Genomic DNA, 72089 nt, shown 5'->3' with positions numbered 1-72089 from the left:
GGCTTTCCAATGAACAAGCAGTAATCGGAGACATTTTGTAGGGTTGGCTGCAGAGGCTCCTCTCTACTGGTGGTCGGTAACGATGGCGGAGATCGAAACAGTTGAAGCTGCAGGTGCTTGTCATAAGAATAGACGCTCCTAATATTGGTCTGTAGGGGGCGTCCTGAGCCCGCTCCCCTTGTGTGCCCTTACACATCCACTGGTCCCAATACCTTCTAACTGTCTAGTCAGGCGCTCGTCTGTACTGATGGTCTGTTGGGGGTCCTGAGCCCATTCACCTCGTGTGCTCTCACACATCCACTGGTCCCAACACCACCTAATAGTCTGGTCAGACACTCCTCTCTACTAGTGGTCTGTCGGGGGCGTCCTGATCCCAGTCACCTTGTGTGCCCCCATCCACTGGTCCCAACACCTCCTAACAGTCTGGTCAGATGCTCCTCTCTACTAGTGGTCTGTAAGGGGCGTTTTTAGCCCGGTCACCTTGTGTGCCCTCACACATCCACTGGACTTAACAACTCCTAACAGTCTGGTCAGATGCTCCTCTCTACTGGTGGTCTGTAGAGGGGTCCTGAGCCCGGTCACCTTGTGTGCCATCACACATCCACTGGACCTAACACCCCCTAACAGTCTGGTCAGATGCTCTTCTCTACTAGTGGTCTGTCTGAGGGGTCCTGAGCCTGGTCACCTTGTGTGCCCTCACACATCCACTGGACTTAACAACTCCTAACAGTATGGTCAGATGCTCCTCTCTACTGGTGGTCTGTAGAGGGGTCCTGAGCCCGGTCACCTTGTGTGCCATCACACATCCACTGGACCTAACACCCCCTAACAGTCTGGTCAGATGCTCTTCTCTACTAGTGGTCTGTCAGGGGCGTCTTGAGCCCGGTCACCTTGTGTGCCCCCATCCACTGGTCGCAACACCTCCTAACAGTCTGGTCAGATGCTCCCCTCTACTGGTGATCTGTAGGGGGGACGCCCTGAGCCCGGTCACCTTGTGTGCTCTCATACATCCACTGGTTCCAACACCTCCTAACAGTCTGGTCAGATGCTCCTCTCTACTGGTGGTCTGTAGGGGGCATCCTGAGCCCTGTCACCTTGTGTGCCCTCACACATCCACTGGTCCCAACACCTTCTAACAGACTGGTCAGACAGTCCTCTCTACAGGTGGTCTGTTGGAGGGTCCTGAGCCCGGTCACCTTGTGTGCCCTCACACATCCACTGGACCCAACACCTCCTAACAGTCTGGTCAGACGCTCGTCTCTACTAGTGGTCTGTCTGGGGCGTCCTGAGCCCAGTCACCTTGTGTGCCCCCATCCACTGGTCCCAAAACCTCCTAACAGTCTGTTAAGATGCTTCTCTCTACTGGTGGTCTGTAGGGAGCGTCCTGAGCCCATTCACCTTGTGTGCTCTCACACATCCACTGGTCCCAACACCTCCTAACAGTCAAGTCAGATGCTCCTCTCTACTGGTGGTCTGTAGGGGGCATCCTGAGTCCGGTCACCTTGTGTGCCCTCACACTTCCACTGGTCCCAACACCACCCAACAGTCTAGTCAGATGCTACTCTCTACTAGTCATCTGTCGGGGGCGTCCTGAGACTGGTCACCTTGTGTGCCCCCATCCACTGGTCCCATCACCTCCTAACAGTCTGGTCAGATGCTCCTCTCTACTGGTAATCTGTAGAGGGTGTCCTGAGCCCGGTCACCTTGTGTGTCCTCACACATCCACTGGTCCCAACACCTCCTAACAGACTGGTCAGATGCTCCTCTCTACTGGTGGTCTGTTGGGGGGCCCTGAGCCCAGTCATCTTTTGTGCCCTCACACATCCACCAGACCTAACACCTCCTAACAGTCAAGTCAGATGCTCCTCTCTACTGGTGGTCTGTAGGGGGCATCCTGAGTCCGGTCACCTTGTGTGCCCTCACACATCCACTGCTCCCAACACCACCCAACAGTCTGGTCAGATGCTACTATCTACTAGTCGTCTGTCGGGGGCGTACTGAGACCGGTCACCTTGTGTGCCCCCATCCACTGGTCCCATCACCTCCTAACAGTCTGGTCAGATGCTCCTCTCTACTGGTAATCAGTAGAGGGTGTCCTGAGCCCGGTCACCTAGTGTGTAATCACCACAACTCCCATCATTTACAGATCTGCCTGAGATAGAACCGCAGGACGAGGTCTGCAGCAAAAAGACAACTTCTGGGTTTGGAGGGTTTTTGACAGTGTATCTATACATAGTTGTTAGATCTCCCCTCAGCCGTTTTTTTTAACACTTAAGTAACCCCCATCTAATTTGTTTTTTTCTTTCTGATTGTAGATGTTTTGTTCCATTTTCTGTATATGATTATGGGGGAAGATATCTTAACTGATCTGCATTTCAAGAATTACTTTACAGCAGAAACACGGACCATAGCAACCAGCCATCTAGAGATGTTTATTGACTTCTATGGGAGGGTTTACTAGTTGTGTTCTGTGACCTGTGCAGAGGTCATTGTGCAGGGAGGCGGGAGGAGGTGAGCTGTGACCATTTCCGATTGTCAGTGGTGGCTCTTGTGTTACATGGATGCCTCCAGCTGTATAATAATAGTGATACCTTTCATTGTAATCGAACCTGTGATAACGAGATGACTTTGGAAAATTGTTCTGTACAGAACAGGAAGTGCAAGCTTCTGCCTAAAGCCTTTGATCTAGTTCGTTGCTTTGTTATGCCTGAATTAGCGCCACCTCTGAACGTCCCATATAAGCTTGGCTTTTCTGCTTCCTCCTAATGACAATTTTTTGCCTTTACCTAAATGCCCTTTTACACACAACGATTATCACTCAATATTTACTCAAAAGCCTTCTTTTGAGCGATAATCGTTGCTTGTAAATGCGCCCATCCTGCACTTACCGTGTACTTTTCGTCCATCGCTGAGTTCAGCTCAGCTTAAAACCCATTGGGACTGATAAGAGGGTACTTATGCTGAGTTCTCTGCGGACAGCACTGATAACATTCTTTCAGCTGCTGTCCTGCTGGAGAACAATAGCGATGTATTTAGAGAACAGACCACCCGCTGTTCCCTAAATACATACAAATGAAGCTAGTTAGCAACTATTGGGCTGATTAGCTCATTAGTAGCTAATGCAAAATGATCTCTAAAAAAAAAAACTGTCAATTTCTGACAAATTTTAAAGCGATCATCTGTGTGTGTAAATGGGGCTTTAGTCTAGTTCTTAGTGCTCGGCCGCCATTCTCCTCGACAGCGACTACTATTGGGCAGGTGTTGGCACAGGTAAGAGTTGACTAGGCTTCTGTCCTATTCCTCACCAATACTGTCATGTATCTGTGCAGGGACCCGTTACTGACCACATGCTCGTCCAATATAAATGAAGACACAACAGACGGCGTTTTCCTTTTTGTGTAGGTGCTGCAGCCTTATTAACCAATTAGATTTTTGAATGTAAGTTCTTAGCTTTTCCACGTTTTGTTTTGGTTCGAAGTGATAAGCCAATCGCCAGACTCCCAGGAGGCAAGTCTACGAAACGAACGAACCCACAGACACCATTTTTTCAGATTTTACCACATCGTCTCCTGGTCAAAGCGGAGGGCCGACACCGTCTCCTACTGCACAGGGGTGCTCTGCCTGGCTGTGCTCTCAGAGGCGGACATCTTCTGATCATCAAAACTGAAGTGACGGTCACTCATGCCCAGCTGCAGACCTCGGCCCTGTGGTGCCCGCAGCACCTGCAAGGGGGCGAGTGCCTTCCTTGTGGCATGCACAGCTCTAATGCTCCTAAAATTGTGCTGCCAGTGCTTATATACTACGTCCATCAACTGTCCACATAGAGTGGAAGATGCGCTAACCCCGTCACCGCTCGTCATTAAAGGGGGCCGCCACTTTAAACTCATTGGCAGATACTTTTACAGGCTCTAATGCGGGTGGTGCAGCAGCATTATCTAGTGCCCAGTGCAGGAACCTGTGCCACTGCTGCTTTATACATGTACTTTGTGCCCAGGTGTGAGCGAAGAGCGGTGTTGGAGTGGCAGAATTGTTCTTCGCAGGGACTCTTTGAACCCCTTAGAATGGCAGATGCCACTTTCGGATGCATGCCAGTCTACTGATAAAGTTCTTCCTCCTGTGATATCAGAATGTATTGTGCCAAAAGCAGAACTGAACGTTTGTGCAGAGAGGGAGAATTATGTGTTTAATAGAAAGTCGCAATCGGTCAAGCCGGAGACCATCGGACGCATCGGCTGTATTACTATGTACAATATTGGTAAGCATACATCTAAAAAGATGCACTTGCAGATACAGACTAACGGCGACTAACAGAATGGTATTTAACAGGGAGGCGTGTAAGGTCCAACAGCTGGGCAAGGAACATGACAAAAGCACATACAGAATGGGAGGAATTGGGCCGAGCAGCAACACAATACCCCAACTGACCTTTTTGACCCTTATTACAACACTCTTTAACCCTTTCCAATCCAATTTGTATCCTGGTTTTCCTAGGGGGCTTACTCTTTTTCTGCTGTTATACAACAGCGCTATATGCTGGCTAAAGCCAGTACTGCATGAGGTGACACGCTGGATAGGCTCCGACAGCAAAGAGGCTGGCAATATACAGTAAGAGAACCCCGACGGGCGTCTTCCAACATCGGAGCTGTACAGCCTTAAATCATAATGTCTTTAGACGTCAGACAGTGGATTGGAAAGGGTTAATTGTATATTTTTGCAATATCTCATTTTCCATATTTAATATAATAAATGTTTTTTCTGTTTCTACATTCTCAGGGACAGTGACATAAGAGAAGTCCAGCCTGCCAAATCACAGAAATGGACCAAAACAAAAGGAAAAAAAATAAATTCCCTAAAATGTAACTTTTATTAATATTATTAAAATGAAGGCGCTGGAAACAAAATAGCCAATAGCCAGCTGGAATGAGGGGCTCCCCGGCGTCTCACAGTGGGGGCCAGCTATTATGACAGTTACTCCACTTTCAGTTCTAGACACAACGAAAATATTCTGAAAAAGAGTAAACGCGTTTCTGTGTCGACGTAGTGACACGTCATCAGGAGTTGTTTAACCCCTTCATGACATGGCCTATTTTGGCGTTGAGGACCAAGCGATTTTTTGGTATTTTTCCATCTCCATTTTTCAAAAGCCATAACTTTTTTATTTTTCCATGGACGCGGCCGTATAAGGGCTTGTTTTTTGCGTGGCGAGCTGTAGTTTTTATCGGTGCCACTTTTGGGTACATAGACAATATCGTAAAATTTTTTTTTTTTAAATGATAACAGGGAGAAAAAACGCATCAATTCTGCCATAGATTTCTTTTTCTTTTTTTTACAGCGTTAATCATGCAGCATAAATGGCACACTAAATTTTTTCTGTGGGTCGGTACGGTAACAACGATACCAAAATTGTTATATTTTTTTTTAGGAAATCTTTTTTTTCCTCTATAGCTGCATTCAAAGTCCTGTAACTTTTTTATTTTTCTATGTACGGAGCTCTATGAGGGCTTATTTTTTACGAGACGAGCTGTAGTTTTTATTGGTACCATTTTGGGGAATGTACGGCTTTTTTGATCACTTTTATTGCATTTTTTGGGAGGCAAAATGCTAAAAATTAGCATTTTGCCTCTGTTTTTTAGCGTTGTTTTTTACGCTTTTTATCGTAGAAAATAAAAAGTGTGTTCAACTTTTTGTACACTTCGTTACGGACGCGTCAATACCAAATATGTGGGGTTTTAATTTTTTTTCCCTTTTTTTATGCTAATATTAGAAAAAGCATAAAAAAGGGGGTTTTAAAAAAAATTTTTTTACATTTTTCTTTTTTTACACTTTTCTTTTCTTTTTTTTATACTATTTGAGTCCCTCTGAGGGACTTACAACACTGTGCCTATGAACGCTGTTATAAGGCATGGCAGAGCTACTGCTCTGCCATGCCTTATCGCTTATACAGCGATTATAGGCACAGGCAATACAGGACGCCAGTGTCTGGCGTCCTGTTGCCATGGCGACAGGCCGGGCTCTCGCGATGACATCGCGAGTTCCGGCCGGAGACACAGAAGGAGCGCGATCCCTCTGTGAACTCTTTCCCTGCCGCGATCTACTTAGATCGCGGCAGGGAAGGGGTTAACAGCGGGCAGCGCATCTCCGATGCCCCCCCGCTGTTGCAGCGGGACGCCGGCTGTGACTGACAGCCGGCTCCCGCTGCGGGATAGCGCTGGATCTTATGTGATCCCGCGCTATCTCCAGGACGTACCGGTACGCCCTGTTGCGGGAAGTACCAGGCTGCCAGGACGTACCGGTACACCCTGGAGCGGGAAGGGGTTAAATAAGCCCCATTTATATGCAAAGGTGATCAATCAAAATTCGCTCAAAAGATAGGGAGAATCACAGTTTGAGCGATCATTGTGCATAAGTTGCTAATGGACACTAATGCCCATTAGCAGCTTATCACCTTCATCTGTATGTAAATGAGCCTCCCTGAGCTGTATGCAGAGAAGAGCAGGTGGTGTGTTATCTGCATACAGCCCCTTTGCTCTGCTGTGGGACTGCAGCTGAATTCAATGTTATCAGCGCTCCCGTGGAGAATCACAGCGTGCGGTCCCTGCTATCAGCTCTCCGTCTGAAGGATGGATTTTAAACTCAACTAAAAATTATCATTTAGACAAAAGCAAACAATGGTAGGATTTACACACAACGATTATAGCTCATAGAATCCTAGAATGGTTGAAAGGAACCTCCAGGGTCATCTGGTCCAACCCCCTGCTCAATGCAGGATTCACTAAATCATCCCGGACAGATATTTGTCTAGCCTTTGTTTGAACATTTCCATTGAAGGAGAACTCACCACCTCCCATGGTAACCTGTTCCACTCATTGATCACCCTCACTAAAAAAACATTATTTGAGCGCATTTTAAGCGATAATTGTTGCGTGTAATTAGGGCTTTAGTAAATATGGAGAACAGTAAATGACAAATAAAAAAACAATTCATAGCTGATCTATTACGGTTCAGTCCCTTATATGTTGCTTGTCAGGGGGGCAGCCCATGTACTAGAAACCACCAGGTAAGTACCATAATCTGGAGGTTTATGTAATGTTCCACAGCAACCAAGACACAAAGCTCACGCTGAGGAGCTGGCAGGGTAGAGATGGCACTTGTCACGGTGACTCTATCAGACTCCTCCTCGGAGGAATGCATGAACCCTCAACCAAGGTACTGCTAGCCCTCTTTCAGCCAACACCGAGTAGTGGTTACATGTATAGGTGTAGTGGTCTTGAAGATGTCACGAGTGACGCCACTGTTCCTTTTCACACCAGCAAATCCTCTGTGGTAGAAATTAGAGTCCACACACTGATAAACTTGCAAACCTCAATTACTGGGAACGGGCAGTGACTGGAAACTTTACTGAGTACTTTGCAGAAACATAGCTTAGTCGCACGTGCAGGAAGGACACTGATTCGGTAGATGGTCAGGGAGGAGAACACAGGATGAAACCGGGCCCACAGTCTAAGTTATCTGTAGTGCTCCAATCCTGGGCGCACACACTCCGGGACTCTGAATAACTCTAGAGGGGGACACAACACTCCGCTGACACTTACTCAGAACCTGTTTGTAAAACACTGCACGGCGGACTCCTTCACTCCTCAGAGGTGGTTCCTAGAATGGTGGTGATAAGGATACCTCTCCTCCGCTTGCATCACTTCACCACATGAGGGTTGAAGGTACCCCCATGCGGCCGGCACTCTCACTCCTTTCACTACTGCTGAAGTAAAAGAAGATCCCACCTTGCTCTCAATCAATCATACTTATAAAGGGTAGACATCACATGACTAGACAGAGTTGTTACTTTTTCCAGACACATCCCAGCTACTTTTAGACATTAACCTCTTGCATGCTGCAGCTGTGCCGTACACATAACAGCAGATAAGACACTTTGCAGAGTGCATCCACATAAAAGGCATGACATGTATGACAATTATGGAGGGGCCAGGAATATATGTTTCAGGCTACTACCCTTACATGGGGGTCACCTTGGAATTTACTTGGGCCGCCTGCAGACGAGCGGAAATCCCGCCGCGGGATTTCCCGCGGGATTTCCGCCGCTGAAAGTTTGCATAGGAGTGCATTAAAATACGCACTCCTATGCAGACGGCCGCGGTTTGGCCGCGCGAAAATAGAACATTCTGCGATATTAAATCTGTTTGTGGAAATCGCAATTACTATCCTCTCATCTGAACAGATACATGTGAATGTTGTATTTTTTCAATAGTTGCAGACTTCCGTGGATTATTCGCAAGGGTGACGAAGCAGATTCCGCAATTGAAATCTAGTCATGTGAGACCGGCCTTAGTTCTAATATCTGAGCTTATGTCTGGAATGTAAGACAAAAAAACACACACAAAGATGGCCATATACTTACTATTGTGTAACATAGCGAGTGCAGGTAATACACCGCAACCCTCCCGCCCGCAGTATAGGTAATACACCGCAACCCTCCCGCCCGCAGTATAGGTAATACACGGCAACCCTCCGGACCGCAGTATAGGTAATACACGGCAACCCTCCGGACCGCAGTATAGGTAATACACCGCAACCCTCCGGACCGCAGTATAGGTAATACACGGCAACTCTCCGGCCCGCAGTATAGGTAATACACCGCAACCCTATGGACCGCAGTATAGGTAATACACCGCAACCCTCCCGCCCGCATTATAGGTAAAACACCGCAACCCTCCGGACCGCAGTATAGGTAATACACGGCAACCCTCCGGACCGCAGTATAGGTAATACACCGCAACCCTCCGGACCGCAGTATAGGTAATACACCGCAACCCTCCGGACCGCAGTATAGGTAATACACGGCAACTCTCCGGACCGCATTATAGGTAATGCACGGCAACCCTCCAAGCCTGCAGTATAGGTAATGCACGGCAACCCTCCGGACCGCAGTATAGGTAATGCACGGCAACCCTCCGGACCGCAGTATAGGTAATGCACGGCAACCCTCCCGCCCGCAGTAGAGGTAATGCACGGCAACCCTCCCGCCCGCAGTAGAGGTAATGCACGGCAACCCTCCCGCCCGCAGTAGAGGTAATGCACGGCAACCCTCCCGCCCGCAGTAGAGGTAATGCACGGCAACCCTCCCGCCCGCAGTAGAGGTAATGCACGGCAACCCTCCCGCCCGCAGTAGAGGTAATGCACGGCAACCCTCCCGCCCGCAGTAGAGGTAATGCACGGCAACCCTCCCGCCCGCAGTAGAGGTAATGCACGGCAACCCTCCCGCCCGCAGTAGAGGTAATGCACGGCAACCCTCCCGCCCGCAGTAGAGGTAATGCACGGCAACCCTCCCGCCCGCAGTAGAGGTAATGCACGGCAACCCTCCCGCCCGCAGTAGAGGTAATGCACGGCAACCCTCCCGCCCGCAGTAGAGGTAATGCACGGCAACCCTCCCGCCCGCAGTAGAGGTAATGCACGGCAACCCTCCCGCCCGCAGTAGAGGTAATACACGGCAACCCTCCCGCCCGCAGTAGAGGTAATACACGGCAACCCTATGGACCGCAGTATAGGTAATACACGGCAACCCTATGGACCGCAGTATAGGTAATACACGGCAACCCTATGGACCGCAGTATAGGTAATACACGGCAACCCTATGGACCGCAGTATAGGTAATACACGGCAACCCTATGGACCGCAGTGTAGGTAATACACGGCAACCCTATGGACCGCAGTGTAGGTAATACACGGCAACCCTATGGACCGCAGTGTAGGTAATACACGGCAACCCTATGGACCGCAGTGTAGGTAATACACGGCAACCCTATGGACCGCAGTGTAGGTAATACACGGCAACCCTAGGGACCGCAGTGTAGGTAATACACGGCAACCCTACGGACCGCAGTGTAGGTAATACACGGCAACCCTACGGACCGCAGTGTAGGTAATACACGGCAACCCTACGGACCGCAGTGTAGGTAATACACGGCAACCCTACGGACCGCAGTGTAGGTAATACACGGCAACCCTACGGACAGCAGTGTAGGTAATACACGGCAACCCTACGGACCGCAGTGTAGGTAATACACGGCAACCCTATGGACCGCAGTGTAGGTAATACACGGCAACCCTATGGACCGCAGTATAGGTAATACACCGCAACCCTCCGGACCGCAGTATAGGTAATACACGGCAACCCTATGGACCGCAGTATAGGTAATACACGGCAACCCTATGGACCGCAGTATAGGTAATACACGGCAACCCTATGGACCGCAGTATAGGTAATACACCGCAACCCTATGGACCGCAGTATAGGTAATACACCGCAACCCTATGGACCGCAGTATAGGTAATATACCGCAACCCTATGGACCGCAGTATAGGTAATACACCGCAACCCTATGGACCGCAGTATAGGTAATACACGGCAACCCTATGGACCGCAGTATAGGTAATACACCGCAACCCTATGGACCGCAGTATAGGTAATACACGGCAACCCTCCGGCCCGCAGTAGAGACGCCAATGCAAACTGTGTAACAAGTTTTGTTTTCTGCAAAATCCCTATAAAATAGAAGCAACAAGTGTGAACTTATCTGGAATCCTTGTGAGAACTTTGCCCATGAGTCATCCGGTAAGTGAGCTTTGCTCGGAGGACAGGGAGGATCTGAGGAGAGGACCCGCTATTGACAGTTTATTAACTTAGGATTGGTGAGACAAATGCTAATTGAGGAAAAGCTCTATGACACGATACTGCCTGAGCACACAAGAGGCTTGAGGGACGGGTCATCAGGACAGGCGGAGAGCAGAAAACAGTTTTAGATTAAACCTTTTTTGTAAGAATTTTTTTTCCACACTGACCACTAAGCCCCATAATGTGCCGTCACTTCCTGTTCTGTAGAGTCATCTCATAGTCATCACAGGCAGGATTACACCTCTATATACCGCATAGATCACGGAGCATGCACAAACAACTCTCCTGTAGAAATCAGTGGGGCAGCTCCTGTCTGCTGTGTGAATGGCCCAGCTATAAAGAATATCTCTAGATGCTGTTAAATACAGTTCAGGCGAGAAGACCGCCCCCATAGTCATTTACAAACAAGATGTCCGCCGCGATAATCATGTACAGACAAGATGACGGCCCCAATAGTCATGTACAGACAAGATGGCCGCCCCAATAGTCACGTACAGACAAGATGGCCGCCCCCATAGTCACGTACAGACAAGATGGCCGCCCCCATAGTCACGTACAGACAAGATGGCCGCCCCCATAGTCACTTACAGACAAGGTTTCCGCCCCCATAGTCACGTACAGACAAGATGGCCACCCCCATAGTCACGTACAGACAAGATGGCCACCCCCATAGTCACGTACAGACAAGATGGCCACCCCCATAGTCACGTACAGACAAGATGGCCGCCCCCATAGTCACGTACAGACAAGATGGCCGCCCCCATAGTCACGTACAGACAAGATGGCCGCCCCCATAGTCACGTACAGACAAGATGGCCACCCCAATAGTCATGTACAGACAAGATGGCCACCCCAATAGTCATGTACAGACAAGATGGCCGTCCCAATAGTCATGTACAGACAAGATGGCCACCCCAATAGTCATGTACAGACAAGATGGCCGTCCCCATAGTCATGTACAGACAAGATGACCGCCCTCATAGTCATGTACAGACAAGATGGCCGCCCCCATAGTCACGTACAGACAAGATGGCCGCCCCCATAGTCACGTACAGACAAGATGGCCGCCCCCATAGTCACTTACAGACAAGATGGCCGCCCCCATAGTCACTTACAGACAAGGTTTCCGCCCCCATAGTCACGTACAGACAAGATGGCCACCCCCATAGTCACGTACAGACAAGATGGCCACCCCCATAGTCACGTACAGACAAGATGGCCACCCCCATAGTCACGTACAGACAAGATGGCCGCCCCCATAGTCACGTACAGACAAGATGGCCGCCCCCATAGTCACGTACAGACAAGATGGCCGCCCCCATAGTCACGTACAGACAAGATGGCCACCCCAATAGTCATGTACAGACAAGATGGCCACCCCAATAGTCATGTACAGACAAGATGGCCGTCCCAATAGTCATGTACAGACAAGATGGCCACCCCAATAGTCATGTACAGACAAGATGGCCACCCCAATAGTCATGTACAGACAAGATGGCCGTCCCCATAGTCATGTACAGACAAGATGACCGCCCCCATAGTCATGTACAGACAAGATGGCCGCCCCCCATAGTCATGTACAGACAGGATGGCCGCCCCCCATAGCCATGTACAGACAAGATGTCTGTTGCAATAGTCATATACAGACAAGATGTCCGCCACCCATAGTCACGTACAGACAAGACGTCCACCACCCATGGTCACGTACAGACAGGATGTCCGGCACCCATAGTCACGTACAGACAGGATCGCCGCCCCCATAGTCACGTACAGACAGGATCGCCGCCCCCATAGTCACGTATGGGGGCTTCTGCCTGGATTTTGATCGGGCGGTTAGATCGTACAATTGTCCTTCCAGCCCCCCGCCCTATATTGGCCGTACCTCGAACACTCAGGAATCTGGAAGGACACGATATTTAAGAGGCAAGATGGAACCATCCGAACCTCCTGTTCAGTTCATGACGCTACAGGTTTCCTCCACGATACTCGGAGCTTATTCTGCGGCGTTGCTGCTCCAGCTTGGCGTGAGGTGAACCAGCGCCGTCCTTCCATGTGCGGATCTTGCTTTTCACCTTATTTTCCCAGCTTCTCTCTCCAGCTGATCACTATTCAGCAGCGTCCTGCGATCGCCAATGTATTCTTGCATTTGCAATTCAGTGCATCGCGCCACTTCCCACTGAGCTTCCCACCAAGCTCTGGCGGCCTCTGACCTCCCGCTGCTTTAGTATATGCCGGCGTCTTACACAAACATCACTCAATTCTTATTTAACCGACTGAACCCCTAATTGCGCCGCGCGTGGAGTTCCGGCACATCTGGCTCCGTCGCCTGCAGCTATACTTACCTTCTCCAGCTCTAAACCACTGATCAAAGCGCAGAGTGACTTTCTCCCTCTTGTTCCTTTCTGTCCCACCGCTCCCTCCTTTCCTTGTTCCCCAGACGCTCTGCCAGCGAGCGGATGCTTTCAGCCTTAGTAACATCCTCTCCGGCAGAGCCCTCTTCCCGTCTCCAGTATTAGGAGGGGAGGCACGCAGAGGGGAGCAGGTTCCTCTGGCACAGGATGTCGGGCTGATCCGCCCGCTCTGGGAAAGTCTGTGCGTCTCTGATGGAAGTGTGCTGGAGATGTATATACAGGGGGATACATGACTAACGAGCCCCGGGATCCGGCCCCGCAGGGAACCACAATGTGACTTTTTGCACACAGGGAAATGCAGTTAGATTGTCGACATTCTGATATATCACAAGCTGTTATTTGTATAATACCGTGCTTCCCCGAAAGTAAGACAGTGTCTTACTTTCTTTTTATCCCCAAAAGCCCCACTATGTCTTACTTTCGGGGTATGTCTTATATTGGCGCGGTGACGTATGGAGAGGGGGGCGGCGCGGAAGTGGGCAGGAGGCGGCGCTCATTTGGATCAAAAATGGAGCATGAAAAAATACTCACACGCTCCGGTTCTTCTCTTCGCCGCGGCGCCATCTTCTCTCAGTCGCGGCCGGATCATTTTGCTTCGGCCCGGCGCATGCGCAGGGCATGTCACCGACGTCATCATGCACATCCGCTGAGTCGAAGAAAGAAGATCCGGCCGCGACGAGAGAAGATGACGCCGCAGCGAAGGAAATATCCGGAGCGTGTGAGAGGTAAGTTAATTCTGATTTAATTAATTTCCCCGTGGACATGAGGCCAAAGGCGGCAGACGCGGTGACGTATGGAGGGGGGGGGCGGGGCGGAAGTGGGCAGGAGGCGGCGCGCAGCTAGATGAGAGGGAGGTGGCAATACCCCCGTGTTTCCCCGAAAGTAAGACATACGTCTTACTTTCGGGGTACGGCTTACATTGGCCGACCCCCCTGAAACCCCCGATACGTCTTACAATCGGGGGTGTCTTACTATCGGGGAAACACGGTAGTAACATAGTAGGTTAGGCTGAAAGACAATGTCCATTGAGTTCGGGCACTAGTTAACCTTTTGTTGGACCTCAGAAACTAGAACCAGTCTAATCCATCAAGCTCCTCTGCGATGCCTTTCATCAGACAACATGGTAAATATTCAATTAGGGAGTAATTATCTACAATGTATAAAAGGTGGCACACGCGGGTCAGCGCAGAAGACCTGAGCTAATGTATAGAACGTCCCCAACATTAAATCCTCCCTGTCATAACTAGCCTTTCCTTTTTTTTCGGTCTCCTCCAAGTCAGATCTGATCTCGTCCATCTCTTCTGATGTACAGGCAGACGCCTTATGGTGCTTGAACAATTGACACTAATGAAGTTATAGAATCCTGGTTAAAGGGGTTGTCCCGTGCCGAAACGGGTTTGTTTTTTTTTTCAACCCCCCCCCCCCCCCCCCCCCGTTCGGTGCGAGACAACCCCGATGCAGGGACTTAAAAAAAAACCGCACAGCACTTACCTGAATCCCCGCGCTCCGGTGACTTCTTACTTACCGGTTGAAGATGGCCGCCGGGATCTTCTCCCTCGGTGGACCGCAGGGCTTCTGTGCGGTCCATTGCCGATTCCAGCCTCCTGATTGGCTGGAATCGGCACGTGACGGGGCGGAGCTACACGGAGCCGGCATCCTGCACGAGCGGCCCCATTGAGATAAGAAGAAGACCCGGACTGCGCAAGCGCGGCTAATTTGGCCATTAGACGCCAAAAATTAGTCGGCTCCATGGAAACGAGGACGCTAGCAACGGAGCAGGTAAGTGAAAAACTTCTTATAACTTCTGTATGGCTCATAATTAATGCACAATGTACATTACAAAGTGCATTAATATGGCCATACAGAAGTGTATACCCCCACTTGCTGCCGCGGGACAACCCCTTTAATAAAAGATATTGCATCATATGTGTGAGTCTGGTGTATATGGGATTGTTCCCAGCAAGACAAACCACGTCCTCTTGTAGATAGGAGACCTTTTAATAAATTATGTTCTAGCGAGCTTGCGAACCTCTCGGGCTCTTCACCGGGCTATAATGGAATAGATCCGAAAAGGCATCAATATTCATACACACTATGACAAGGCTCAGACATGGATGGGATTGGTTCGCACCTAAAAGGAATACTGCAACAGAAGCCAGAAGCTGGCCCTGCCGGGATGTGAGCATGATCTCTGTGTTTGTGGGGCTGCGTGCCCTGCATTTTTTCAAGTTGCCGCTGAGGAATCAATGGTCTCCATGGCAACTTGTAAACAATGTAGATCCCTGGTAATGCGAACGCAGTGCCCCGAACGCAATTGTAATTGCGTTAGATGGGTCTCCTATCTTTTCTCTGGGCACTGCGTTCGCGTTAGACGCTGAGCGCACGACCTGTCACGCCTCCTTTTCGGGACGCGACCTTCGTGCGTTCAGCGCAGCCCTCCATCTGCATGTAGAAATGCTTTCATTTAGAAAGAATTCCCCACAGCCATCGCGTTAGACACAAGCGTTCAGAGCCTGCGTCTAACGCGAAGAACAAACGCATGTGGAAAAGGGGCGGAAGGCCCTACTTTTTCTGAGAGTCGTTTTGCCTGGAGCAAACCTGATTGGTCACAAAGTCACCTGACACTTTCCAAAAGTTTCTAGAACTAGTTTATAAGTTCATTATTGCCGCGAGCAAAACTACATCCTGTACAACACAAAGAAAGGGCAGAATGTAAAGAGAGAACATCTGGTCACCGGACCACAGGACAAATCGATATTATATCGCCTTAAACTATCGATGTTACCGATATATCGATCATAACAATATCGATGAACGGTATCACCAAAGCATCAGCCATATAGCGATATATCGGTTTTCGATGTCCCAACCTTAACCTTGGACCTGGAACATGTGACTGTCCCAGGATCTTATAGTCCTGCTGTGTGTTGGGGTTATGTATCCTGTCCGCGGTCCGTACATGTCAGCAGGTCTTACAGCTCCTTACATTACAGGGATCTTATAGTCCTGCTGTGTGTTGGGGTTATGTATCCCGTTTGCGGTCCGTTCATGTCAGCAGGTCTTACAGCTCCTTACATTACAGGGATCTTATAGTCCTGCTGTGTGTTGGGGTTATGTATCCTGTCCGCGGTCCGTACGTCAGCAGGTCTTACAGCCTCTTACATTACAGGGATCTTATAGTCCTGCTGTGTGTTGGCGTTATGTATCCTGTCCGCGGTCCGTACATGCCAGCAGGTCTTACAGCTCCTTACATTACAGGGATCTTATAGTCCTGCTGTGTGTTGGGGTTATGTATCCTGTCCGCGGTCCGTACATGTCAGCAGGTCTTACAGCTCCTTACATTACAGGGATCTTATAGTCTTGCTCTGTGTTGGGGATCTGTATCCTGTCGGCGGTCCGTACATGTCAGCAGGTCTTACAGCTCCTTACCTTACAGGGATCTTATAGTCCTGCTCTGTGTTGGGGTTATGTATCCTGTCGGTGGTCCGTACCTGTCAGCAGGTCTTACAGCTCCTTACATTACAGGGATCTTATAGTCCTGCTGTGTGTTGGAGATCCGTATCCTGTCTGCGGTCGGTACATGTTAGCAGGTCATACAGCTCCTTACCTTACAGGGATCGTATAGTCCTGCTGTCTTGGGGTTATGTATCCTGTCCACGGTCCGTACATGTCAGCAGGTCTTACAGCTCCTTACATTACAGGGATCTTATAGTCCTGCTGTGTGTTGGGGTTATGTATCCTGTCTGCGGTCCGTACATGTCAGCAGGTCTTATAGCTCCTTACATTTCAAGGATCTTATAGTCCTGCTGTGTGTTGGGGTTATGTATCCTGTCCACGGTTCGTACATGACAGCAGGTCTTTCAGCTCCTTACATTACAAGGATCTTATAGTCCTGCTGTGTGTTTGGGTTATGTATCCTGTCTGCGGTCGGTACATGTTAGCAGGTCTTACAGCTCCTTACATTACAGGGATCTTATAGTCCTGCTGTGTGTTGGGGTTATGTATCCTGTCTGCGGTCCGTACATGTCAGCAGGTCTTACAGCTCCTTACATTACAGGGATCTTATAGTCCTGCTGTGTGCTGGGGTTATGTATCCTGTCCACGGTCCCTACATGTTAGCAGGTCTTACAGCTTCTTACATTACAGGGATCTTATAGTCCTGCTGTGTGTTGGGGTTATGTATCCTGTCTGCGGTCCGTACATGTCAGCAGGTCTTACAGCTTCTTACATTACAGGGATCTTATAGTCCTGCTGTGTGTTGGGGTTATGTATCCTGTCCGTGGTCTGTACATGTCAGCAGGTCTTACAGCTCCTTACATTACAGGGATCTTATAGTCCTGCTGTGTGTTGGGGTTATGTATCCTGTCCACGGTCCCTACATGTTAGCAGGTCTTACAGCTTCTTACATTACAGGGATCTTATAGTCCTGCTGTGTGTTGGGGTTATGTATCCTGTCCGCGGTCCGTACATGTCAGCATCTCTTACAGCTCCTTACATTACAGGGATCTTATAGTCCTGCTGTGTGTGTATATATGTATCCTGTCCGTGGTCCGTACATGTCAGCAGGTCTTACAGCTCCTCACATTACAGGGATAACTTCCTTTTTGTGTGTCGGAGGACAATGCACTCCTGATTATAAAGTTCCTCAAATTAGGAGGTTGCCTGTACCACAGAAGTGGAGGGTCCAGGAATATGGTGGTCAGACGGTCATCCTTGTGTCGGGTACGATAGAGTTTCTTGAGGTTTTCCTTAGTACCTCTAGCTGTGAGTTGTAGGCCACTATTAGAGGCAGACGATTGTTTTCTTCCTTCTGTGTATTGGAGTAGTTGATTTCAGGGTATCCTGGTGGCTCTGATGATTTGGTCATCAGTTGAGGTGGGATGGTCACCCTGATTTAGAAATGTCCTCTTAAGATGGTATAAATATTCCTCTCTGTCTTTTGGGTTGGAGCAGAACCGGTTGTATCTGATGGCCTGGCTGTAGATAATGGACTTTTTGATGTATTTAGGATGGAAGTTGTCCCATCTGAGGTATGTGAGTCTATCACTCGGTTTCTGGTATGGGGATGTCTATTGAGTTGTTTGAAATGTTGAAGTTGTTTGAAGTTGATTTCTGTATACGAGTAGCTTAATGTCAGGTTTATGGTGGGGTGAAATGCATTGAATCTCTCATGGAATTTTATTAGTTCTTGTTCATGGTTCGTCCAGATGATGTCATCAATAGAGCGGAAGTAGGCCAATGGTTTGCTGGAGGGATAGGAAGGGGGTTCCTGATCAGTATTTAGGTACAGGCCCCCTCCCGACTCGGGGGTATTCCTGATCGGCGTTTGGGTACAGGCCCGCTCTGGACTCGGGGGTATTCCTGATCGGCGTTTGGGTACAGGCCCGCTCTAGACTCGGGGGGATTCCTGATCGGCGTTTGGGTACAGGCCCGCTCTAGACTCGGGGGGATTCCTGATCGGCGTTTGGGTACAGGCCCGCTCTAGACTCGGGGGGATTCCTGATCGGCGTTTGGGTACAGGCCCGCTCTAGACTCGGGGGGTGTTCCTGATCGGCGCTTGGGTACAGGCCCGCTCTAGACTCGGGGGTGTTCCTGATCGGCGCTTGGGTACAGGCCCGCTCTAGACTCGGGGGTGTTCCTGATCGGCGCTTGGGTACAGGCCCGCTCTAGACTCGGGGGTGTTCCTGATCGGCGCTTGGGTACAGGCCCGCTCTAGACTCGGGGGTGTTCCTGATCGGCGCTTGGGTACAGGCCCGCTCTAGACTCGGGGGTGTTCCTGATCGGCGCTTGGGTACAGGCCCGCTCTAGACTCGAGGGAGTTCCTGATCGGCGCTTGGGTACAGGCCCGCTCTAGCCTCGGGGGTGTTCCTGATCGGTGCTTGGGTACAGCCCGTCCTAGATTCGGGGGTGTTCCTGATCGGCGCTTGGGTACAGGCTCGCTCTCGACTCAGGGGTGTTCCTGATCGGCGTTTGGGTACAGGCCCACTCTAGACTCGGGGGTGTTCCTGATCGGCGCTTGGGTACAAGCCTACTCTGGGTGGTTGGGGGGGGGGGGGTAGGGAGTGGGTTCCTGATCAGTGTTTGGGTACAGGCCCGCTCTGGACTCAGGGTATTTCTGATCGATGTTTGGGTACAGGCCCACACTGGACTGGGGGGCAGGGGGCGGTGCTTCCTGTTCAGTGTTTGGATACAGGTCTGCTCGGAGTCGAAGTCTCTTTTCCTTGTTCTTAATCAGGCAGCATTGTAGTGTTGTATAATAGTGTCGCATTTCCAGGTTTCTATCCTCTACAAGCGTGTTCCTTAAAGTTTGTATCTCCACAAGGGCCTTATTCTTGTTGCTGTAGAAGACGATGATAAAGTGGTTTCGTAGTCTCAGAAATCCTGTAGCAAAGATGATGTGCATAACAAGTATTGTAAGTGGGCAGATTCTTCAGGCAAAGTCCTTTGGGAATTAAATGTTCCTTCTTGCATCTGGTTAAAAAGAAAATGTCGCTGTCCAGTTGTGCCAACTTCTTCCGAAGAGGTTTTAGTTCCATTCTTGTACGGTACATTCTGGTATCCTCCATTAGGTATAATGAAAACAAAGGTTTGGGCCGGTGTCGCCAGTAAAGTCAAATGTGATTGTTCCCAGCAAGAGAAAACAAGTCATCTTGTAGATATGAGACCTGTTAATGGCTAACAAACATACATGATGTTACAGCAAGCTTGCGAACCTCCAGGTTCTTCTTCAGGCTAGAATGGAATAGATCCGAAGACACATACACATATACACAGTTATGACAAGGCACAGACATGGATGAGATTGTTGCAGAATTCCTTTTAAGTGCAAACCAGACACATTTTTAACAAGGCACTGATAAGGGGGGGGGGGTTATGGTCCTGGACTTACGTGTATATATAACGGTTATGGCCAGGATACTCAGCAGTGGCCCTTGATTCAGCGGGATTGAAGCCTTTTATGTGGATCTAAAACTTGTGTGACAGAATGATCCTTATAGCGTACATATAGAGATGGGGGGTTTTTCCTAGATATATACCATGCATATGGGTGTTTTTCCTAGATATATACCATGCATATGGGTGTTTTTCCTAGATATATACCATGCATATGTGGTTCCTCGGTATGATTGCGCCATATGAGACAACTGGACTATAGAGTGGTTTATAAATGGTTTCACTAGCCCGGTATATGCAATAGAAATTAAGGGGAACATGTACACATTGATACAGATTGGCATTAGGATTGTTAGTAAATATATATTGGAGCTGACATTATTGGTATAAACAGACACACTATATAGCTATATCTTCTATGTTTGCCCATTATATCTTCTATGAAGGGAGTATTCCCACAGTCTTTGAAATACATCCAGGTATCCCTATATTGGTTTATGGTACAAATGCGTGGGCTTTATCCGGTCATTTGCATTTTGGATATTTTTATCTACATTATCTTTCGATATGAATACATTTAATTGGCCTTTGGAATTTTGTTTTTATAATGGTGTCTGAAATATAGGACTATATACCGGTTATGCTGTAAAGGATCAGTGAAGTTGTGAAGATCCATTAGCATCTGGGAGCACATTTTACGTTATAACATATGAAGGGTTAATACCTTTAGAGTGGAGCACTGTATATACAGGGCGCCTGCGCATTCCAGGGATGATATGGCTTGCAATCACATGACTGTGACGTATGGCGTTGTAACATTAAGTACACAGCATGCGGGTTGTAATATCACGGCATGGGTAGTAGTAAATCCCACGCCTGTGCTCTGATGCCCCAAGACCCCAGTTTATGCATTACACGCGTGTCAGAACTGATCTCTCCAAGCGCCATCCATGGTGTTAATAGTTAAGTGATCACAGTGTTTGCTTCTCGTATGGTTGGTTTATCTGTAATGGTTTCTGCTAGTTATAAAACACTTGTTCCACTGTGTACCCAGAAGGGTCACAACATAGCTGTGGTGGATTCTGGTCACGGAAGAAAACGGACGCACTAATTTGCACCGAGCTCTGCTGCCATCTACTTTTTCTGGATTTGACTTGGTAACTGGGGTTCGGGTTCCTTGGTAGCTGTTGTATATTCTCAGTTCCATCCAGTGTGGATTTACCTGTGTGCTGCTGGTAAACTTTTTACCTATCTTGAATAGTAATTTTGAACCATTGCTAGCGTGCGCTAGAGAAGTGGACTGATAATGGATAATAATCCGGGAGAAGGTGCTTCAGGTACTCCATGACCTCCAGTGGTGGCATGTTTCTTTGTTTGCCAACATTGCAGATGCTCTTAAAACGATGGGAGACATTACATTTGCTCTATCTCCCTCCATCTGCATATGACAACTTAGTGACTACTTCAAAGCAAAATGAATCCCTAGAGGACTGCGCCCACACATACGTCCTATCTTGATGCCGAGCAAAAGCGCCTTCTATGCCAAGTTTGAGAGCATTGTCAAGAAATGCTCATTTGACATAATACTGCTCAATATCAAATTCTTACAAATTGAGATCGATCACCCAAAGGCCATTGAGAAGAGCATATTGGAAATAATGTAACAAGATTAGGACATATACTAGAAAAAGCAAGTACCAATCCTGGCGCGCCATGAAGGGGAGTCAGATTTTTTAAAATATTCTCCAAATGGTTTCAGAATGTAGAGGACACCACCAATGGCCGGGTGTTTAACTGGCAGAAGTCTAAAGTGAGATCTAGTGACATACAGGATGCTGCACCAGGTAGACAGCGGGCTCGGAGACAAACTAGGCAAAGGGCACGTTTTGGATTCTCTCCAACCGTATCCAATCAACCGATGATTCTACCAGAATGGAAGATATGAGTGGTTCCTCTTTAGGACAAACATCGTCCATCAGGACAAAGAGGAAGGATGCCCCAGCCAGAAGCAGCGGAGAGGAGACAGGAAACTCGGAAGGACACGAAAAAAGATGGCAACAACATGACAAGATGTTCAACAAAGATGCTATTACTACCAGCACACAGAAGGACAACATGGTGGTAAATATATCCAGACTTGTGTCCACTCTAGAATTGTCTAGATTAACTAAAGGTTTAACGTTCTGTCCTAGTGAAAAAACAAACTGGTTTGAGTTGGATGTGGACCTTCAACTGTTCTTTAGGAATCCATGGTTGGCGCACACAGCGCCCTGCCGACCGACGGGGCGCACACAGCGTCATGCCGCACTGCATATGAAGTAGGTCTTCTGAAGGCAGACTTGACAGACAAGTTTCTTATCACACTGAAGGCCCCTTTACACGAAGCAATTATTCTTCAGATAGTCGCTCAGAAAAGTCAAAGTGTACGAACGCCAGTCCGTCGCTGGCCGTTACACGGAGCACTGACTGCTCATTAGTTGGGAATCCTACATAGAGGGATCTCCATACAAATCCATTTGCTAGTCTTTCAAAAACACAAACATCTGAGACCTTGGCCGAATGCCCACGGACGGATTATCTCTGCGGAAATCGCGGTCAGACACCCGCCGTGAATTCCGCAGCAATGTCTGTCCATAGATGCTATGGTAAACAAAAACAAAGTCGCACAGACGGATTGCATTAGTCAACGGAAGCCATCCGTCCTGCAATACCTCCGGAGTGAGCAGTGCGGAAGTATCGCAAGAAACCGCGTCACAGCCCAGCGCATGTGTGCGGAAAGGTGAGTACAGGGTCTCTGGGGGCGCCGGGTCTGATTCTGCTGCAATATTTTGCAGGCGGAATCCGACTCGGCCGTGGGCATGAGGCCTTTACATCGGATGACTTTTGATCAACCAGCAACTTTTTTTGGTAAGCTGAAGCAAAACGAGGAGTGACTCCTCACTCAGTCGGCGGCCATGTTTACACTGAACTACTATCGTTGGAATTTGCTTTTCCGAATGATTGCTGTGGATTGAGTCTGTTTTCCATGCAGAAACACTGCAGAATTTGCAGAGGAAGTTTTCGTTGCGTGTAAACTAAATTCAGCTTCGATAGAACTCTACTACCAATTCTAAAACCGAAATGGTGAGAAAGTTCCTCTTTTCACTTCAAGACGCAGTCAGAAGACGAGGAAGAGGGAAGCAAGCGGGGCTTTTGGGTGGAGCGCACGGAAAATGTGAAGATAAGAAAGTGCGCAACTGATTGAAATACCAAAGCTGATAAATGGGAAATTAAAAAAAAAAAAAAAAAAATCAACAGGCAAGAACATGGAAATCTTTAACCCATACACTGCCAAATCAGGATGGGGTGATTGCTTTATTTACAGCCCACAGACTCAGTTAAGATACATACACAGTGAAAACCAACAAGGTCATATCTTATATACAAGAATGTTAACAGCCGTTCTTATCCTTTAACTTCTCCCCAAGGGTTCCGGTTTTCCCTCTGAGGTGTAAAGCAGTGGTTTAAAGAGAAATCACAGACATACAACACTAATATCTGGTAGCACTCTCTGCATACGTCCTCCTACTGCTGAAGTAGTGACTAGAATACAGAACGGGCCCGCTCAACCCACTAAGGGTACCCAGCCAATGCCAACCACAGGCTAGCAGACAGCTGCAACACAAACCACCAGGACTAGGCACACGCAATTCAAAAACCCAGTCATACGGCACGCTCTCCCAACATCCGCACATAAATGTATAATAAATGGGTAGAACACACACTGTCACACATTTCATATATAGCGATACCCATTTTCTTAGATATCCCTCTATACTTCTATTTCTCTAAAAAAAATTATTTGGCGTTTGTGCTGAAAAACAAGATTATCACAAAATATATTTTTTTTTTTTGAAAGTCCAAACGCGTTTCAAACTGTGGAAACTCGCATGATCAGTCCACAAGCCCCCCCATGGAGCGGCCAGCTCACTGGGGTAAAAGCATCCAGTTTTAAAGACCTCAACAACGTGGTTGGCGGAGCCGAGTGGGGCGCAAAGAAGCATCATGATCCTGCCAGGTATCCGAAGTGATTTTGGTCAGACTCACAGAGTTGGAGACTTGGTTTAGTCTCTAGAGGGTCTTTACTACATGGCTGAGGGGGTCGGACTTTGAAAAAATCTGAGACATAGCAAACCTGAAAGAAAGGAAACCTGCATGAGTAAAGGGGATGTAACCGTAGAGGACGGCGTAAGATGGTACAAGGATGTGGATCAACAAGAAGTCATAGCGAAGCAGACTTTACTACTAGAGATGAGCGAGCATACTCGCTCAGGCAAACTACTCGAGAGAGTAGCGCCTTATGCGAGTACCTGCCCGCTCGTCTCTAAAGATTCAGCTGCCTGCGCGGGTGAGCGGTGAGTTGCGTGAGTGAGCGAGTGAGAGATCTCCCCTCCGCTCCTCCCCGCTGCTTCCCGCCCCCCGCCGAATCTTTAGAGACGAGCGGGCAGGTACTCGCATAAGGCACTACTCGCCTATCTCTATTTACTACTTACAGTGAGTGCGGCCACCATGGCCCCTTGCAGGAATCCCACCAGGACGTCACTCCAGTGGTGCTTATAATCCGAGACTCTTGTATATCCAACGTATAGCGCAAATGACAAGAGGAAGAACTGGATTGTGGGTCGAAGCAGGCGAGCCCATTGACCACATAACCTGGCCTGGACATATAACTGCAAAGGAGGACGACATAATGAGAGTCAAATACTTGGAGAAAAACTCAATATATAAGATTTAAGGAAAATAAGCCACAATCTAAACGCAACGTTTAATGTACATTTTACTGATTGAAGCAGGATTGGAAAACATTTCTAAACTGTTTGTGGTTTCTGATTATTTCCTCCTCCTTCCACTCCAGGGTGCATCATCAGTAGTCTATGTGCCCCAGTGAGTACGCATGCTCCGGAGGCTTCCGCCTATAGCGGTCGGTCTGAAAATTAAAGAATTTCTGGATTTTTAAATGTAGATCCGATCAAAAAACTAAAAAAAAAAAAAGGGTCTCCAAGATGATGATTAGGAAAAAAAAAAGTCCGGAGTTAAACAAAACCCCTTTAACCCCTTCAGTGGCACGCCCGGAAATTTTCCGGGCCGAGCTCCACTGCTCATAGCAACATAGCCCGGAAGATTTCCGGGCTAGGTATCACTATGGGAGCTGCAGAGCACAATGCCACAAGCTGTGACAGTGTGCTCTGCCTGCACAGACCCACATAGAGCAGTGCAGGACTTTGAAAAACCAACAGAAGATATTGCCGATGTGCCAGCAATCTCCTGTTTTGTTTACAGGTTGGAATAGAGACCATCGGCTTGTCAGAAGCAAGCCGATGGTCTCTGTGGCAGGGAGAGCTTGGTGCTTGGCTGTGAGAGGACAGCTAGGTACCAGCTCTTACAGCAGAGAACAGAGAAAACCTCCGATCTCTGCTGTGTTAACCCTTTACATGCTGCAGTCTATGTGACTGCAGCATGTAAAGGGCTGTCACTGCAGCATGTAAAGGGCTGTCACCATCGGACCCCGGAATGTGATCAGGGGGTCCTGATGGGTCCCTGTGGAAGTCCCCTAAAGGGACAAAAAATGAAAATAAAAAAAAAAAAGTTAAAAAATTATAAAAAAATAATAAAAACACTTGTCTCCCTTTACTTTGTAAAAAATCAAAAATACAAATCACACATGTGGTATCCATGCGTCGTAATGACCCAGAGAAGGAAGTTAATGCATTATTTAACCCCTTAATGACATGGCCCCTTTTTTTCTTTTTTCCCCATTTCTTTTTTTCCTCCCCCCTGTTTAAAAAAATCACAACTTGTCCCGCAAAAAACAAGCCCTCATACGGCCATGTCAATGGAAAAATGAAAAAGTTATGGCTCTTGAGACGCAACTGCAAAATTAGTTGAAATTCAATGATTACACCATTTTAAAAAACCTGCCCTGGTGGGCACGACAGGGTGGTAGGAAACCCGCCACTCAAGGGGTTAAGGCTCTGTTTTTCACCCTTTGTCTTCAGGTATAACATTGGACCCATTATGATCCATCTCTCGAGCCGTATTCTGCAATCGGAAGGTTACCACAAAATAAGAGGAATCTGGAACTTTCCACACCGTTTATATATTAGAAGTGCTGGATGCTTTTTCTGCGTTCAGTTATTAATCTAATTCCACAAGCGTTGAGTCACTTGACACGATTCCCAGTCTGGAGCCGCAGCGGAGGAGAGGCACGTGGTGCTCTACAGAAGACCTAACCTCCTGCTCTACTACAGTTTATTTACTGCCACTATTAACCCCTTACAACCCGCCTGGAAATCTGCAGTCTTGCCATGTGGAGGCAATTTGCAAAAACACTGGTGCGTAACGTCAGTTTAAAGATAAACTGCACCCAGAGCAGAAATCATAATGCATCAACAGGAAATAAAGGGAGATGGACAAGGTGAAGTGTTGTAAGAGAGCCAATACTAACCGAGAGGAAGAGCATGCAGTACATTCCAAATGAGGAGTGTCCCGAGTAGAAGGAGAGCCTGAAAGACGGAAGACATTAAGGTGGTTAAATCATTCACACTTGTATCCAGTCTTCACGCCAAAATACCAGAAGTCACAATATTACAAACTCAGGCCGCCAGCACACTGACGGGTCGCATCTCACATGCAGAACCGGGTCTGGCAGCAGCGGCGCCCGCGTGTACCTGCTTTCTTTTCTTCATTCCGTACTGCAGGCGGCTCACCGTTGGACAGGCACAAAAACTCTTGCTTTTCTCACGTCTTCGCCCAGTAATGACACGGAAGCCGCGAGCTTTCCACAATGTCAAATGCAGAAGGGCCGTGGATCAGTCAGCTTCCATCGATTTTAATGGAAGCCATCTGCGCGGAAACCATGCAAAAATGGAGAAGGCTGCGATTTTTCCTCCACAAGTGGAGACCACAATTGGTTTTCGCTCGTATGCAGAAGAAAAGCTGTGGAATCCAGAGATGGACAACCGCTAGGGATTCTGCAACGCAAAACGGTCCGTGTGCAGGCGGCCTAGATCACATAAAACCACGTGTCAAACTCAGTCCGGCCCGCCACCTCATTTATGTGGCCCTCGATACAAAGTAACATAGTATGCCAGGCTGAAGGGAGACAATGTCCATCCAGTTCAGCCTGTTTCCACCTCGCTTGTTGATCCAGAGGAAGGCAAAAAAAAACCAAGAGGCAGGAGCCAATTAGCCCATTTTGGGAAAAATTCCTTTCCAACTCCAAAATGGCAGTTAGAATAATCCCTGGATCAACCGTTGATCGTTCTTACCTGAATGTAAGACCCGGATCAACAATCCCGCTGGTCAACTAATGTCTATAACCTGTAATATAGCGCTCTAGAAAGATGTCTAGTCCCTCTTAAACTCCTTTATGGATTTAGCCATCACAGAATGACTGGCTCTCCACTTTTCCTGGTGAGGAGGCGGTTCGGCACAGGGAGCAGGTGCCATCTTGGATTCTGCACTCCAGCGCACAGGTGGCAGACAGCTCCGACCCCCTACCCGGCACTCTAGCCACCCAAGGTAGGAAGTTCGGGGCTAAAGAGGTGAAAGGGGAGAAAGGGAGTGAATTTCTTACCGAAAATTCCTTTTTTCCGAGTCATCCTGACGGCAGACATGGAGGTTGCACCTTGACCTTATTGGGACAGGAAGCAAGAGACTTCAAAAGGTTCCTCCTGCCTCCCATTCACCAGTGTCTTCTAAATTACTTACATGGACATGTCGTGGTTAACCAGGGAAGATTTTTATTGCTCCGAGACAAAATTAACATGGTTAGTTCTATTTGAACATAAACAATAAGAGGGTAGCTTACCCGGATTAAACAAAGGAAATATGCACAAATTCACAGCATAAACAGAAATGTCCACCATAGGAGCCTCTGGGCTACTGGTTCGTGCCCGCATAAACGTAGATATAATCGTGTGAACTTTTGGGAGGGAAATACGTGCCGTCAGGATGACTCGGAAAAAAGAAATTTTCGGTAAGAAATCCACTCCCTTTTCCGGGCGTCATCCTGACGGCAGACATGGAGTATACCAGATTAACTCTTTAGGGAGGGACCACGGCTTGTAGGACCTTTCTCCCGAAAGAGATCAGAGGAGAGGTCCGTATTCAGCCTGTAATGTTTTGCGAACGTGTGCAGGTTGGACCATGTGGCTGCCTTACAAATTTGGTCCGGCGTCGCCATAGCCCTCTCTGCCCAGGAGCAGGATACTGCCCTGGTTGAATGGGCCTTGAGTCCTTCCGGGATAATTCTGTTGCAGGAAGAGTAGGCTTGCTGGATGGTGGATTTTATCCAGCGGCTAATGGATCTTCTAGAAGCCGCTCTTCCTCTGCCCGGCCCCTGGAATTGGACAAAAAGACAGTCAGCCTTCCTGAAGGATGATGTCTGCTCTAAGTAGCATAAAATGGCCCTCCTTACATCCAGGGTATGGTAGTCTCTTTCCCTATCGTTTTGGGGATTTTGACAGAAGGATGGGAGAATAATTTTTTTTGCTGTCTATGGAATTTTGAGGCTACCTTTGGGAGAAAGAAGGGGGCTGTTTTTAGTATGACCTTATCGTCCTGGATTAATAGGTAAGGTGTCTTACAAGATAGGGCCTGGAGCTCGCTCACGCGCCTTGCTGTTGTGATAGCTACCAAGAACACAGTTTTAAACGTGAGGAACCTAATTGGTATCTGCTCGATAGGCTCAAAGGGATCTTTGCGCAGATTTTGGAGGACTAAGTTTAGGTCCCATGGGGGGACCGTACTACGGCTAACTGGCCTCATTCTTTCTGCCGCTTTCATAAATCTGCGGATCAGTCTATGATCCGCTAGGGGCTGATCTAGAATGGCCGAGAGTGCTGATACCTGCACTTTCAGGGTTCCCGGTTTTTGTCTAGACCCTCCTGGAGGAAATCCAAAATCTCCGCCACCGAAGTGTCAAGATTGGAGACTTCCAGCCCCCTCCAGGAGGAGGATCTTTTCCAGATTTTATTATAAATAGCTGAGGTCACGGGTTTTCGGGACTGGCGTAACGTCGCGATGACTCTGGAGGACAGACCTTGTCTTAGTAGCGTCTGTTCCTCAATATCCAGACCGCGAGGTTCAGTCTCTCTAAGTTGGGGCACAGAACTGGGCCCTGCGCTAGAAGATCCTTCCTGGATGGAAGGCGGATTGGCTCCGTGATGGCGAGTTTTAGGAGTACCGGAAACCATGCCCTTTTTTCCCAGTGTGGAACGATTAGGATCAGCGTGATGTTGCTCTGCTGGACCTTCTGAAGAACTCTCGGGATCAGGGGTATGGGGGAAGGGGGGGGGAAGGCGTATGCCAGACTGAAATCCCAACTCTGGGAAAAGGCGTCTAACCCCTCGGCCCTGTCCCTCGGATCTAGGGAAAAGTAGGCGGGGCATTTTGAGTTTTTGCTGCTTGCGAACAGGTCCACCTGTGGACTGCCCCAGGTTTCTGTAATAAGACGAAACTCCTCTTGATTCAGCGACCATTCTCCGGGGTCCAGGCGTCTTCGACTGAGGAAGTTGGCTGTCTGGTTCTGGGACCCTTTGAGGTGGACCGCTGTCAGGGATTGTACCGTGGTCTCGGCCCATCTGAAGATCCGGGCTGTTAGTTTCAGCAGGTGAATGTTTCTGGTGCCCCCCTGGTGGCGAATAAGTGAAACGGCGGTCACATTATCAGAGAAGACTTTTACGTGTCTCTTCTTTAGGATATCTTGAGTTCTGTGAAGCGCTTCCCAGATGGCCCTAAGTTCTCTGAAATTCGATGTCTGGGCACGCAGCGTCGGCCCCCCCTCGCCCTGGAGCAGGCGCTGCCCCACTTGCGCTCCCGAGCCAGACTGGCTCGCATCGGTTACTACAGAGATGAAGGGTTCTGCCACCCATGGGGACTCAGCTTCTAGAATGTCGGTTGACCGCCACCAGCGGAGGGACCTTAAGACAGATGATGACATGGGCATTCTCCTATCCAGAGAGATGGATGTCCCATCCCAGTTACCCAGGATGGCTCTCTGTAGCGTTCTAGAGTGTGCCTGGGCCCAAGGGATAATGCCAATGCAGGAGGTCATGAGGCCCAGGAGCTTCATTGCGTCCCTAATTGCTATTTGCTTCTTCTGGCCGCCCTCCTGTGCTGCCAGTCTAAGACTTTCCTGTCTGGGTGGAGGCAAAGACTAGGTCTGTGACACTGAGTCTATCTGTACCCCCAGGAAGCTCTTCCGTGTCTCGGGGAGAAGACTAGACTTGGGGAAGTTAACTATCTACCCCAATCTCTGAAACAGAGAAATGACTCTGCTAGTATTGTCTCTGAGGATCTTGGATGAGGAGGCAATCACCAGGAAGTCGTCCAGGTACGGGATGATATTTATACCTGCTACATGGAGATGCGCCACCATCTCTGCCACTATTTTAGAGAATATTCTGGGTGCCGTAGAGATGCCAAAGGGTAGGCACTGGAATTGAAAATGGCGTACCCGGCTACCTATTCGGATGGCGAACCTTAGGTATTTATGGTGTTCTGGCAGGACTGGGACGTGGTAGTACGCGTCTTTTAGATCGACGGTACTCAAAGTCCCCTCTTTCGATCGGGGTTACCGCTGACCTGACTGTTTCCATTTTAAACCTTTTGTAGGTAATAAATTTATTCAGGCCCTTCAGATTAAGAATCATCCGGAAACTGAGGTTTGGCTTTCTTATCAGAAATAGAGGCGAGTAGAATCCCTGGCCCTGCTCTACTGTGGGGACCCGAACTACCGCCCCCATTTGCAGCAGCTTAGAGATTTCATTTTTAAAGATGTCCTGCATGGCAGGGGATTGTGTGGAGGTGACTCTGAAGAAATTGGGGGGCCGGGTGAAGAATTCTATTCTGTACCCCTGGGCTATGAGCTGCAGGACCCACGGGTTATCTGTAATCTCATGCCATTCTCGGGAAAAGTTCAATAGTCTGCCCCCCCACCTGGTACTCTTCTAAAGGGGTAGGGGTTGTTTTTGTCTTACCCCTGCCTCCTTTGGGGTAGGACCAGCGCCCCGTCTTTCCTTTGCCCCGGTATGGCTTGAAGGATGGCTGACGTTTGTAGGGAAATCCCGTTCTTGCTTGATCCGGAAAACTATGGGTTTTGTCGGTAGCTCTTTTTAGGATCTCCTCCAAATCCGCGCCAAAAATGTGCTGGCCATGAAAGGGGATGTTACACAATCTTCCTTTGGAGGCCGTATCTGCCTTCCACGTTTTCAGCCAGACTGCCCGCCTGGCCATGTTGGACAATGCGGCGCTTCTGGCCGCCAGCCTTATGGACTTGGCGGATGCGTCTGCCAGGAAGCCTGTTGCTTATTTTAGTAAAGGCATGCATTCCAGTAACGCCTCTCTGAGGGTCTTCTGTTTAATCTGGTCGTCGAGTTCCCCTAACCAGAGGAACATCGACCTCGCCAGAGAAGTCGCTGCGATGTTGGACTCCAGCGTATAGGCCGTTGTTTGCCCGGCCCGTTTCATCAAGGCATCAACCCTGTTGTCCATCGGGTCTTTAAGATGAGGAGTCCTCAAATGGCAGGGCTGTCTTTTTGGCCACTTGTGCGTCCACCTTGGGGACCTCCTCATAGATGCTCACATCCCTTACGGCTCTGATCAGGTCATCCAGGTCCCCGGATGAGAAATAGTACTTCTTATTCTCATCCTTGGTGTCAGAGGGACGGTCCAAGAGTTCGCCATCTGACAGGTCGCCCAGGGATAGCTCAGAGTCTGAGCTCATCAGCGGTATGTGGCTCGCTCTTTTAGTGGCCCTTCTTTCCCGCTGGGCTGGGGGGAGGCTGGAGATCGATGCCCGGACCTCCTCCCTGACTAGGGATCTAATATCCCTGCATGCGGCCTGTTCATCCGTCAGGATCTTGGAGGTACAGTCCTGGCATAGCGGTTTTTTATACGCCTCGTCTAATTTTTTAAGGCACAGGGCGCATTTCTTGTATTTTTTCCTAAGGTCTTGTTTAGACCGGGTGGATTCCCTGTCCTGCAAAAGACACATGCATGCACATAAGGGAAAAACCCCACACAATGCTAAATCCCTGGGCATAACATCCCCGCAGCAAGTCACACTTACGGTTTGCAGGGCTTCCATCTCTGATTCCTTTGTAGTCATATTTGCCAGAAGTGTAGACAGGATCAGGCAGACAGAGTAATCCTTCTATGAAGGTGTGCTGTCAGTGGAAGCTTGCCGGGGGTCTCCATTTTTAAATCTCCCACTGTTTCGGGTCAGCTGACGGCATCTGACGTCACCACGTCACGCCGCGTCATTGGCTCCGCCCCACGACGTTGCGTGCGGTCGCGCCGGCATGCCTGGAGGAGAGAGGCATCTGAGCCTATGGTCCGCCGCTCTCCCCGGCTGAAATGCTGCACGGAAGCCCGTGTAGGAAGCAGGAGGGGACTCAAGGACCTCTGGTCCGCCGCTCCGATGCACTTTGCGGTGGTGAACCCCGGGCGGTCAGACCTGTGGCCCGCCGTGCCCCCGGACCGCGCTGACTCTCCAGAGGGGAGGTGAGAGGGGAAGCAGCCCTTTGGACCGTCAGCCCCACTGTCAGCAAGATTTCCTTACTGGAAAGAAGGTGAGAGGGGAAGCGCCCCGTGGACCGTCAATCCCGCTGTTATCCTGTGGCTCCCTGGAGGGAGCACCTCTTGCATGTCCCTGTAGGGACAGGAAGCACTGGTGAATGGGAGGCAGGAGGAGCCTTTTGAAGTCTCTTGCTTCCTGTCCCTACAAGGTCAAGGTGCAACCTCCATGTCTGCCGTCAGGATGACGCCGGGAAAACCTGTCCTAGTGCAGAGAGCGCCGCTGCCGTGTGAGGAGGAGCTACATGTAGGGATCATTCACACCCGCGGATGACATTTTGGACCACAAAATACACATTTTCACGGACCAAAGCTATGCATATTCATTGTGCTTGGGCAAAAAGACACCCGTGTGAACGAGCCCTAATGAACGGGCCTTTGAAGGCAACCAGGTTGATGTGGCCCTCGGGATGAAGGGCTGGCACGCCATAGAATTAAGTACAGAGAACGGTCGCGGCTCTCACCTGGACTCCGTTACGTTTGCATAACTTCCACGGCATTCAAGTTCCGTCACGTATCCGGAGCAGTTGACAGTCGACCAGTCGGGGTCGCACACAGCCAGGAAGTTGGGGCGCGGACGTCCTACCATGTACTTCGCAAGATCAGTGAGGGACTGGCTGACGGAGGCGCCAAACAGAAACGTTCCGACCACCTTGTAAAGGACGGCCACGTAGTTGTTGCACTCGGAGTGGGAGTAGAGGCGCTTCGAGAAGACCATGTACAACTCCCCGGTAGTGATCTGAGGACACAAACGTCACAGTTACTAACGTTTACAGAGCGATTTGGTCTTTAACCCCTTAACGCAGCAGGACGTAAACGTACGCCCTTTGGATGGCATGGGTACAGAAGGGAGGCTGTGCCATCCTGCAGCGGGAGCTGACTGTTACCGATTACCGGCCTCCAGCTGCAACAACGGGGAATACATGACAGCGACCCCCGCTGTTAACCCTCTACATGCCACGATTACATAAATCGCAGCATGTAAAGAGTTCAGAGAGGAAGGGCACTGCCTCTATGAGGTCATCGGCCCCCCGCAATGCAATTGTGGAGGGCTGACGGGTTGTCAAGGCAACAGGCTTGCCATTGTTTATAATCACTATTACAAGCAATAAGGCATTGCAGTGCAGACGTCCTATAATGTATTATCATAGCGATCAGAGCGGTTACGGTTCAGGTCCCCTGAGGGAGATAGAGTGTAAAAAAACAAAAATTGTGTAAAAAAGAACACATTCAAAAAAAAAAAACACAATAAAACCTTTTGCTCATTTTCCCCATTTGTATATATTTTTTTTATTTAAGAAAACACCAATATATCTGGTATCGTGTCCGTAACGACCTGAACTATAAACGGAGCACACTATTTATCCTGCGCAGTAAAAAATGTAAAAACAGAGGCAAAACCCCATTTGTTTGTTTTACCTCCCAAAAAAGCACAATGAAAGCGATCAAAAAAAGCCATATACACCCCAAAATGGTAGAAATAAAAATTACAGTTAATCACCAAAAAACCCCAAGCCCTCATACAGCCGCGTCAACAGACAAATAAAAATACTTATGACTTCTGGAAAGTGGAGATTAAAATCCCCCCAAATCGTTGTGTCCTCATGGCCAAAATAGGCCGCGTCATTAAGGGGTTAAGGCTACTATCACAGGTGGTGCAAGATCGGGTGGGGAAGCTTCCACGCTTATGAATGTGCAATTTCCGCCACACATTTTTCCTTAAAATTTGCATCGCTGTGCGCGAACGATACATTGTGTGTGAATAAAATAAAAAGAATAGTCGTGCGAGTTTTGTGCACAGGGCATAAAAGGCGCACGATTATCTTGAACGGCGCTGAACGGACCCAGTGACCACAACATAGTCCACTTGGCTTCTGCTCAGCTTTTAGCCAGAAGGAGAGTGCTGCAACGCGTTTTCTCCCGCTATTTCGTAGCATTGAAACCTCCGACCGGCGCAGATGTGAAACCGGCTGAATACTGGCAGCACGAGGCCGACCATACTTACAATAATAACGGTGCAGGAAATGGTGACGCCAGCCATTAGCCCGTGCGTGATCGTGTCGTCCCGGTACGGATATTTAATGGACTCATCATCGCAGTAGAATCCGCGCTTGAAGGGCTTGTTCACCAGTGTCATAATAATAAATGGCATGGACGCTGCGGAAGAGAGAAAAAAGTGCGTGAGCGATCATATGACGAATTAGGCCTGCAAGAATGACAATGTTCCGTCATACTGTACACTGACACAGATGAAGCGCACAGGGCCCGCCCGACCCGCGCAGCCCCCCCCCCCCCCCCCACATAGTCCCGCGCAGGCCCTCAGTCCGCAGCACAGTCATCGTAGGCGGCTTAAGGTTTATTGCCTAGTCCACAGGAGCGGGATTGTTCCGCCGCACGTCTATGGCAAATCCTCATCAAGATCCGCACGTGTAACAGATTTATAGTGTATTCACCGCGCCACATCAAAAGGGGTGAAATACCCCACAGAAAGTGACAAGTTGGAGATTTAAAAATCTGCAAAAAGTTCAATTTGAAGAAACTTGCGAATTAGCACAAATTAAGAATCTCATCCGCAATCTGGTGCGGATGTCACGTGTACGAATTACCAGTATTTCCCACATGCCGTATGTAGGGACTTGATTTACATGCATTCTCATGATGAACAGCGCCGGACGGACCCCACTGACTATAATGGGGTCCGTTCGGCTTCCACACTGCTGCCCGCCATTTTAACAGAAGAAAAAAGCGCTGCAAGCTGCGGCTTTTCATCCGGATCGGTGACGAGACCTCCGACCACAAACTCCAGCGCAGATGTGAAGGCCTAATGGCCTCAAGTTAGTGTTTCCACCGTACACCCCGACCTGCTGCACCCCGATTTACAGTCTCTGAGTTGTTCAATAAAGATGGCGGACCACCGCGCACCTCGCTGACTAATGGTGTCCGCTTAGCTGCCATTGTCCCTGATCGGCACCGAGGGCTCAACGGATATGAGCGGCACCGGCGGACAACCGCTGTAAGCAGCTGCCACTGCATGTGTATTCCGCTTGCCGCGTGGACTAGTAGGACGGCTGCGACAATCTGCAGGCTACGCCAGCACAGGAGCGTCCAGGTTGTTGAGGTGTTAAATGCAGGAACAGGGCGCAGCAGCGGATTACCTGGGCAGGTCTGCGCTCCTTAGCTGGTTCAGCTGGTTTTGGCACATGGAGACGAGATCCCACGTGTTTGTACGTATTGGCGCCGTCACTCCTACCTGTAACTGACCTTTTCTGCAGTTCCTTATCCTGTAAGGTCACTTTTACGGTCGTGTGAGGGCGGTGTGCAGTTAGCATCGCGGTATAACATGCGCACTGGCTTTAAGAACCGTATCCTCTGGGTGCTGCGGGGGATCAAAAGTCGCCATCGCCCAGGTATAAGCTGTGTGGCAGTACCCACCCCCTGGCAGTGTGCTGAGCGACAGGCCTTACACCCAGCTGCAGCGAGGCGCCACCACAGCGCCCAGACAGAAGCCGCACCGCCTGATGGTCATGTGAGCTCAAGACTGATCAGCTCGCATCTACTTGGGGTTATGTGGTTTCATGGATCGTACCACAGAAACAGACTAGAAGGAGGGACACAGACACTATCACAGGGATGATCTCACAGGTATAATAGAGGAGATCACCGCTCATCCTCCGGACTGTATAATATTTATGGTCTCTAGCTTATTTTGGTAAATCCAGAATGAAATCATACTTAAACGGTCCCCTCAGCGGGCAGAAATGGTAAAGCTCTAGCCAATGCTGTACTGATGCATCATGGGACTGATGTGAAAGAGAAACCAAAGGTTCTCTAATGCTGCCTTGTTAATGTCAGACGGTGGTCTGTACAGCATGGAAGGGACTGGAATACAGAGGAGACCCCCAGAGTGCGACAGGCCAGCGGCTCATCGCGGCATCCTTATGGGGGTTAATACTTGCGGGTGCGGTCCTTCATGTACTGCCGGCTGGACCGCACTTACCGAGAAGGAACATGAAACCACCGCTGCTTCATTACAAGGAAACTTTATAGTCATTGTGAATAACCAGAGGCGTCACGCCGTGTGCAAGCAGCACTGAAGACAGCAGGCAAAACCTGTGACGCATTACTGCGCCCGCCGCAGGCATCCCCCCCGCAGCCCAGCGCCCGCCGCACAGCCCGCCCCCTGTCCTGGCCCAGTGCCAGCCACACAGCCACCCCCTGCCCATCGCCCAGCTTTGTTGGACACTCATCGGTTCTCCCCACGCTAGCGCCCTGCCCCCGCGAAGCTCCAGAGCACACACAGCGTGGCTCTCTTTAGCCGGCTGTGCGCACGCTTTGCCATAGAGATGAATGGGAGAGCTCGCTATGGCAACTCCATAAGGAGACAGTGCTGGGACGAGGGATCCCGTCAGTATCAAACCCCGCTCCCTCATACTTCAGGCCCATAAGGAAGTTTGTGGAGATCCAACATAACAGGTTCGCTTATAGATAAAGTGCTTGTTGACTGCAAGTCTAGTTGGAGAAGAGGGTAAACATAGAGCTCCCTGGTAATCTCCATATGTAGGTGGATGTATTGTTCCAGCACCCAAAGCAAACAGCAAGCACTTTAACACAACAATCTAGTTGTTTACTGCAAGCTTCACACAAAGACATGACTGTAGGGCCCCGCGGACAAACCCAACTGCCATCAGGTCAATCAGTGACGAGTGCGTACAACAGCCTGCAACGCAGGGAGACATCCGGAATCACCACCAACGGGGGGTCCCAACATGATCTACCCGCTTGTATTGTGGGTTTACCAGTTCTTTCACTCGCCAAGTATCAGTTATAGCATGCAGACTCCTGGACCGGATGGGAAATACATGGACGTCCAATCAGAGTTCAGATCTGGTAAAATGAAAGCTGCACTGCGATTGGTTGCTATGGACAAAAACGACAGTTCCAGATAGTTTTGATCAATCTGACCCAGTGGGGTTTAAGTCCCCCGTTACATGGAACTATTTTTTTTTTTTTAAATCCCCGTGTGTATATGCAGCCAACGACCAATCATTTGCTTTATCGTCCATGTTATGGAGGCATCGAAATTGTTGGATCGTTCACTGTTATAAACATTCGCTGTAACTACTGATCGTTTACTTAATCAACTGAACAATTTCTTTTTTGAACAAGGCAACAATGTATAAACAGGCTGCACGAGCGAACGCCGACATTGTTCGCGCGAGAAATCGGCAGGTCTACACGGGCCTTTACACTGCCTGACTTTTAGACCGCTTTAGTAAACCGTCTCCTCTGCTGAATGATAAGTCTGTCTAGTTTAAACCACTTATTAGCTGGCTTGGTTCGCTCCAAAAATTGCAGCTACATTTTGGCACAATTCACAGCAATTTGTCCTAATTTTTGGATCAATTTAGGCCACACCCTCTTTTTTTGGACAAGTTGGAAAAACTGTTAAAAAATGTCTACAAACATAACAGACCGGCATGGCGCCAACATATCAGAGGCCAAGCGGCTTGGGACTGGAGAAGACGACCGGGTCCAGTAGTCTGGATGATGCAGAAGGGCCGCCGCTTCCAGGGACTCTCGGCAATGCGGTACTAGATAGTCACGGCTCCAGTGATCGGCTTCACTTGTAGACTCCGATGCATCCGTAACCACATGTTACAGGAATCAGAGGCAAGATTATACGGCAGCAGCTGAAGCGTGCGCCAACCGCCTTATTATCTGGGATGAACGTCTTCTGCACCGATGAACACCGGATCGGAGCGCTCTAGAATATTAGAGGTCCCATGAAGCATGAACAAGGAAACCGTAAAGTAACCCTCCAGAGCCGGGACCAAGTTCTATCCTGGGACCGGAGGGTATATTCCTGAAGTTCTTCTCCGCCATCCCTCTAATCCACCTGGTCACGGTTAACTGCTTTCCAAGATGCCTGCCACAATTTTCTACCTACATAATGAAGACGGAAGTGTTCTCCGATTTCCCCATGCTGGTCACATGAGTGACTCTGGCCAATCAAAGAGCAGGTATAATGCATCGGTACCGTAACATTACCAATGTACGGTGGGGATTCGGTAGTCTGAAGATTGCGTGTGCCAACTTAGGGCTCCTGTCCACGGATGATAGTGCATTGCGTTACCAGTGAGGATAATCCATAAGCGAGTAATGCAGTGCATGCTTTCCATAGCGTTGCTATAGAAGGCGCAGCCCCCGCCCACAAGCGGAGGATCATTGCGATTCTCCGCTCGCAGGACTCAAATTGCCACTGCTGAGGACACGCGGTACCACAGAAGGGCCATCTATATGACTGTCCGACCTGTAAGACCAGGAAAGTGCAAAGTCCACCAGAAAAGGAACCGTCCCAGATAGCGCCTCTCTGTTTGGGTTATAGAGGTGCGTCTCCAGTGGGGTCCTAATTAGACAAATTAACAAGGGTTGTGTTCTTGGCTCAATCCCTTTAAAAACCAATGTACAATTAATGCACAGAAAAGCGACTGTTTCCAAGCTGCATTCACAATTCTGAAAACTTCAGCGTTATTTCATGTTAAAACCCCATCCCCAAGCAGTAACACCTAACCGGCATACACCAACCCCCCTCCGCTGTGTTCCATGCCACCGTCCAAGTCTGCAGCGCACCTGAATCTCATAGGCTGCTGTAGCCTGTAACAGATGGATTGGCTGCAGCAGCCTGTGATGGCCCGTAAACAGGTGGGACTGCAGTGGCGCAGGACACAGCGGGAGAGGCGAGAGTTCTGTTCTGTTACCGCACAGGGTTTTAGCATAGAATATCTTGGACAGCCCCTTTAAGTCTCTGCTGGCTCAATGTCTGTACTCCGGAAAGTGTATTCTCTACATCACAGCGATCTAACGTAGCAGGAGGACCTTCACACTGCATTACAGCAGCTCACTTCAGGTTTCATTGGGGCTGCCAAAACAAGACGTATTCCTCATATGTTCTATGTGGCGCCTCCTGCTATAAACCAGAGCGGCAGATGGCAGCAGCAGCACAACCCCGTTATCCAATACATGGCCTGCTTGGATACTAGATCTTCCTCAGGCCGTAAACACATGGCTGAGTGTAAGTTGCGCCCGATGTGCGTCACAGCGCACCACCAAACGGCACGGCGCACGCTATTCTCAGAAGACATCGCAGCAATTCTTCAAATTCAGAGTGGGGAAAAATAAAAAAAAACAACCCTTTTCCCGCGCGAGGGCCGTCCATGTTGCAATTGGATGGAACTGGCATTGGAATATCGCTTGTGTGAATAATCCCGCTATAGGAGGAAGGAGTGGCCAACCAGGACGATGGTTGGAGAGGTTGGACCAATGGCGATTAGAGGCTCACTGCGGTAACTGACAACCATTTCCTAGAAGAACTGGGAAAGCTGAACAGACATCAGGACTCCATCCAGACGTTCCCCGCAGCTCCGGCCCAAAATATGTATTCCGTACAAAAGCCGGGCAGAAACTGAATAGACGCCATTATAGTCAATGGGACCCTCCAGCACCATCTGGTTCCGTCCAGAGACGGAGCCGCTTGGCTACGAGGATTCCCCCTTCCTGCGGAGCGCAGATGTGAGTCCTCGCTTACATTTATAGCTTAATACACCAGAGCAAACGTAGAACTAATCACCACTTAAAAAAAAAAAGTTTGTCCCCCAGTAGTTTTACCAGCATGGCTCTGTCCCCGGGTAGAGACGTGTGAGATAAACGCTACAGCCTGACATACGGCCTTGGTGCAACGGGCTGTGGAGGCGGTTATGTAGGCCACCAGGATACTGAAGCCCTGGGTGTCTGCAATCCGCTCACAACAAGCTACACCCCATATATGTTGAAAGCCCAACATAATAGACGGCTCAGCACCGTCACGTGGCACAAAGTGCTGCCAATAGCAAATTATTTGCGGTAGGCAAACTTCAAAGGACAGACAATGGAGACCGAGCCGCATTGTGAGCCCAGCAGTCAGCGGCACGGGAATTGTAGCCTAACGAAAGCAGCTTGTAGACGATGTGGAACTCCTAGTGAGCAAAATACACACATAGATATACACACACATATATATATATACCTACATACACACACACGAGCTCAAGCACAATGAAAGTAGGTATATTGACAGGAACTTCGTGGCTGGGGTCTTCCAGGTTTCCGTGGCCCGCTGAGACTCAATGCCCTAGACAATGCTGGGGTGCCAAACTCATTTTCACCGAAAGCCACACAGGGGCTCATTCACGCTGGCATATTTGTGCCCAGTATTATGCACAGGTTAAACACCACTGAATGGCACTGGGGTATACAGACCAAAAGGGCATCCGCTGGAGTGAATGAGCCCTACAGGTAGCTCCTCCTCACACGACGGTGGCGCTCTCCACACTAGGACTGATTTCTCCCCTTCCACCTCTTTAGCTCTAAGCTTCCTACCTCAGCGGGTGTCTGTTAGGGCTGGCAGAGCGGTCTGCCACCTGTGCAGGGTGGTGGTGCGGCCGCAGCTCAGAATCCAAGATGGCACTCCTCTACCAAGTGCTTTTCCCGGAGAGCCGATCCTTCTGAATGTGGACCTCGTCAGGGCCTTGCATTTGGCACATGTGCCCCGGCCTAAAAAGGACAAAGTAGATCCCTGTAAAAGGCATCGCTGAATTTGGAGAGCCAACTTCCATCAACCGCCATAGAGAATTCAGCTTCCTGGCCAGAAGGATGGGCACTTATATGAGGACCTAGCTAACAGCCAATTTAAAGCATGCAGATGTGACTTCTTTTCCCCACCGTGCGGATCGCACACGTGTGCAGTAATCGCAGCATGCTCTATTTTTCTGCGGATCTCGTGGGATATGCGATCCGCGGCACAGCTGCAGCCGACACTGTGGGCGTGCCGCGGATCAGCGGGAGATTTATAAAATAGAGGGAAAAAAAAGGTAAAAATTGCGCAGTGCAAGCATCCAGCATGTCGCCGGGGCATCTGGACACATCCGCCGTGCTGAAGAAAGAAGATCCGGCCGGCACAGTGGATCCTCGCGCTGGAGCTGGACAGGTAAGGAAACGTATTGTCCTCTCTATGTGCGCAGGCACAGATGGATACTGCTGCAGGACTCCGCAGATGGGATCCGTGCGTGCCGCGGGCATTGGGCCCCAGAATGCGGCGATGCAGACTCAGGTGTGTCCCTTTACAAACGTGTTCGTATTGCGCAAAAGTAGTAAAATATATTTTTTAAAGAATCTCTAAACTTGGCAGAAATGGTGTCGTTTATACCGAATGGCGAACGCCATAAAAACAAGACCCAAAAAACAATGGTGGAATCTGTGAGGGGCCATTATATGTACCCCAGAGTGGGGGGGGGGGCATGGAAACACACGACTCGTCCCCCCACAAACATAAGCCACTCTAAGGCTGTCAGCGAGTTCTGGCAACACAAACATCGCCTGGTCCTTAAGTAAAGGACAGGCTGGTCACTAAGGGGTTAACATGACCAGCTGATCGCCACAACAGGTCATTCTTTGAAGACGGGCGACCACATAACGCGCCCACCATGTTAGAGGGCCGCACAGATCTTCCTATGTCAATAAATGAGCCCAAACTCATCTGTCAGCGCAGCTCCAGCTCCGCCTCTCCTGTCCGAGGCCTGTGATTGGCTGCAGCAGCCCGCCGGGAGGATAGAGGTGTGGCACCGCAGGCCCGCAACAGGAGAGAATAGAAACACAGTATCTAGGCGGAAAAACTCCACACCCATCCACTTCAGCCCATCACCCCCATGTTGATCCAGAAAAAGAAAAGAAAAAAACACCAATGAGGTAGAAGCCAAGTATCCCCATTTAAGGGGAAACAATTCCTCCCCGGCCGCAGTATAGGCCATTTACATTGTAACGGGCAGCTTAAAGAAAGAGAAACTAAGAAACCCGTTTCCTCTATGTGATATAAGGTGTGCGGATATAAAGTGGCGCTGTGATAGACAGTGAGGGCAGGAAGAGGAAGAATTGTGTTCTGATTACTGTGGGCGGGACCCGTCCTGGTGGGCGCTAGCCGTTCGCTGCGGGCGGGAAGAACCACCAGCCGCTTCATGTAGCGTATAATGATACCAGGTAGTCCGCAATGCGAGCCGGCACCACGGAGCGCGCCATAATATACACGAGAGGCACTGGAAGGCGAGCCGCGCTGCTACAGGAACCGTATTACCATAATGGAGGAAGTGTTCAGATCGGGTGATGCTCCGCGCCGCCGCCTTTTGTTTTTACAGTTTATTTACATTGGGAGTGCCTAATAAAAGCTAAATATAAGTGTGTGTGAATTATATACCATATATATAGCTCACGACGTGCCGGCGACGCCTCCAGAGGTTTTTGTTCACTAATAGTCGTATTTTACAATCATTTCTGCAACCGGATTAAACATGTTGCAGCTTCTACATATCAGGACATCCAACAACTGCAGCCTGCAGCTCAATAGCTTCAGGGACCCATCACCTACTTACCTCTACAGGCATATGGGGTGACAGTAGGTGAACCGCTAAATCCAGGGCAGAAGTCCCCTTCCTTCCCGCTCGCCATCTCTTCTCATCCGCTAATTTACGCCAGGTGGTCTCCTCAGGCAGCCGGTCCCCGGCGATTTCTCACGTGGGCAACGCAGTGAAGGCTTTCCGTGGGATAACGATGAACGGCGCAGCCCAACGTCCACAAGCGGAGAGTCACTTGCGCTTTTCCGCTCACGTTACAGATCACGGCTGCGATGAACCTACCATTATAGACAGGTAAGCTGCGGTGCCCCCCGGTGGCGGCTGCCACAGCGGGGATATCGCTACACCCGTGGACAGGCGGCCTTCTAGGTCTACAAGCACGTGTGGTCCCGCGCGGCGGCAGCAAAACCTCCAATATAGAATGTTAAAAGAAGAAGAAAAACAGGAAAAAAAATAAGCCCTCCGGATGCCGCCAGCTGTGCGGCGAGAAGCGGCACGTTCTTCCTAGCAGGGCTGCGATGGTGGAAGCCCAACTTGTGACGCTCATGCTCCGCACTCGAGGCCCTCGGCTCACGTAGAACAATTAGGAACATTTTATGGTTACATGTAAGACTGGTAACATGTGACATCCTGCAGCCGCTCTGTCCGGCAAGAGACTAATTAGCGCCAATGAGAATGTATGGCCCGATCGGGGTGGGGGAGGGGTAGTCCGTTAGATTAAATTGTTTGGCCCCTCGCTATATAAAACTACAGAACTGTGCAAGGCCTTAGACAGGTGTGCAGAATGTGGGGCCCAGTACACCGCGGGGCCCAGTACACCGCGGGGCCCAGTACACCGCGGGGCCCAGTACACCGCGGGGCCCAGTACACCGCGGGGCCCAGTACACCGCGGGGCCCAGTACACCGCGGGGCCCAGTACACCGCGGGGCCCAGTACACCGCGGGGCCCAGTACACCGCGGGGCCCAGTACACCGCGGGGCCCAGTACACCGCGGGGCCCAGTACACCGCGGGGCCCAGTACACCGCGGGGCCCAGTACACCGCGGGGCCCAGTACACGCAGACACATTCGCACCAGACATTCTGGAATGTGATTGTCATCGCACGCCTGACCGCATGTTGCATTGTCACACGAGACTAACAGGAAAAAAAAAAAAATGGAGACTGCCGTGATTTTTCTATCACTTTCACTGACTTTGAGCCCTGCGAGCGAAGGTTATGGGCTGGGAGGAGGCGAGTTGTCCAGGTTGTGATGACTAAGATGTCCCGTTCTCCCGGTGTGAGTGCTGGAAGCCGCTGCTGTAAAATCTCTGCCTGCGAGAGAGTTCGCTGATGCAGTAGAACCACCTTGTGTCTTGTTGCTGTGCTCAGGCGTGGTGTATGACTGGTGACGTGAAACTGTCTTCCGCAACATCACCTTTGCTATTGGGGAGTTTGGCTATTTCTCACCCAGTTTTACACCTGTGCAAGTGTACCGAGACGAACTGATGCTGTTTTGAAGGCAAAGGTCGTCACACCAGATATTGATGGGATTTAGATTTCGCTTTTGTTCATTCACTTTGCATTTTGTAAACTGACAAAAATTAACTATTAAAAAGGGGTTGAACCGGAGTAACAAGTCCGGACCAGAGGGGAGGAAATAACTTGCCGATCAGTAGGGGTGTCCCATGCCAGACTCCCATGTCTTGCTGGACTTCACTGTGGAGGTCGCTTCTACGTCTGCAGTGAATGGAGCGCTGGCCGAACATGTGGTTAGCACTCCATTCATTTCAAGGCATCTGAGAGAAATCCCCGAGCTGGTGCTGTTCGGGGGTCTCTGCAATCCCGCTGGAAGTGAAGGAGCGCTGGCGAGGAGTCTCTTACTCACTGCAGCGACTCGCAGTAAAGACTGTAAGGGACACGGAGAGGGGTGGTGGGTTCTCAGCAGCGAGACCCCTTCCAAACAGCAAGTTACCCCTATTCACAGGAAAACTTCAAAAATTCTGGTACAACCCCTTTAAGACTATATTTGCAAACATTTTTTTTCCAAGTCGGCCTCGGACGTTTGCATAGTGCTGAATGAATACAGACCAAAAACCTAAGAACGTGCCGAGACGTGGTGAAGCTACTGTACACGGATAAGAGTAGAGGATCTTAGAACATGTTACTCTTCAGGTTCTCCGAGAGGGACTGAAGGGTCTACCACCCAACAGCAGGTCCTCCGGAGGCCCCGGCAGATGCAACGCTTGCCCGCAGACTATCCCAACTATTTCTTGTGCTCAGTAAGCCCTTCCTGTGGAAACCATCGCTTCCTGAGGGGAAGTTATCGGGAAGACAATGGCGCTATATTAAGTAAATGAACCCTCCCATTCTCAGTCCTTTCACTGACTGCATGTTCTCCGTTTAACCAGCAGGGGTCTACATGTAGGTAAGCGGTACGTGGCGTAACCTCTAAAGTGAGCTGCTACGTTGTAGCGATGGAATATGGTGAAGAACCAAATACATTAGCCATTGGCCAACAAGGGGGACCCAAAAGATCAGGGGTCTGCTGGCGGAGCGGCACTAGTACCAGCTTCTGTAGCTAGGTAGATATCTTCAGTATCCCGCCCAACGTCGTTGGGGGAAGGTCGCGTTCACCTCCAGTTTTTTTGCTTATTTTCTGCAGCAGTGAGATTTTGTTTACTTTACCAATTTTTTTTTTGGTCGCGAAGTGCAAAATTGGGTGAATACGGAGGTGAGGCGTGGGCGTTATGCAGCTCATCAACAATTGCTTTACACTCAGTGCCATGCGGGCAAATGGGGGATGGGTTCCTCCATCGTGACAATGCGCCTGCCTGCAGAGCGCTGAGTGTTAGGCAATTTTTGATGAAAAACAGCATGACTGCCTCGCCTCACCTCCGTATCCACCTGATCTCACTGCGTGCTTGGGTTAGCCGACTGGGTGCCACAACACACGGGCTACAGAACCGACGCAGATGGCTCTGACCTAAGTAGTGGCCGATGCAACTTTCACTGAATTTAAGGAGAGCCGTGCCTGTAATTACCAGCACCAGCCATTACACAAGGGACGGCGCTAACTGCTTCCGCTCCATACCCTGTGTGTTGTGACGCTGGCAGTGGGCGCCCAATCAGCTGACTGCAGCCAATCAGCTAATATTTGCCTGGAAACCCCTTAAAGCCCCAGAAGCAGATTTTTCGGAGCACTGGCTACATGTCTTCTTATCGGTATCCAGCCCTCGCACCCCATGGCTCAACCTGGGGGTGAATTACAGACAGTTTCTGCCATGGGAAGTTACCCGCTAATGCTACGGGCAGCTAGAATACCGTGCCGAGCAGCGGACTGCGCCGCGGGATAGAGGGTTTGCCTAAGGCAAGAGATGTTGGAATCACCCAAGGTAAGGCTGAGCTCACATGCCTGGAGGCGCCGGCGTACGGCACTAACCTGTATCGTGGAGGCCTACCGTCAGTCATGAGCAGTACAGGGATACCAGCAGTGTGAAGTGCGGATGAGCTGCGTGCCGCCATTGACATCAACGGAGGGCGTCCACGCAGATTCCACGGTAAAGAGCATGCTGCGATTTTTGATCAGCTTGCAGAATCCGCAATTTGTATCAATTGTAAAGGAAAATTCGACAATGCTGCCCTTCAACGCCCGTGTTCTACCGCGGATCGTCGGCGGAATCCACAATTCAAATCCGCCCGTGTGAGACAGATGGAAAAAAGGGGGAGACAAACCCTTCATTTAGGACGCTGTCATTTGTTCTCTACTGTTGCTTGTTAAAGGGATTTTCTGGGACTACTGATGACCAAAACCTTAAGATGGGTCATCGATCACTGATCAGTGGGGTCTGCCGGCTGGGATCGCCACCGATCACCTGAGTGAAGAGGCCACCACCTCATGATCATCAGTCATGTGACTCCAGAGCAGCTCAGTCCCATTCAAGTGATTGGGAATAAGCTGCAATACCAGGCCCAGCCACTATACAATGGACAGCGCTGTGGCAGATCGCCACCACTCATCTATTAATGGCCCATCCTGAGGATAGACCCACCAGTAGGTTGATGCTTGAAAATCGCTTTACGGCACAATCACGCGACGCAGATTTTGTTGCGGATCTGCGGTAGTTTTCACGCTTTCAATTGAACTCTAGTTGAAAATGGTAAAATGCGCAAAAGCCACAAAAAATCAGCGATATGTGAACAGGGGGAAGGAAGGGGCCTTTTGCCCCAGAATCAGCGGGTCACCTACTGTCACCCCATATGCCCGATGGGTCATTGAAACAGTTAAGCTGCAGACTGCAGTTGTTGGATGTCCTGATATGTAGAAGCTGCAACATGTTTAATCCGGTAGCAGAAATGATTGTAAAATACGACTATTAGTGAAGAAACCTTCCGTGAATGTGAAGGCTAAAGTCCATGCCTGTGAATGGGTGCGGATCCTCCGTGCGGACGCCAATCACGGATTCCGCCCGTGTGAGCCCGGCCTTACAATAAGTGCTGGAAGTTAATGATTAGGGGGGAAAAAAACAGATCCAAAAACACATCCACGTGCCGCCCATCCTCTGCTACTACTGCCATACAGAACACAATCTGCCATGTTCCCTTGTCTCTTCACCTGTCAACAGGGTCACGTGCCGACTGATCCGGCAGGATAAGTGCTCAAGCCAATTACATGCACAGGCGGGGGACAGAAGGCGAGGACAGAAGGAGGTTCAGCTTGAAGACTCGAGGTTTTTTGAGACAATTGTACAGCTTTGGGGGAATATGCCATAAAAGTTGTCCGGTAGAATATGACGACACCCGGGGAGGGGGGGGGGGTACAGGCTGTGGGCCCGACCGTTCTGCAGGAAGGCTGCAACCACGCTGCGATCCCACAGCCTGCGGGTGGTACAGGGATTTTGCGATCCCACAGCAAAATCCGGAAAAGCTGCTGCGTTAGACCGGTCTCACACGGGCGGATAGTGCGAACAATTGATCCCCAATACTACACGGAACAATCAAATGCATCGGGTTACACAGTTCAGCTTTCATTAGCGGGTCGGAATTGCGTAATCTACTCACAGAAAACAGAACGCAGCAGGTTCTATTTGACCTCACGACATAAAGCCAGTTGTTCTCTATGGTCACGGATATAGCCGTGTCATCACTAAGTGACAGCATGGGAAACAAAACAAGGTGTACGGCGCGTCGCCGCCTGCGAGTACGCAGTACATTACATGGCCGGGCTTTACAGCTGGAATCCGCTGCCGGCCTCTGCAAGCGGATTCCCCACACTGCTGTATGAGCCCAGCTTCTCCTGTTGGGTGCAGACGCGTTGAGGATCATTCCCTCCCGCCATCCTTCGCAGTAAACAGGCAGTCGGTAATAAGTGAACTGCCTGTTCACACGGCCGATCTCTCGTTCCGTTTTCTGCATGCAGAAACTGGACAAACAAGACGGCTGGATGTTCTTAAAGACAGAAAGGTCCAAGAAGGTTGGGAAATATTGCGAAATGAGATTCTCAAAGCACAATCGTTAACAATCCCTAAGGGCTAATGCCCACGGACAGATTTCCGCCACCTTTCACACGGTGGAAATCCGCGGCGTTATATCGCAGTTATTAGGTTCTATTGAACCTTATAGATCAATGTTCACGCTGCGGCATTCCACCGTGCGAAATAAATCGCGACATGCTCTATTTGCCGGGGAAATATGTGCGGCTGGCTTCCATTGTAGTCAATGGAAGCTGACCGTCACGCTATACTTCCGCACAGCGGACGTATCGCGTGATTACACGTCCCTGCCCACGTCATGCACTGTACTGGGCATGCGCAGTGGTGCGTCAGGAGAGACGCGCACAGTGGATTCCGGAGGAGAGTATGGGGTCTTTGGGGGGGCACCGTGATGGACTCGGCTGCGATATTCCGCTGGCAAAGTCTGTCACAGCCATGGGCATTAGCCCGAAAAGAAAGAAGGATGGGAAGCATTTAAAGAGAATTTGAAGATAAACACAGAACTTGCACACGTTACAAATGAAGAAAAATATGTTTATCAAATGGAAAGAGGGGGGAATATCTAAAGAAGAATGCAATGCGGTCTGCAGAAACTGTAGGGCAAGTGTCAGAAAAGCTAAAGCTGATTATGAATTGAGGCTTGCAACAGAGGCCAAAAGCAATAAAAAGGATTTGGGGAGTCAAAAACAAAAAAAAGTCACAGATGCTATTGGATGCTTACAAGATGAAAATGGTGAGTTGGTTAAGAATGATGTTGAGAAGGATGACCTTTTAAATTCCTATTTTGTATCTGTTTTCTCACAGAAAGTAGATGTAACATCAACTGATCTTCCCTGTGCTATTGGGGGAATACAAGAATGCAGGCTATCTATAAGCAGAGGGATGGTGAGGGAACACTTAAGTCCGATTTAGACAACTATTATGGCTCAAAAGCAGTCCTTTGAGCGATAACCGTTGCGTCTAAAACGCACGGCCATCGTGCACTGTTCATCGCTCATTTCTAGCCAGCCAGAAATTAACGATGAGCCTTATCAGCACAGCGCGCTGATATCTCAGCAGGCGGGGCTGATATTCTTTCAGCTGTAATCCCGCTGGCAGTTCTCAGTGGGACACCTACTAAAAGCACTGAGAACAATGCAGCTGTTTGCATATTCAAAACAGCTGCATTGTTCTCCAGGGTATCCCACTTCACCTGCATAAAAGCCCATTTACACAGGACGGTAAACGATGCCCGACACTCGTCCCAGCAGAGCTGGCTCACACACAGAGCGGCCAGTAGGGGGGGCGGGGCAGTGCAGGAGATTTCTCTCCTCTTGCTCCCCCACCCCTCTCCATTGAGATAACACAGCAGCTGTTTGCTACTGAACGGCCGCTGTTTAAACTGCACGATGAGCTGATCTTTTATGCAGCATAAACAATGGACGATCAGCTCGTGGCTAATCGTGAAGTTTAAACAGCAGCCATTCAGTAGCGAATGGCCGTTGTATTATCTCAATGGAGGGGGGCGGGGGAGCGAGAGGAGAGAAATGCCCGACACTCGTCCTGTGTAAATGGGCCTTAACTCTTAAGTAGCTAATTAGCTACCACAGAGTTATGCAAAGATGATCACTTAAACTGTCATTTGAGCGTTTTTGAATGATCGTCACTCCATGTAAATGGGCCTTTAGCTAACTTAAATGAATTCCCGTTTCAAGCTCCAGATGAATTACATCCTAGGATACTAAAGAAAGCAGCGGAGGTAATTGCTGAACCAGTCGCCATAATCTTTGAAAATTTCTGGTGAACAGGAGAAGTCCCAGAAGATTGGAAAAGGGCAAATGTTGTCAAAAAAGGGAAGAAGGCGGATCCAGGAAACTACAGCTCTGTGAGCCTGACTTCTATACTGGGAAAGATCTCTGAAAAAAATAACTAAACAGCATGTATGCAACTACTTGGAGAAAAATGGATTAATTAACCAGAGCCAGCATGGGTTTGTAACAAACAAGTCATGCCAGACTAATCTAATTTCCTTCTATGACAGAATCACTGACTGGGTTGATCAGGGAAATGTGGTGAATATAGTATATCTTGACTTTACTAAAGCATTTGACAAAGTATCTCATACCATGCTTATTGAAAAAATGGCCAAATCTGGGATTGACAAGGCAACTGTTAGGTGGATTCACAACTGGCTGAGTGATCGTACTCAAAGAGTGGTCATAAATGGCTGCACATCCAAGTGGAAGAATGTATCAAGTGGGACCACAAGGCTCTGTCCTAGGCCCAGTGTTCAACATTTTTATAAATGATCTGGAGGAGGGAATTGATGGGAATCTGCTCAAATTTGTAGACAACACAAAGCTAGGAGGATTAGCTAACACTAGGGAAGAGAGAGAGGATTCAAAAAGATCTAGAAAAGCTTGAACCGTGGGCAGCGACTAACAGAATGGTATTTAACAAGGAGAAAGTCCTACATCTGGGCAAGAAAAATGAAGGAAGCACATACAGAATGGGGGGGGGGGGGTGTTGGGCTAAGCAGCAGCACATGTGAAAATGACTTGGGTATAGTAATAGATTATAGACTGCACATGAGTCAACAATGTGATGCAGAAGGCAAAAAATTCTGGGATGTATTAAGAGAAGCAGAGGGTCTAAATCATGTAAGGTAATTATCCCCCTCTACTCTTCCTTAGTCAGACCTCATCTGGAATACTGGGTCCAGTTCTGGGCACCCCACTTTAAAAAAGACAGACAAACTGGAGCAAGTTCAGAGAAGATTTACCAAGATGGTGAGCGATCCGCAAATCATGTCCTGTGAGGAACAGTTAAAGGATCTGGGAATGTTTAGCTTGCAGAAGAGAAGGCTGAGAGGAGACTTAATAGCTGTCTACAAATATCTGAAGGGCTGTCACACTGCAGAGGGATCAGCCCTATCCTCATGTGAACAAGGAAAGACTAGGAGCAATCGGATGAAACTGAAAGGGAGGAGATACAGATTTGATCCCCTCGCTGTCTAATATCTATGAGTGGAACAGGTTACCATGGGAGGTGGGGAGTTCTCCTTCAATGGAAGTGTTCAAACAAAGGCTGGACAGACATCTGTCTGGGATGACTGTGAATCCTGTACCGAGCAGGGGGTTGGACCCGATGACCCTGGAGGACCCGATGACCCTGGAGGTAACTTCCAACTCTACCATGCCATGATTCTATGAAGCAGCAAATGAATTGCTTGCCGTTCAGTTGAGGCGCTGTGATTTTGTGGCATATCCGCTATGGGTTTTTGCTAAGGAACGCCTGCAGAGAATACACCAAGTGTGACGGCGGCCCAAGGAGTTCCTGCCACAAAGGCTTCAGCGTTGCCGAATAACTTTTTGATCAAGTTGGCAGTTTTTTTGGAAACTTTTTCTTTCAAAGCAAGAAGTCTGAATGAGCCGTAAACCCAGAGGGATCCAGCGGTTGTCGCCGTCGGGGTGCGTTCACGATGTTACAAGCACTCACCCGTGTGATTCTAGAAGTGAGCATGATCGCCTGGCATCCGTGTACTTGTGATTTTCACGTGCGTGAAGAGATGGCAAGCGCTTCGAAAAGTTTGCAGTGGCAAAAGTCGCATCGCACTTGTATGACATGAGCGCGATTTTTAAAAATATCCCATAGGAAATAATGCGCGATTCTTCCAAGGAGTCGCCCCAAAACACGAAGGAGAGATTCTTCAATTGAGAAGTCACTGATGTGAAAACATTGAAATCAACGTGTTATTAACAAGCGCGGGTTCCATCCGTATCGCCACCGGGAAGAACTTGTGCGCGGAAATTACTGGATGTGAAATGCAGCAGCCTTACATTAATGTGAAGCCATTCAAAAAGTCGAAGAACTGCATGACTCTGCATAAAACGTGAAGAAAGCCTTTGATGTTCACGTCTTTCAGGACAGCGGTGCCGGGGATGGAGACGGCCATGATGTGCGAATACACCTGTAGGGTGAAGCAATATACTAGCTGCCCGCCAGCCGGGCGCACCAGCGCCACACAATGCAGGCGACTTACTGAAAATAGTCCCAAAAAACAGACCAATCAGACGGCAGCTCATCTGGAATATCCAAGCAGCACCATGATTAGTAGCCGCAGACAACTGCTTCACCGCATAAACCGATGCACGTAAAATACATCTCTTTGCAGTGCCTGCCCTCCTCCCGTAGAGGGCACACCATGCCACCCACAAACAGGCTTGCCAAAATCATAAATGCTGCGCCTGCTCGAAGGTCAACCCGGAAGGCGGCAGGAAAGTCAGCCCAGCTAGATCAACACACATTAGTGGCCCGATCAGAACAGTGACATCCCCCGCCTGACCGCTGCATTATGGTGGACAGAGGTCTGACACGTGGTGCTACATTTGTATGGTACGAGCCCGTTAGGCTCCAATCACAGTAGAGAACAGCACGGCGGCGCTACCTGCCTCCGGGGGTCACAAACAGGACAAGTATTGTGGATGGTCAAATATTCGAGTAGATATCAAGTGACCCGGTGCTACGATATAGCGCAAGCAGACAAATGAGTAGCCGCCAACACCCAGAACTTCTGTGGAAGAGAACTTTACCCCAACAACCTCCAGAAGGGTCGGGGATCGGGGGATTATACTGCCAGATTGGCGGGGGGAGATCTTTCCGGCCTCCCATACTACGTCCGGCAGTGAGCAGCTGATGTTGTACAGGTAGCTCTGCAGGTATAGGCACACCTGTGGGCGCGCAGCGGCCTTCCCGGACACACCTGCATTGGCTCTTCAGCTCGTAGATCAGGTTTAGCAACTTCACGTTTTTTTTTACCTCCAGCACTGTGACACACGAAAAGTCACAGCGAGCAGCGCGGCCAGAGAACTCGTACAAGCCAATATCCCCTACACCCAAGGCGCACTCACGGGGGCGGATGATGGGGTGTGCGATCCTGGTGCTGGAGACCCTCCACTTCATGAGGGTCAGCAGAGATAGTGCAAGCATGGAGGCCCGGTAGTGGCTGCTACCCCTGTGCCCCTATAGCTAGGCCCCTCATGTCCACTCCCCGCACCCCAATACAAGGGATACCCCCCACCCCCTATAACTTGGGGCATCTATAGTAAAAGCGTTCTCCCCTGTAAGCCAACGGCCTCGCAGACTATCCGGAAGGATGGTGATATACAGGACGGCCCTATAGACACACCTGTCGCCATTGTCAGTAGTATTGCCCGTCTACGAGGCGCCGGCCGCGGCAGGCTTTACGGGCCGGTCGGACGGTGTTCGTTTACTTTTTACTATTGGCCAATTTTGAACGCTCTTTACGATTGTAAACCAAAATGGAAACATCGGTGAGGAGGCACTACTAGTCCCAGGATGTCCTGATGGGCAGAGCTAGACCGTCTCCATACAAGAGGGGGCGCCGGTCAGGGCAGCGCTCACACAGCAATATCATTAGGACTTGGTAATGACCCATCCCATATGTGACCCTCCAGGAGGGAAAAGGTTAACTAGAGATAGTGAGCCCACCTGGACAGGTAGAGAGGATCACACCTGGCTGATATCCCAACCCCCAATGTAATCAGAGGCCGGAGAGTAAATAGCAGGAGAGCACACATATACCGGCCTACCGCCTGGCACTGCATACCATCGCCGGGCACACATATACCAGCCTACCGCCTGGCACTGCATACCATCGCCGGGCACACATATACCAGCCTACCGCCTGGCACTGCATACCATCGCCGGGCACACATATACCAGCCTACCGCCTGGCACTGCATACCATCGCCGGGCACACATATACCAGCCTACCGCCTGGCACTGCATACCATCGCCGGGCACACATATACCAGCCTACCGCCTGGCACTGCATACCATCGCCGGGCACACATACCAGCCTACCGCCTGGCACTGCATACCATCGCCGGGCACACATATACCAGCCTACCGCCTGGCACTGCATACCATCGCCGGGCACACATACCAACCTACCGCCGGGCACACATATACCAGCCTACCGCCTGGCACTGCATACCATTGCCGGGCACACATATACCAGCCTACTGCCTGGCACTGCATACCATCACCGGGCACACATATACCAGCCTACCGCCTGGCACTGCATACCATCACCGGGCACACATATACCAGCCTACCGCCTGGCACTGCATACCATCACCGGGCACACATATACCAGCCTACCGCCTGGCACTGCATACCATCACCGGGCACACACATACCAGCCTACCGCCTGGCACTGCATACCATCACCGGGCACACACATACCAGCCTACTGCCTGGCACTGCATACCATCACCGGGCACACATATACCAGCCTACTGCCTGGCACTGCATACTATCACCGGGCACACATATACCTGCCTACTTCCTGGCACTGCATACCATCACTGGGCACACATATACCAGCCTACTGCCTGGCACTGCATACCATCACCGGGCATATATATACCAGCCTACTGCCTGGCACTGCATACCATCACCGGGCATATATATATACCAGCCTACTGCCTGGCACTGCATACTATCACCGGGCACACATATACCAGCCTACTGCCTGGCACTGCATACCATCACCGGGCACACATATACCAGCCTACTGCCTGGCACTGCATACCATCACTGGGCACACATATACCAGCCTACTGCCTGGCACTGCATACCATCACCGGGCACACATATACCAGCCTACCGCCTGGCACTGCATACCATCACCGGGCATATATATATACCAACCTACTGCCTGGCACTGCATACTATCACCGGGCACACATATACCTGCCTACTGCCTGGCACTGCATACCATCACCGGGCACACATATACCAGCCTACTGCCTGGCACTGCATACCATCACCGGGCACACATACCAGCCTACCGCCTGGCACTGCATACCATCACCGGGCATATATATATACCAACCTACTGCCTGGCACTGCATACTATCACCGGGCACATATATACCAGCCTACTGCCTGGCATTGCATACCATCACCGGGCACACATACACCAGCCTACTGCCTGGCACTGCATACCATCACCGGGCACATATATACCAGCCTACAGCACTATATATCCAATCAGCGGGGCCGCAAAGGGCTCCGCCGGCATGCGGGGACACCCAATAGCCTGTATGCCGCCGGCGAGCAGCACAACAAAGAGCAGCGAGAGGAGTGCCGGCGGTGAGCCACGGGAGAGCGCGGGGCTCCGGGCACGGCTGCAGGGGCAGCGCCGGCACACAGCGAGGGCAGCCAGGTGCTACTTACCGACGAGGACGCACAGCACGTCCAGCAGCACGTACACGTTCCTCCGACCGGGCAGCATCCTCCCCTGCCCGCTCCGGTCCGAGCTCCGGGACCAGACTGACTGAGCAGCACGCCCACCGTGAGCCCAAGGCACGCCCACTACATGCCCCTCCCACTGGCACGCCCTCTTGGTTAACCCTGTGCTGCCTGATGCCTCTGCCGTCTGCTTCATCCTCGTGATTAGAGGAGTCCGAGGACGGAGCCCAGTACACATGGGGATGATGAGGAGTAGGAGGGCACTACAAGGCCCAGAGAGCCGCAGCAAGAACCAGCCGCCGTTCACACCTGCCTTGGGCTGCGGTTCGGCTTCCATGCTCTCTTCTGTTTTTAAGCAGATCCATTATTTTCCCATTTAAATCAATGGTAGAAAAAACGGAAACATTTCTGTTTGAATCCGTATTTGTACGGGACGTATGGCGCTGCGGACTGCGTTACGCGGCCCGGAAAAACGGAAGTCAAAAGAAACAGATACAAATGAAAAGCCCCCCCGGAGGCCGAGCGCTGAAGTGACCGCCGTCCGGGGCGTATTCACACAAACGCATTAAGCGTGCAGAACGTGTTCGGACTCTCCGCGGATTCTGGTTTTGATCACACGGATTATTTTGCGCACGCATTTAATTCAGGCAACCAGCCCGCAGCGTGTTCTATTTCCGTTTTCTGTTGCACATCTTAAACTAAATGTAACGGCGTAGGACGTGCGTGCAGACAGACGCAGTAACGTACGTGAACGCAAAAACCACAACGCCCGTCGTGCCATCACACAGCATATATGTTCGTGTACTTACCCCCGCGTGAAGCTGACCTGAGAACTTGTCATCGGAGCGCCGGACGGACGCCGCACACAAGACGCTCCTCGGATCTCTCACCCATCGCCCGGATAGTAGAACGCGGACAGTCAGTCTGAACAGAGGTGATGGCCAATATGGATGACAATGTGGACGTATCTCTTCACCAGACGACCGTCCGTTTATCAGCATGGAGCGCGCAGCGCCGCTGTGAGGTGTTAGGGCGCCTACCCACTTGCGATTTTTTTTTTACCTTTGCGTTTTGCGTTTTTTCTGAAGAGCAATTAGGATAGAATGTGTTCTTGTCCATTTGCGTTTTTTTTTTTTCGGTCCGTTGCAATTTTTAACATAGGAACTGTCAGTTGCATATGTGTCCTTATTTTTCTCTTAAAGGGGTTGTCCCGCGCCGAAACGTGTTTTTTTTTTTTTCAACCCCCCCCCCCCCCGTTCGGCGCGAGACAACCCCGATGCAGGGGTTAAAAAAGAACACCGGAGAGTGCTTACCTGAATCCCCGCGCTCCGGTGACTTCTTACTTACCGGTTGAAGATGGCCGCCGGGATCTTCTCCCTCGGTGGACCGCAGGGCTTCTGTGCGGTCCATTGCCGATTCCAGCCTCCTGATTGGCTGGAATCGGCACGTGACGGGGCGGAGCAACATGGAGCCGGCATCCAGCATGAGCGGCCCCATTGAGAAAAGAAGAAGACCCGGACTGCGCAAGCGCGGCTAATTTGGCCATTAGACGCCGAAAATTAGGCGGGCTCCATGGAAACGAGGACGCTAGCAACGGAGCAGGTAAGTGAATAACTTCTTATAACTTCTGTATGGCTCATAATTAATGCACGATGTACATTACAAAGTGCATTAATATGGCCATACAGAAGTGTATAGACCCACTTGCTGCCGTGGGACAACCCCTTTAATGCACCCATGAATGTCAATGGAAATTAACGGAAAAGGCGCGAAAAAGCTGCGAAAATGCAGCGAAAAACGCTGCATTTTTCACGCACGAAAATCGCAAACGCCAGTGGGTAGGCGCCCTAAATTCTAGATTTTCTCCTGTCTCAAATAAATAAAAGAAAAATACGTTTAATTTCTCCTTCAACTTTTACTTTATCTAACTTTCTCTCTCTATATGACCCTGAATCTTGTTCTCACATGTCTTATCTGTACTTTCCCATGTCATCCTGTTCTGAGAAACTTATTCAAGGATATATTGTGCTTTGATACAGTTGTCACCGAGTGTTGATATGTTGTTCATGTAGGAGATGTCTTTTGAAAGAAGTATTATTAATTGTTCCTCCAGATGTCCAGCGACCTTGGACATGCGCAGTAATTAAATCATTACGTAAACAGATTTCCTCTATAACTTCTGTAACTCTGCTGAATAAACTTCACTTCGCTTTTGGCAATCCCATGGTGCATGTGGCTGTCTATTTGCGTCGTCTATGAGTACTCATACCTAAAGCTGATTGGGAGGCAGACAGCATCAGCTGAACAGTCTGTTTAGACCCCCCCTAACATAACTTGGCTGCCTAAACGTGGGGCAGAAGCTAAATCCTTACCTGCAGCCGATACCTGACGACCAGCCGGATCAGAGGCCACGGGACCCCAGATCTACAAAACACGGGTGTAAGGTAAGCCCTTGACTTGCCACTCCAGCTCTAGGCTCCCCTGACTTCAGTCCCATGTTGACAGGAGGTGAGTCGCTGCATGTATTATAGGATGCTTCTGCCTCTTATTTACGGTGTTCTTAGTAACCGTGCTAGACGGAAGAACCCTTGTGTGTATATTGCCATGCTGTCTGCTGTGCGCTGTAGAAATTATTGCTTTTATTCTTGCTTTAACTGCCGGACCCATAATGTTAGCTGTAATTTGTAATAAGATTACCAAAGCCGTGTATAGAGGCGAGCCGTGGTCCCCACTATCCCCGTAAGATTGAGAGAGATTGCAAATAGTATTCCTGCCAGTACCTGGCAGAAGGTATTCCTGCCAGTATTTGGCAGAAGGGCCATAGTATGCCTGCCAGTTGCAGAAGGGACTAGCGACAAGTCCATAGTATTCCTGCCAGTATTTGGCAGAAGGGATATAGTATGCCTGCCAGTTGCAGAAGGGACTAGTAACAAGTCCATAGTTGAAATGGGATCTGACCAGTCCAAGACTTATCTGACACCCATCAAGATAAATAGACAGGGGGAAGAGGAGGACACTTGTAGGCAAGCCTATAAAATATATAGACAGATAGGACTTAAAAAGGGACGGGAAAAACGCATGAAAGATATCAGAGACGCCGGTTTAGAAAAAGGAACAGGTTTGCAGAAAGCGTCTACTAAAGGGGCAGTAGTGAGCCCTGGAATCCCCCTACTGACATCTATACAGGTACAACCTTTGGGTTGCGAGAAGCCTAGGTAGAACAGGACTAACTTTAAATAGTAACTCCTGGGGAAATCTTCTTTTGTAAAAGAGGAAAAATAGAGTCAGGGAAGGGATAAGAGGGCTCTAAGAACAGACAATATGGGAAACGTACAGGGCAAGGAGTATGCCTATATGGAAATCAGCTAGAGAAATAGCAAAGGACAGAGAAAGCAAGTTAGCCGTGGGGAGAGAATGTAGTAAGTTGTTGAGAAAAGCAGGTGTTTAGAATTTTGGGAGAAAGGAGTCTTAGACCAGCAAGTTTGGGAAAGATTCAGAGATAGTCAAAGGTTGGATAAAAGTATGTTAGACAGATGGATTGAGGCAAGTGTAGATATGGCAGTAATGGGTTATCAGAGAAAGGGAATCCTTTTATAGTTTGTGTTCCTCTGTGACATAAAGAAAGTTCATGCAGAATCTGTGGACAATTGTGTGACAAATAACCATTATGGTTTGTCTTGTATGTCTTGATGTTATGTAATCTAATCTTTGTTGTACGTTTTAGTCTCCGTCATACAAGTGTAAGAAAGTTATACCCCACTCACGTCTGTGGGGGCTTTTAAGAATACAAGGGTTAAAAATGCGGAAAAATGTTGCGCTGTTAGAAGCGCTTAGCATGTTCTCTTTTCTATGTGTTTAAAGGGGTTGTCTCGCGGCAGCAAGTGGGGTTATACACTTCTGTATGGCCATATTAATGCACTTTGTAATATACATCGTGCATTAAATATGAGCCATACAGAAGTTATTCACTTACCTGCTCCGTTGCTAGCGTCCCCGTTGCCATGGTTCCGTCTAACTTCGGTGTCTTCTTGCTTTTTTAGACGCGCTTGCGCAGATGCATCTTCTCCCTTCGGCTGGTCTTGGAAGCATCAGCGTTTTGGCTCCGCCCCCTTGTACGCATCATCGCGTAGCTCCGCCCCATGACGTGTGCCGGTTCCAGCCTCCTGATTGGCTGGAATCGGCACATGACGGGGGCGGAGCTACGCGATGACGCGAAAAGGGGGCGGAGCCAAAACGCCGATGCTTCCAAGACCAGCCGAAGGGAGAAGATGCATCTGCGCAAGCGCGTCTAAAAAAGCAAGAAGACACCGAAGTTAGACGGAACCATGGCAACGGGGATGCTAGCAACGGAGCAGGTAAGTGAATAACTTCTGTATGGCTCATATTTAATGCACGATGTATATTACAAAGTGCATTAATATGGCCATACAGAAGTGTATAACCCCACTTGCTGCCTCGAGACAACCCCTTTAACTATCCCCTGCCGTCTGTGTTTCATATCCTCAGAGAAATATACCTCTTGTAATTACTAATGATTAATGTCGTTTAAAGTCTGAATGTTCTGGACGCTTTCTAAAATCTTAGTTATTGGTCTGTTTCATAGAGAGATAAAATTCAAGGTCATAGAAGAAAGACAAACGCTGATGAAATAAGAAACTTGTAATGAATTACGTGAATTATACGGTCTTAAAAAAAAAAAAATAGAAAACATTTAGGGATTTTAAGGTATATTTTTGCTTTTTGTGTAAATGTCAGTTCTGTGATTGGTTGGACGTCTGTATCACTGCTAAATGCTGTTAGTATTGTACTGTCTCTGAGAGAATGTTCTGTAGTAGAGACACGCAAACGGCCAGTATCGAAGGGGTGGAGCTAGATGATGTAAAAGTACGTAATGTTTCATCCCTCTCTTGTCTACAAAGGAGGGGGATGAGAAGCTTGGGCAGTTAGGGAAAGTTTTTTTTTTTCTTCTCAAATTTGATGAGACATTGCAGGCAGGATCAGATTAATAATGAATTTGCTTAAAGAATATCATATTCCAATGTGGATAGATGTTTGTCGATTATTCTGCCTTGTTGTAATTCATGTCTCTGTTATTTGTACTGATATCTTACAAGCCTTATCTGCATCCATCAAATTCTCACCGGATGGATCGGTACGGGTTGAGACCTCAGGTGACAGTTCAGAAGAGTTTTGTAAACTAACTGCTCTCTTGGTGGATCCGGCTCATGTGTTTGTCTTGATAGCTACTGCAGAAACTCAGCTTTCCGCAGGTCCTGACGAATAGTAAGCCACCTCCAAGACAGACATAGGGAAATTGAATATGCTCCCTATGATGGTAAATCTGAAGCCAGGATACACACCCCTGGGTCAAACAGTATCCCTTTAGTTTCCCACAAGAAAAATGCAGATTAGGGAACAAGTGGGAGACTTGGTTCTGATGGGGGATTGGCGTGAGATACGTTCTTCAGCAAACACCCCTCTTTTTCCAGTAAAGAAAAGACGCTAAAGGGTCGCAATGCCTCACGCGCTTCCTTGTGCTGGAAGGTCCTGAAAGCATATTGGGAACCGATGTGATGGGACCCTTGGGATGTTGTATCGAATTTCACCCGTCCGGTGAGGCTCGTATACACCCCGGGTCTGAAAGTCACCCAACCTTCTGTCGGATGGCAGCAGACCTAGCAACACCTCTCCCTGTCCTCAGTCTTACACACGCAGAGGAACAAGCTCTTAGTGTCGTTCCTTTGGGCTACCAGTCAGACGGACCTCGGCAGACGGTCAGCCCCGCCAGTAATGGTTTACCTAAAGGAAGGGGAAAAAGCCCCTTGGTCCGTCAGTACCCCCTGGCACATGCCCAGGAAGATGCAATTGCAGACACTGTCTCTTCTTTATGTCAACTTAAAGCTCTTAAGGAATGTGTCTCCCCAGCCAATACCCCTTTGTTCCCCATTAAGAGAAAGAGTATAAAGGGCCAGCCAGACTGTCAGTATTTGTTTGTTCAGAGGAAAGCAGTACTGTTGGACAGTGCTGCCACAAGGGGCACAGAATAGCCCAAACCCAGTTCACCAGATGCATGAAGCTGGTATTAGACGCCTGGCCAATTCCCGAGGGGACTGCCCCCTTGTAATATGTTGATGACTTACTTTTGTGTGCTTCTTACGCAAATAGTTGCCTCAATGCATCACTAAGCCTTTTGTGTTTCCTCCATCAGAGTAGAATGGCTGCAAAGCCAGCAAAGAGAAACTTCAGTTCTGCAAGTCTCACATAGTGTTCCTGGGCCACTGCCTAGGTCCAGGTACTAAACACCTGACGCCGGAACGCACGAAGGTGGTAAGTGACATGCAACTTCCCACCTCCCATGCTCAATTGCGTACCTTCTTGGGACTGGACTCATACTGTCGGCCATGGATACACTCTGCCTCCATGACCATGCAGCCTCTGTACGACTGTTTGGGTTCATGGCCATTTGCCCTGACCCCGCAGGCCAAGTCAGCCCTCCATCAGCTGAAAGTACAGATAACCAGTGCACCCGCACTGGGGCTGCCAGACTATGACAAACCTTTCCAAATGTACGTACGCCACCGCTGTACTGACACAAATGCATGGTGACAAAAAGCGACCTGTAGCATACTACAGTGCCCATCTTGACGCGGTGGCTAGAGGGTCTCCATCATGCGTCCGAGCGGTTCTAGCAGTCCAGGCACTACTGGACAAAAGTTCTGACCTTGTCCTAGATCACACCATGGTGATCTACAACCCACATGACATACATGGTATCCTGACTCAGGTAAGCCGTCGTCATCTGTCTCTTGCAAGGCAGATAAAAATGGAACTCGCAGTACATTCCTTCTCGAACATCTCATTCCAAAGGTGCACCACCTTGAATCCAGCCACCTTACTTCCATTAGGTGACGTAGATTCAAATGGGGGAGTAAGTACAGGGGACCAGTTATTTTACAACTCCCTGACTGACGAGCAGGAGGCATTTGACACCGAAAGCCAGCATGACTGTGTGGCCCTTATGGCCCAGGAAATGGCTGGGTTTGCGTATGTCACAGACAAGCCCCTGCAGAACCCCCAGTTTGAGCTGTTTGTGGATGGATCCAGATACCTGAATGACGAAGGAAGGTTTGTAACAGATTTTGCAGTAGTCACACTGAATGAGATACTTGTACAAAAACCACTGCCGTCACACGTCAGCGCAGGAGGCTGAGCTCCGTGCTCTAACTGAGGCCTGTACGATTGCAGAAGGTACCACTGCTAACATCTACACTGATTCCAGGTACGCCTTTCGTATTGCACACGATTATGGACCCATCTGGCGGTCCAGGAGCTTTCCCACGGCACAAGACAAGCCCATTAAGAATGGTGTATCAGTAGGTAGATTAATGCAGGCCATCATGCTGCCAGAACAGGTGGCCATAATAAAGGTTAAAGCACACATGCAGGGGCAGTCACCGGAGAGCAAGGATAGGGCAGCCAAGGCTGCAGCTCTCCTGGACAGGACGCAAGACCCCTTGTGCTGTAGGTTGGATGTTGGTCCCACCACTCTTGTTGATGTGGGATTTGGCATCCTACAGGATGAAGTGGAGCAGTGGACCAAGGCAGGAGCTAGGTACGTAGATGTATGGAAATTGGGAGACAGAGTGTGTTAACCAGCGGCTGCCTACCCCCACCTCGCCATCCTAGCTCACGGGAAAGTGCATGCCTCTCGGAATGCCATGGTTTCTGTTGTGGACAAGGTGTGGTATGCTCCAGGGTTCGACAGGTTGGCGAAGGCATATGTGAAGGCATGTGAAGTGTGCACCCTGCACAATCCAGGTCAAGTGGTAAGGACCTCCCCAGAAGTGCACACCCAGACCACTGTATCCTTTTCAGAGATTACAAATCGATTACATCCAGCTTCCCAAATCAGGCAGGTATGAGTACGTCCTTGTGTGCGTGGATCTGTCCAAAGCCACCGCACAATGCACAGCGACTAAACTTGTGTCAGAACTTGTATGTAGATTTGGGGTACAAGAGACAATTGAGAGTGACAGAGGTACACACTTTACAGGTGAAGTGATGCAAGAGGTGATGTCAGCCCTTGGGGTGGAGCAAGCGTTTCACACCCCATACCACCCACAGAGTTCAGGCAAAGTGAAAAGACTAAATGGTACGCTTAAGTTAAAAGAAGTTTTGTCTGGCTCTATGCCAAGATTGGGGCTGTATCATCCACAGGCCTTACAGCAGGGCTATGACACAGTAGCCGGATAGGTAAAGCACCTGTGTGACCAACTAAAAGTAACACAGAATCTAGTCTTTTCTTCCATTCCAGACCCAGACAACTTAGAGGGATCACACTCTCTGCAACCTGGAGACTGGGTGGTCGTAAAGAGGCGTGTCCGGAAATCCCTAGGGCCCAGATTCGAGGGGCCCTATCAAGTCCTGCTGACCACACCTACTTCGGTGAAAGTTGAAGGAACTGTTGCTTGTTTTGGGACTAATGGGACTTTTCACGCCCTGCTTTGCCCTCCCTATGAGAAGGAAAATGAAGGACATTTTGTTTATTGTTGGACTTTTTGGACTCCTCACTCCATGCTTCGCCCATATGAGAGGGTGCAAAATGACAATGCCTAGAACCACTTTGTTAGACACCACCAAATACTGATAGATGGACTAAACACCTCACAGGTGAAAGACTGTTGGACCTGCGCACACGCACCTGGTGCCACTAGTCTTCTTTTCCTGGCTGTTCCTGTTCCGCCGAAAGAATTGTTTACATGGACAAATGAAAACTCAGAAACCCGGGATAGCTGGTGGGGTAACACATTTAGTTCTTTGAACCCTGCCAATTGGTTCTCTGGTCCAGGAGGATGGTTTATGGGAATCCTACAAAGTATATTTCAAGTAGTGATGATTTTGCTCGTCATATATGTTGCTTTAAAGTTAATCATGTCTTGTATCACATGTTGTAGGGAAAAGGCTTTTGCTAAACTTTAACCCAGATGGACTTTGGGACCACCACATGACTCTAGGGAATCTGGCAGGAGCTGGCACCACTCGGGTGAACGTACCTAGCATGATGGTGGACCCTATGTCCAAATGGGGGAATGTGAGGGGTTAATTCTAGATTTTCTCCTGTCTCAAATGAATAAAAGAAAAATACGTTTAATTTCTCCTTCAACTTTTACTTTATCTAACTTTCTCTCTCTATATGACCCTGAATCTTGTTCTCACATGTCTTATCTGTACTTTCCCATGTCATCCTGTTCTGAGAAACTTTTCTGAGAAAATTATTCAAGGATATATTTTGCTTTGATACAGTTGTCACCGAGTGTTGATATATTGTTCATGTAGGAGATGTCTTTGAAAGAAGTATTATTAATTGTTCCTCCAGATGTCCAGCGACCTTGGACATGCACAGTAATTAAATCATTACGTAAACAGATTTCCTCTATAACTTCTGTAACTCTGCTGAATAAACTTCACTTCGCTTTTGGCAATCCCATGGTGCATGTGGCTGTCTATTTGCGTCGTCTATGAGTACTCATACCTAAAGCTGATTGGGAGGCAGACAGCATCAGCTGAACGGTCTGTTTAGACCCCCCTAACACTGCAGAAACAAGGGCGGAGCTAAATCCAGATACAGACCTGTGTGAGATAGTGCTCTCTGCTATCAGCTCCCACATTGTAGGACATGGTAATGACCCATCCCATATGTGACCCTCACTATCTGCTTCCCCAGGAGGGAAAAGGTTAACTAGAGATAGTGAGCCCACCTGGACAGGTAGAGAGGATCACACCTGGCTGATATCCCAACCCCCAATGTAATCAGAGGCTGGAGGGTAAATACCAGGAGAGCACATATATACCAACATACTGCCCGCACTGTATACCATCACCGGGCACATATATACCAACATACTGCCCACACTGTATCCATATATACCAGCCTACTGCCCACAGTGTATACATATATACCAACAAACTGCCCGCACTGTATACAATCAACGGACACATATATACCAGCATACTGCCTAGCACTGTATACCATCACCTGGCACATATATACCAACATACTGCCCGCACTGTATACCATCACCGGTCACATATATACCATCATACTGCCTGCACTGTATACCATCACCGGGCACATATATACCAACCTACTGCCCGCACTGTATACCATCACTGGGTATATATACCAACATACTGCCTGGCACTGTATACCATCACCGGGCACATATATACCAACATACTGCCCGCACTGTATACCATCACCGGGTATATATACTAACATACTGCCTGGCACTGTATACCATCAATGGGCACATATATACCAGCATACTGCCTGGCACTATACAGACAGGGAACATGTATAACCATATACCCAGCATCATTCAGTATCCCCTGCCCGCCTCCTCCACTCTGTAAGATATTGAGCTCCGCTCACAGAGGTGTATACATGTATACATCCATCAGTCGTAACCTTAAATATTCTGTATGTTTTCCTCAGAACTGCTCTGACCCGTTGAAGGTGCCCTGAGGGGATTTGGCCCTTAGGACATTAGCAGCAGATCTATTGAGTCCTCTGAATAAGGGCGCCTGCAGACTTGCGTTTTTCTTGCACTTTTTGTCACGCGATTGTCAATGGGACTTTAACTGCCTGTCCACGGGCGTTGCGGTATATATCTCTGCCATCAGCCTATCTGACAGATACGCTGACCGTGGAGAATCGCGGTAAATGCGCAGCATGCTGAGAATTGCCACCTGCGAGCGGAGAATCGCAATGATTTTCTGCTCATGGACAGGGGGGGAAGCTCTCTCCATAACAACGCTATGGAGAGCTTTTACTACGTTCCCCGCTGTCGGATTATCACCGCGGGGAACGCAATTCAAGCCCGCCCGCGGACAGGCAGCCTTACTAAAGTTAAAACCGCATCGCACAAAAATCACAAAGCACAAACTTGCGATGCGTTTTTAGCATTAGAACATTGACAATCGCGCGAAAAAAACGCGCAAGAAAAAAGCAAGTGGGTATTCACCCTTATGAGGTGGGGCTCCATCGACTGGACTTGAATTTGGAGACACCTTGAACTCTTCTTCATGTCCTTCAAACCATTCCTGAAAACCTTTTGCAGTGTGGCAGGGCGCAATATCCTAATGAAAGAAGCCACAGCTATGAGGACGGACCGCTGGAGGGGAGCGCTTGATCTGCTACAATGTTTAGGTAGGAGCTACATAACAAAGTAACATCCATGTTAATGCCAATCCAAGGCTTCCCAGCAGCACATTGCTCAGAGCCTCTCACTGCCTCTGGCTTGCCTTCTCCCATAGCGCATCTGATATTGTCTTCCCCAGGTAAGTGACGCACACACCAGCTAGCCACATGATGTAATCGGGTCAGCCACCTTCTTCCATTATTTCCTGGTCCAGCTATGATGCTTATACACCCATTGTAGGCACTCTTGGCAGTGGACAGAAGTCAACATGGAAACTCTGACTGCCTCTGGCTATGGTGCCCCATACACAGCGTGCTGCTATGCATTGTGCTTTCTGCTATCTTTTCATTATATTCAACACTAGCTGATATACCCGGCTTCGCCCGAGTTAATTTGGTACTGGTGTTTATCTGGTGTTCACACGGAAAATCTTATGAAGTTGTCGTTACTTTAGAGATACCAAGGAAAAAAATATGTTCACCATTTTGCATAGTTCTCTGCGTTACCCAGGAAACACCACGTGGAGGTAAGCATGTCACGTTTCCTTTATATAAAATGACATCAGGAAGTGAGAGAATTAGATTCTGTACGTAAAATTTGAACGCTAATTCTTTCGCGCTTAGAATTGAATAATCGAGTTGGGACCCATTTACTTTTCCTATTTCTGACATAATCAATGCCCGTGTCAAATTTCAAATTTATATGACATTGGGAAGTGAAAGAATTAGAATCCGTACGTAAAATTTGGACGCTAGTTCTTTTGCACTAGAATTGAATAATTGAGTTGGGACCCCTTTACTTTTCCTATTTTGGACATAATCTATGCTTGTACCAAATTTCATGTTTCTACGACATCGGGAAGTTAGAGAATTTTTGGCGAGTCAGTGAGTCAGTGAGGGCTTTCGTCTTTATATATATAGATTAATATTTTCAGCAGTTTGTGCTCCAGTATCTCTTCTGTGGGACTGGACCACACAGCTAGCATTTACCCCCCATGCATGTCAATGAGCCTTGGGTACCCATTACCCTGTCTCAGGGTGTCCTTCCTTGGATGACTTTTGGTAGGTTCTAATGACTGTGTAGCAGGAACACTCCACAAGACCTCTGATCCAGTCGTTGAATGATCACAGTTTGGCTCTTGTCAATGTCACTCAGATCCCCATGCTTGAGTACTTCAATGACATAGTCAATGTTGATCACTGCACTTGCCAGTGTTTTTGAAGTTATGACTGATCAGTGTAGGCTTCTAGGTTTGATCCCTGAAAACAGGAACTAGATGGATTTTGTACTTTACTGGGTGATATAACAATGGTTGACTAAAGATGCAGACCCACTGTGTCACTGACGCATTTGGCTTAGGGCTAAACGAGTGGGTAGAGTCTATGGGATTTTTAGTTCTTCACTCATAACCACTTCACGGAGGTATGAACTTTACCAAAGTGTATCCCTGAGTCGCCAGCCCTGGAGTAGTCTTTGTTTACAATGGCTGAAACCTCCAAATCACAGCACTAAGACAGTAGACAGGTATTACAGTCAGATGGAACAAGGGTCAAGAAAGGTGGAGTTCAGTCACAGGCAGAGATGTGACAAGCAGCAGACAAGGGAACAAGGTTGAAAAACTAAACTGTAAGAAGCAAAAACAAACCACAGATCAGACTAGGACCCAATGGAGGTGACCCCAATATAAGCTAGGGCATATTGCATTGGATGGAGTCAGGGACACGTAGCGCACAATGGCTCTTTAAGAGGTCAGGAGCCAACACAGGTGCAGAGAGGCCGCAATGCAAGAGGAGAGTGGTGGCCAAGAAGACCATGTCTGGTAGCCACAGCACTAAGCTGGCGTCTCTTTAAAGTACTTCCTCCTTCTTTGGCTTGTGGAGAAATTGATTCTTGATGAAATTTACAGATGAGGACTCGGGGATCCTTCTACCAGACCACATAAGTCAATGAGAATAATTTGCCACCATTGGATTTCTTAATGTCAAGGATTTCGTTGATCTCATACGCAGCATCAGAATCAGATGGAGTTACAAGAAAGGTTGCAGATTTCCTGGAGAAACTATTAAGATTGAGAGCAGAGAGACATGAAAAGTTTTGGGTATCCACCAAGAAGAGGTAATACGGAGTCACAGTACTGGTCTGTTTTAAGACTTTACATAGACCCAAGAATTGAGGGGCAGATGCATCAGAGGAGGTCTTGAGATCTACATGCTTGGAAGAAAGCCAAGGATTGTCACTGGGTAGAAATTGAAGTAGAGACCTGTGCCATTTATTTGTGTCATTCTGGTTTAGACACAACGATTATCGCTGAAAAGATGTCTTTTGAGCCATAATTGTTGTGTATCTTTACAGAAACCTTTACAAATGTTGAAAGATCATCTTGCGCTCCAAGCGGGGGAAGCAGAACACGGCTGGACCGCTCTGTTCTTCATACCCCTCCTGTGTTGAGGGTACCCTGATAGCACAGAATACAGAACACCTTGGGGTGTGGTCCATAACCAATGAAAAATGTTGATGTTTGTGACGATTTTCCATTGTGATTATTCTAACCAAGGAAGTTCATCCCGCTATCTTGCCTCGAGGAAATAAAGTTTCTAAGAAAGTTCTGCAAAACTTTGTTTATTTGTTCTGTTTGACCGCTGGATTGAGGATGGATAGATAGAGGTAAAGTCTACCTTGACTTCTAGTTATATATAAAGTGTTTACCAGAACTTGGAAATAAACTGAACTCCTCATAGACAATGTAGAGATAGCGGTCTATCTGAAATAGGGCTGTTGCCCACAGCCGTTGCGGATTTCCACCGCGGGAGTACCGCGGTGGTAAACAAAACGCGCCCTCTAGCGATCTCCAGTAATACTATATTAATGGAGACCTCCCGTGGCATACATCTTCAGGAAATAGAACATGCCGCGATTTATTTCCCGCAGCAGAAATCCTCATGTAGGCATTGGCAGGTTAGGTTCAATAGAACCTAATTGCTGCAGAATTCTGTTTGCGGGCATTAGCCCATAGGTAGTGGAAGAAGTAATGCTGCAGGTTCTTGGTGAAATCCTTTGTTTTGAGCACAATGGGGGCAAATTGCCACATTGTCTTTTACATTCCAAGCCAAGAAGTGCCACCATTAAGTGAATGTAATGAGATCTAGAGCTTTCCTCAACCCAAGATGAGCTTAAAGGGGTTGTCCCGCGAAAGCAAGTGGGTCTATACACTTCTGTATGGCCATATTAATGCACTTTGTAATGTACATTGTGCATTAATTATGAGCCATACAGAACTTATAAGAAGTTTTTCACTTACCTGCTCCGTTGCTAGCGTCCTCGTTCCCATGGAGCCGACTAATTTTCGCCGTCTAATGGCCAAATTAGCCGCGCTTGCGCAGTCCGGGTCTTCTTCTGTTCTCAATGGGGCTCTGTGTAGCTCCGTGTAGCTCCGCCCCGTCACGTGCCGATTCCAGCCAATCAGGAGGCTGGAATCGGCAATGGACCGCACAGAAGCCCTGCGGTCCACGGAGGGAGAAGATGCCGGCGGCCATCTTCAGCCGGTAAGTAAGAAGTCACCGGAGCGCGGGGATTCAGGTAAGCGCTGTGCAGATTTTTCTTTAGGTCCCTGCATCGGGGTTGTCTCGCGCCGAACGGGGGGGGGGGGGGGGGATTGAAAAAAAAAAAAACCTGTTTCGGCGCGGGACAACCCCTTTAAGAATGTTCATCTTATCAGTCATTGAGGAAAAAAGATTTTACTGGAGGGAATATCTTCAGCGAAGAGTGCCTTTACAAGGAGCAATATCGTCTAAAAAGAAAATCACTGTATTATTTGAGTTTGATAATCGTTCAGTGCAAACACGGCCAACTGCTGAACGAAAATTTGTTTGCTTATCGTTTATTTCATGCAAGTATGAAAATCATCGTCGGCTCATTCGCTAATCATTCGGTTCAAACATCGATCGTCAGTCGTTCTCACTCATTAGTACAGCGGGCTGAACGATCCTGTTAAAAAAAATAAAAGATTAATCTTTGTGTTTAAACTGAACGCCTGAGCAGTGTCATTGTTTGCTCGTTCGCTCAGGTGAATGACTTCTCTCTCTGTGTATAAGCAGTCTAAAGGTGGTGATGCTGAGAGAATGCGGCTTGGATCAGATCACCCATAAATTATGGTTCAGGAGTTTATCCTTAGAGGTGGAGATAGGAGATATGGCATTTGTCTTCAAATTCATATCAGGTGGTGGATAGTGCAAGTGCCTCTTCTACCTGCCATAGGCGCTGGAGTTTTCAGGCTTCACAGGACAGTCACTCACAAGATATCCCTAAAGGTCCATTTACACGGGACGACTGTCAGGCATATGACGCCTGACACATCGTTCAGTGTAAATAGCGGCCGTTCAGTAGTGAACAGCCGCTGTGTTATGTGAATGAAGAGTGGCGGAGGAGTGAGAGGAGAGAAATCTCCTGCACTGCCCCACCCCCCCTGCTGGCAGCTCTGTGAACCAGCCTGCTCTGCTAGCTCTTGTGTAGGAGCGCGGAGACACAGGGACGAGTGTCGGGCATCATTTGTCCAACAGTTGTCCTGTGTAAATGGACCCTTACCCTTGCAATACAGGCAAAGGCAATTGGCTCTTTAACATTTTCATTCACTATTCCTCCAGCCTCTCTTGTAGAGGTCTTTAAAAGGTGGGAGCTATCCTGTGATTCTGACATGCTAATTTGGTCTCACAGTCTTCTAATGAACCGTATGTTGACCTAATTAGCTAGGGTGATATGTATTCAGATACAACAATCGTACAATAATCTCCTCCAAACTTGTCCCCTTGGGCAGCCACACACTTCTCCCAACGCTTCTGCCAATGTTGGAAGCCTTGCTGAAACGCTTTTTTTGAGATGGTGTTTAGCTGGTCCACCGCATTCTGCATGAGGTCTTCTCTGGACTGAAATCCGTTTCCTTTCAGGTTATTTTCAGCTTGGGGAACAGCCAGAAGTCACATAGAGCCATGTCCGGAGAATAGGGAGCTGTTGGGTTGTGTGTCTGGGACTTGTCATTCTACAGATTTCCATGAGCACAGCTTCACAAGTGAGGGTTAATTGTGTTGGCTAGGTGTTGTATTCTCCACCAGCCAAT

General features: G+C 49.0%; 1 protein-coding gene across 1 annotated transcript; it reads right to left on the bottom strand.

Annotated features, from left to right (window-relative positions):
- Nucleotides 1-23304: 23304 nt before the first annotated feature.
- Nucleotides 23305-55910, bottom strand: PLPP2 (phospholipid phosphatase 2). The gene is made up of 6 exons (XM_066604666.1): nucleotides 55764-55910; nucleotides 34616-34767; nucleotides 33075-33349; nucleotides 26477-26534; nucleotides 24525-24701; nucleotides 23305-24166 (listed from the first exon to the last, which is right to left on the bottom strand). Exons 1-6 carry the CDS (start codon nucleotides 55819-55821, stop codon nucleotides 24035-24037), a joined length of 852 nt encoding a protein of 283 aa, XP_066460763.1. The 5' UTR covers nucleotides 55822-55910; the 3' UTR covers nucleotides 23305-24034.
- Nucleotides 55911-72089: the final 16179 nt, after the last annotated feature.

This window comes from Eleutherodactylus coqui, chromosome 5 (assembly GCF_035609145.1).
Source record: "Eleutherodactylus coqui strain aEleCoq1 chromosome 5, aEleCoq1.hap1, whole genome shotgun sequence".
NCBI lineage: Eukaryota > Metazoa > Chordata > Amphibia > Anura > Eleutherodactylidae > Eleutherodactylus > Eleutherodactylus coqui.
This window is presented reverse-complemented; position numbering and strand designations above follow the sequence as displayed.

Excerpts from the sequence above, each read along its gene's own strand:
- PLPP2 (XM_066604666.1), bottom strand. The coding sequence starts at position 55,821 with ATGCTGCCCGGTCGGAGGAACGTGTACGTGCTGCTGGACGTGCTGTGC. Across the intron at positions 24,702-26,476 it reads ACTGCATGCTCTTCCTCTCG|TTATATGTCCAGGCCAGGTT; the intron begins GTTAGTATTGGC and ends CCTCCTTTGCAG. Across the intron at positions 24,167-24,524 it reads CCATGGTGGCCGCACTCACT|GTTTGCTATGTCTCAGATTT; the intron begins GTAAGTAGTAAA and ends CCTTTCTTTCAG.